Source organism: Melanostigma gelatinosum, assembly GCF_949748355.1.
Source record: "Melanostigma gelatinosum genome assembly, chromosome: 19".
Lineage (NCBI taxonomy): Eukaryota > Metazoa > Chordata > Actinopteri > Perciformes > Zoarcidae > Melanostigma > Melanostigma gelatinosum.
In genome coordinates, this window is record NC_136652.1 from 13,180,422 (window position 1) to 13,250,511 (window position 70,090).

The window sequence follows — 70,090 nt, forward strand, 5'->3', positions numbered from 1 at the left end:
TAACTTGACAACAAAAGATCACTTTCTTACGTCAAGCTAGCAGCTACCAAGCTAGCAGCTTCCCCCGTTTCTGGTCTTTTTGCTAAGCTAACCAGCCGCTGGCTGTATTCTGCTTCTTTACGCTACTGCTTCTTTGTCAACAGAGGAGTCATTCACTACTGATTGCTTACTAATAGCATAATAATATCCCCCTTCCAAACAAGACATGAGCTGGCTTATTGAGGCTGCCCCCTCTTAGTGGATAAGTCAACCAATTGGACGTTTTGGTTTTAGTCGACTACGATTTCTTTGGTTGATTAGTTATTTTTAAATGCTTTTTCATGCCCAATGACTTATTTCCAAGAAACCTATGACCGCATCTCTGACAAACGCAAGATTTAAAGTGTTGCTTTTGTGTGGTTCATTGTGGAGAAAACATTCCATCTGTCGCCGTTACATTTGGAGGACTAGTTTGTCAGTGAGGAATGACTTTTACTTAAGGTGGGAAAGGGGGCAAAACTGTGTGCTAAAGGGTTAATTAAGTGCTCAGGCGGCAAGAACAAACGCTTTAGGAGTTGTGGCACTTAAGGTGTGTGTGTGTGTGTGAGAAAGACGGAGTGTGTGTCTGCAGATGATCCATCATGCCAGTGACAGACACGGTCACAGAGGGAGGGGGGGAAACTGTATATGAATGACCCCTCCACCCACAAACTCCTGTCATTAGTCACAGTCTCTCAGTCTGAATCTGGTTCTCTCAGTTTAGTCCTCCAGTGTGCTGTATAGGTTACCGCAGAAACAGCCTTCACTTTAAACTGTGGGCAGCTGAGAAAATGTAGAAGCTGTCAGGCTGTCTGAGCATTGAACTTGGTTTCACACACACACACACACCTACACACACGGCTCACATCAATAACATCCAGCCTGCAGCCCTCCTCCCTCCAGGACCTGTTTAAGTGGATGGGGACAGTTCTTATTTCTGATTACACACACGCACTAAAACATTTTCAAGAGGCTGTAGTCTTTTAAATAAGAGTTTGCAATGCTGTTGGATAACCTGTGTGTGTGTGTGTGTGCACACCCCAATAAAAGTTTGTGTGTATGAACCCCGTGCCCTGCTTCACTGTTTGCACTGCCCAAGTGTTATGAGCAATGGAGTCGTTTATTGACAATAAGCATTTTCTTCCCTCTCTCCCGCCCTCGCTCACTGTCCTTCCACATGCCACTCTGCCTTGGAGATGAATGCCTCACTGTCGTCATAGTGACCACCATGGCGCTATGGCTCCCGAGCAAACTCTCGAACCATCAATTCTGACTCTGGGTGCTCGGCGAGTGACTTTGAGAGGGTGTTTGTCTGCACGTAGCTTGTTGTGAGCCTTGAAAAGCAGAGAGTCCTGCTGGGAAATCTGCTGTCTGAGTTGAGAGGGATGACACGGGAGCAGAGCCGGGTTAGGGCGGCGGTGAGGAGCACTGGCCGCACTGCCTCGGGGAACAATTTGATTGTCGATTAATCATTTCAAAGAGTACACCCACAATTCAGCAAAGCACCTCTATAAAGTGTGAGAACTTGCAATGGACAGATTAAAAAGAGTCTTCAAAATTGATGTAGCGGAGAGATCCTGAATTTGTATCCTTAATGTGGAACAACCACCAGAATGGATCCTACATTACCCATAATGCAATGCAACAGCATCTTTAACTAATTGCTGTGTTTACATTTGTTGATGAATGGATTTAAGAAATGAGATGCAATGAGTTAATTATTGAGCTTTAGGGGTTCTGATTCAGATTTCTTACCACTAGACGGAGCCATGCTAGCTGTTTCCCCCGGTTTCCAGTCTTCATGCTAAGCTAGGCTAACCACCTCCTGGCTCTAGCTTCTTAGCGTACAGACATGAAAGTGGTATCAATCTTCTGATCTAACTCTGTGATGTAAATAACCGTATTTAACAAAATGCTGCACTATTTCTTTAAGATTACCAGCCAAAACCACGGAAGACGTCACCTTGGGCTCTGGGACATTATGACAGACTAATAACTAATCAACACATTCTATCAATAATGAAAATGATCATCATTGGAGCACTGATCACAAGCTGCTGTAATGTTCCGCTCATCCATCAGGGAAAGATATTTAATAAGACCTGTTTAAAGAAGTTTTCTTTTGCTGGATCAAATCTGTAATCAAAACAATGAGCTAATCTGTGATTTAGATCAACACTCTCAGCCTTTCCGTCTCCCCTTTCATACCCTTTTGAAAACGATGTGTCTTGCATGTGGAGCGGCACATATGGCGATTGTCACATCCAGTAAAAGAGGAACAATATTGTTACTGGTTGATCTCCTGCAGGGAGGCCTTCGGAGCATACAGGGGGCATCAGATAAGCCGGACTGCTGCTGTATGCTTCTGTCATCAACAGGTCGTGCTTCGCTGAACCGAGGAGTTTAGACGCTACCTCTGTGATTGCAAAGGTGTGTGTGTGGTGGTAGGGGGAGGAGGACAGTATTTGGATTGGGAGTGGAGATTTAGGCGCTTCGTGGGTCAACGGACCCTCAGCCCATTAGAGAGAGGGGTCGTGCTTCTTGGGTGTGTGTGTGTGTGTGTGTGTGGATAGTCCAGTGGGTCTCTATTATTTTATGGTGAGGGGGGTGGTGTTTGCAGGACCCCATGCTGCTGGGACCAGTCCCCGTCTTTAAAGAGGGTTGACAAATAGTCTACACATTTGCTTCAGTGCGAGAGACTGAGGGCCCATTGTCTCACGTGTGCCTTCTTTATGGGACACACAGCCTGTCCTGAACTGATTTCTCAAATTATACACGTTTAGAGCAGAGGTCTCCAACCTGGAGATCGGGACACCTATGGGGGGTCAAAAGATGAATCTGATGGGTCCTAAGATTTAAGGACTTATTTCTGCTCGACATTTGTTTATTCTGCCAAACTTTCGTCTCATCTAAGCTTTTTTTTTTTTACTTTCTTTTAGTTCCTCAGGCCTTTACTCGCTCACACATAGGAGCTGGGTATTAAACTGTGATTCTTACCAACCAAACTGCTTTTTTAACCGCTTTGGAAACTATCAAGTATCAAAAGTTGCAATCCAGTACTTTAAATGTCTCCTGTTGTAAATCATAACTAAACTAGGCTCTCTTTTACTTGAGCAAAGTTCTTGTTCGGCTGCTTGTGTTAACGCAACGTTGAAGTGTTTCTGTAGGGATTTAATATTGCACTTCCATGAAATCTTGGGACTTACAAGAGACATACTGAGATTGAGGACATTTTCACAATGGCCGAGATGTTCTCAACGCCCTTGTATGAGTCAAGTTTCAAAACAAATACCATAATCCAACTCCGTATCATCTTTAATTAAACCCTCCCCGGATCCACACCTCCATTTTGTAACGCAGCCTGCATTCTTTTAACTGCTGTGACTGTCTCTTCCTCCTTTTTAATACGCCAAAATTCTTCCGCACTGTGTTCTGGCTGCCATAGCTCAAAAAGACCCGATTGTTAGATTCCAGCACTACAATTTTAAAATTGCAAACAGAAATTGCGGAAGCACAATCTGCAGTTTGAACAAACTGCTCTAGAGCAAATGAACGGGGGCCTTTGAGTGCTGCCGACATGGAGGGAAGTTTAATATTGCCCATTTGCATACACTGCCCACATTGTAATGATGCACAGCTGGTTGGAAAGCTGATTGTATCCCTTTAAGTCTTAAGCCCTGATGATGACTGTGACGAGTAACATGAACTTAATTTGTAAAATCAGTAGTGTGCCTTAAAACACAGATGCACTGACAAGTTTGGCATGTTTTGTCAAGTAGAAAAGTGTATTTGTATAAAAGTATGTCAACATATTTATTTCCCAAAGTAAGTGATTGCAAAAAAGCCAAACCGTTTGGGAACCCACTTCTGGCATTCTTGTGTGCTCATTCGGTCCAGCCTTTCTCTGATGTGGGACACAATGAGCGGTGCGGTGGATGAGGAGCTTTTGTTTGAGCTGGCTCTATTGATCAGCCGTAACCTCTCCTCCCCCCCCCCCCCCCCCCCCCCCACCACCACCACCACCACCACCACCTCCTTGTAAAGTGTCTGTACGTGTGCGATCTCTGCAGCTGTGCGCCAACAGCAGCAGTTCAGCTGCCTGCTGAGCGTGCCGCAGACGTGCACACACAAAAGGTGTCGCCGGCCCTGCAAGCGTTACGAACCCAGCTGAAAAGTTAGATTTTGGAAGGAGCGAAGAGGAGGCAGTAATGAAATGGAGAGGGGGAAGATAAAAGAAGGGAAAGAGAGAGGAAAAAAAGAGAGGAGGAACTCCCAGCTCCTTGTAATTTGCTGCGGGAGAGAGGGAGGAGGAGTCGAGGGGAGGGGAATACCCAGCAGGGAGGGAGCAGCAGAGAGCAGAGGCCATTCACTCTGACACGCACGCACACACACACACACACACACACAAACACTTTTAGACACACACATGCATGCGGTGGATGTGTTGCCTAAGGAGAGAGGGTGGGAGGGAGGGAGGGAGGGAGAGAGAGAGAGAGGCATTCAGACACAGGAGATCCTTAGCAAACTGAAGTGAGAGAAAGAAAAGACATCAGCCAGGGGAGTGTGTTTGAGTGTGTGTGTGTTCAGGAGAAAACCTGAGTCTATGCTCCTGTGTGTATTTTGGTGGAGCGGACTGCACGTTTTGCTCCCAGAAGAAAGGACTCACAATGATTTGGGAAGTCTAAGGGAATCTTTCCAGGCTTTTGCTGCAAAATACTGTTTGGAATACTCTGGATATGTGACCTGCTCAGGAAGTCCCATTTACCTTTAAATCTGCGTCTGAATTTAAAAAAAAAACTTAAACTCATTCACTCTAATTTCTGGTAAATTGGAGCCAAACCACAATGCCTACCGGTAAGAATCAGCTTTTCTTCTTCTTCGAATATGTTCAATGATGTTTCCCAGCATGTGCAAATTGCACGCACGCACGCACACACACACACACACACACACGCGTGATTCTGTGATGTGGTGGGACTAGCTTTTGCTGTCAAAGGTGCCGCATGTCTACAAGCCTAATCAAACGGGCTTAAACCATATCCATGTAGAATCATATCCTGTTTTGCATGCCTTGGTGAATTCAAGAAGCTACCAATGATCAGAATAAGATATCACGGATGGCATCCCAAAAAAATATCAAGGGAATTCTGGTCAAACTTCAGACAGCAACTTGGAAACGAAAAGGTCCATTTACAAGCCAGCGATGGCTGTGTATCTTAGTGGCTCTTTTGTGTGGTATTCTTTCCCTTTGGCTGACAGCGCCGTGTGAAGTGCCTTTGCAGCGTCCGTCTCTCTGCAGTGCAGCTGTATGAACAGCGTCTCCTGGTTGTTTTCTTGTGTTGAATGGAGCGCGTTTGCTTTCTCGCAGACTTTGCGGGTTCTTCACGATTCTGAGATTATGGGGCACGCGGCTTTCGCGATCATGGTGGTTGTACATTTGAACTTTGTTGGTAGTAACGGATGTCATTTAAATGCAGGCTCTGCAGAAAACTAAAGAAACATATGGCATGTTATTTTGCTAAATGTTTGGTGCAAGAATTTTAAGAAAACGACAAATAAAATGGACTTTCTTTCTGTCGCGTATCTCTTCGGGGCCAGCACATGTGTCAGTTTCTTCTTGCTGGGTGTAGGTTTGACAGAGTGTTGAGATGCCATTCTGCAGCCTGTGACCCAAATTAGAGCCTTGAGGGCAGCAGTTGGGGGTGGCTACAAATGGGGATATAGGGGAGCAGAACAGAGAAGGGGGGGGGGGATAATTACTGTCTCGAGCAAACTCTTTGGTTTAGAGGTGCCGGAGACAATGGACCCCTCCGTCCCTCTCCTCCCACCCTGCTAGCCCAGTCCTCTGGGAGGACATCTGCCCCCCCATTCTGAGCACTCGCGCGCAAGTTGCTTCAGCGCTGTAGAGGCTGGATGGATGCAGAATGAGGGGGCAGATTCCTTTTTGGAGTAATCTGCCTAATATAGAAATGTAATCAATAGTTCTTCAAATCCCATGCTTCAGTGTCCACCCGGGACTTAACGGTGAGTGACTGAAGTGGATGCAGAAAGTCCAGCGGCGCACTTTGGGCTGCAATCCAAGCGGGTCAAATAACAAGGCTAGTGTGTCCCGGTCCGAGGGAGGGCGAGGGTGCGTGCAGCCGTGGGTCGCATGGGTGTCCCAAGGCTTGGTGTGTGTGTCTGAAAATAGGGGGTGTAAGTTTGCAGGTGGGCATTTTTTCCCACAGAGGCTAAGCACCGGTGCTGTCAGCTAAAACTGTCGCACATTCCTCGCTGATGTCCGATGACAAACAGAGAATCTCAACCATATACTCGCATCTCTTAAACTCAACCTGAAGATAAGGGGATGTTAATCAGTATGTATAAATAAATAAATAAATAAAATGTGTCAATGCCACCGCCCACGGCAGATGTTTCAATGGTTTTAGTTTATCGTGAGACAAACCATTTGTTGCTCATTAGCCTCCCAGCTGTGTGTATGTGTGTGTGTGTTTCCTTTAACCATGTTTTGTGAGGCAATGGAAGCCACAGGAGTCTATTAAGTCACACCTCAAGTTTAAACTTCTGTCTTTACCAGTCGTGGCGTGTGTTGAGATGTTTGAAATAGTCTTGAGACAGCTTGTGCAGCTTGTCCTGCGCCAACACAGCAATGAAGAAATGCTTCTTTTCTTTCTCCATCCATCTTCCCAAACATCTGCATTATAATGGCCGACCCAGCCAGTGCAGCTCTTTGTTGGTCTAATGAAAAAAAACACCTCCCGTCTCCGGCGGCATCCTTCGCGTCTCTCCTTCTCTCCCACCTCTGCCCGCTCTCTTTTTCTGCAGTCGTTTGGCTGCGCTGTGAAATCCCGAGTGACACTTTAAGGTCCTTAGCGTCAGTTGCGATCAGGCCTGCGTCTCTATCAGAAACAGAGACTGACCTCTGAGTGGACGCAGCGGAAGATGTGAGGCCGTAACTAAACAAACAGGGAGGACTTATGTGCTTCGTTGTGCTGCTGTTTCTCTGCTCAAGCCTGCGGGGAACAAACACTCTCAGAAGCTTGTTTTGGATGCTTTAAAGAGGATGAGAGAGTTTGGTAGAGTACTTTTTAAGGGTTAATGTACAACAAAAGACTGAATTTCAAAATGAGACTGAGCAAATGGAAAAGAAAAAAAAAATCAACTGAGTGGGTGGTGATTGACCGTTTGACCTTTCTTCTCATCTCTCCTTCCTACTTTCATTCCTTCGGGTCTTCTCCTTATTTCTCACTAACGGTTACGCATGTCCTCCTCCCATGTTTCTCCATTACGTTGTCTTTTTAAACATCGTGTTCCCAAGATGTTGCCAAAGTGAAGACAAAAACCACTGGACAATAACTCGCTGAGCTGCTTTTGCTTCCATCCTTTTGTACGTGCATAAAAACAATCTATCCTTATGCTTGTTGTGGCGTAAAGTCAGCAATAAGCTGCATGTAATTTAACTCAATTGCCATCTGGTAGGCCTTTGCAGCATAAACAAGAACACACACGGACAAACAAGGTTGATTAAAGGATCTGTACGAGGTGTGTGGTCAAGTCCTGTCTGGGACAAAAGCTGAAGGCTTTTTCCTCAAATTCAAAAAATGAATGTCAGGATGGGGGAAAGGAGATGGCAAGAATAAAGACAGAGGTTGGATGTAACTCATATTAATGAAAAGGGAATGAGTGAGCACATGGAGAGAGAATGAGAGTTGAACAGAAGGTAAAGAGATGACAAGAAGAAAGCTGGGAAGATGAGTCTTTCACGGACTGACATGGCATGTTGTCTTTATCTCTCCACACTGACGTCATGTTGTAGATGATGATGTTTAAGTATTTCTTTCTCCTCATCCAAAGTGTTCCAGTGCATTCATTTTGTGCACAAAATAAGTAGTTTTACGGCTCGGTAATGTAGGGACTGCTTGTGGATTGTGCTTTCGCTGCCGTTGGTTGTGGTTAATTTTGTCGGTGGCGAAATGGGTCTGAAGAGGAAAGTGCTCTTAGCTTCTCATTCGCCAGAGTAGAGTTGTATAAAATTGGATGGCGTCAGACCGCTTATATGACAGCTACCTTCATTTTGGACCTCCCTGGTTCTTTATATTTCCTCCGTGTCAGCAGTGTCAACACAGTTCTCTTCAGTTTATGTATTTCCACATGGTTGACATGCTTGATGTCAATTTTGTCAACTACCAATGTTTGCAAGGGTCCGCACTGACCGTCCCAATGCACCCCAAAATCCATGTTCGCATGGACTGTGCACACCCAAACGCAGACCACCAATGTCGGATTACTAGAACTGCATGCAAATCCACGGTCAATGTGGCGTAATCCACAGCGTATCTGCCCGTTCATTGGTCACCAGAATCATTCCTTCTCTCAAACTGACCCTGAACCGCTCCCTCTCTTGCGCGACAGTCGTCCCTGCAACAATGCCTTCCAGAGTTCAGCTAAATCTAATGTGAGACTTTAGTTAGCCAAACCAAGTGGGTATTTTCCAAAGTTAGTCCTTTCGGTATGAAATCCCCTCTTAGATATTCCAGTTTTTTATTGCTGAGGGACACTCCCTGGAAGTCACGTGTAGGCTTTGTTGCTGGAACCAGAATACTACACATTGACAGTTTATTACACAGGAAAACCATGCAACCCAAAATACACACGGGGATTTATTTTGCAACTCTTTTGTATCCATCTGCATATGACATAATACTTTAAAATATTTCGACATGTTTGTGGTTTAAATGTCCACATAGGATGTTCACATGCCCATTACGAAACACTCTCAGGGCTGTTAGAGCTACTGGTGATGATCATCAGGGCCATAAAGAGACAAGGGTGCCGACAGCTGTTTGCTGACCACTCCAGCATAAAGAGCACTTCAGGTGACCATAAAGTGCTCGACTGAAATGGACGGTTTAAGTGTAGCATGACTCATTGACCCTGGATGGACTGGCTTGCGTGTCGGACTGACTGCAGCATTGTAGATGTTGTGGCATGAACAAAAGCTCCAGAACAGCTACTGAATGGACCTTGTGTTGTGATTATTTGTTTGAATTCCATTTTTCACCGACTTTTGCTGATCAAAATAAACGCATACATTTAAATGACACGTATTTTGTTCATCTAAAAATTAATGACATGAATTCTGTTTACTTTTAACCTAAAGAGCAAAACACCACATGTGACTCAGAGTATACTGCCAGTGTTGTGTACCCGCTGTGTACATTGTCTGCTCAGTCTTTAGTCTTTCGGTTCCTCGTGGTTCTCGCTGTTTGCCTTCCAGACGGGCCTGATTTCAACTTATTAAACTTGACTGAATGATAAAGCGCCCCAGCCTGTCTTTTTCATGTTAGATTAAAGCCAGAGATTGAAGCCAGCTTTTTCAGGCACTCGCTGATTCACTCTCTCTGTCTAGTCTGGCAGGACACACAGTCCTCACACACTATCCTAATCCTTGGTGCACACACACGCACACACACACACACACACACACACACACACGCACACACTGAGGAGAAACAGTCCCAACCTGCATGCTAAGGAGCATAATTAGAGATCATTTACAAGGATCAGGTTGAACATGATCTGGACAGGCGGTAACTGAAACTCGGACATCTTTGCCCTCTGTCTGTGTGTGTTGAGGAGAGGGGTGGGGGTGCTAGTTGTCTATCTGTGTGTACAAGAGCCAGCTCACCCAGGAAACGGTCAGGGTGTGCCCCAAACATGAAGCTGGAAGGTGGGAAGGAGGGGCTGGGCAAACACAAGATGGAGCAATCTCTCTTTGTGGTGTTTGGGTTTCACGGCAAAAGGAAACACGGTTTCTCTGTATTTGCTCTCCTTGCACGTTTGTGTGTGTGTGTGTGTGTGTGCGTGTGTGCAAGTTGCACGTGTGCACACTCTGCCCACTCATATCTAGCCGAAATTGATGGTGTTGGACCATTAAGTTATTAGCTCAGTTAGTGTTATCTTTGGAGTGATAGACTGAATGCATTTTGTGTGAAACACACACACACACACAGTATAGATGTACATATATCACTTACTGTGATAAGGAAGGATATGTGTTATAGATTTGTCAAAGGGCAAAGAAAATGGGAAGTTACCCATTAATGTCCTGGTATGTAATATAATAAAAGCTTTTGTGCATTGTGTACGCTGACTTGAAAGCAGTATATTGCTTCTCCAAAAACCAAGGCTGTTGGTTTGTGTGAGTGTTTCCACCCACCAGATTCCTTCTCCTTTCTGATCTGTAATTGTTTAAAAAGTGGGTCAGGATTAGGAGTGCAAACATTTGGATGGATGGACGGAGACACATGCTTGGTGAATCAGTTCCAAACTTGTCTGAGGGAAATACAGTTTCATGCCACTTCATTTTTTGGATGCTCCAATTCCTTCCTGCTTTTCTTGGCATAGCAGTGGAACAAAAGCTTTGATTCAGCGCAACACTTCAGTTTCCTTCTGAGAAACTATGTAACCTATGTAACATGTAAGGGTTCAGTGAACAGGGATGGACCTGAGGGCAAACTGCCATGTGTGATTTTTGGACTAAAAGCAGCACTAATCAATACTTAACAATGGATAAACCATATGCCACCTGCCCAGCGCCGAACAGCAGACAGATAAAATAAGCTCGAGTTCGTGACCATGGCCCTAGCTTTGCTGTAACAAATTGTAGGGTGATTATACGTCAGATGTGGTGTTTTAAGCTTGTTCTTCTACCCCAAGTGGCCGGCAAAATTTAAACGAAGATTATTACAGGCCCAGCTAGAGCAGGACAATTCAGCTTTCTTAACTTGGTATCGGTACCGTCGTGGTTGCCAGAATCCAACCTGTGATCTCTCCATCACAGACCAGTCAAACAGGCACGCCTGCTGCTGAAGTGCTTTGTCACCATGGCAAAAAAGACCTCCAAGGTACCTATTTGAAAGGTGAGAGAGCGGGATTCTTTGAGCTTGTTCTCAGTTTCACGTTTCATGTTTTTGGTCTGTGATCTTTGAGGCTTTGAAGTGAGACCGGTTTAGCCTCAACCGGGGTTTGCTGGCAGCGAGAGAGCGACACTGTCCTATAAGGCATCTGAGCACAATGTTGCCACAACACCGGTGCTGCCGGGTCACCGATATATCGAGCTTTGATGATAAAGGCTGGTGTCAAACTCACAGAGCTGGTATGAGGCCCTCTGTTGCCGTCCTTCCATATTTTGTCCGCTCTGTTTATTTGCTCCCCGTTCTTCCCGTCAAAGCTGGCCCTTCTGCGACGCTAGACCTTGGAAAACATCGAGGGGAAACTTGGAAGGCGTCTGTCTGATATGCTGCATATGTGGTTTCACTTCAGCTGGCCTGGCTGTGGGGCCTTGGGAGCCGGTAATCAAATCTGAACGGATCTCTTCGCAGACACAAGGTTTTGAGCCAGTTTGGCACCGGCTTGACGCCAAATAGACCCCTGTAGTTGCGCGCACACACACACACACACACACACACACGCACACAAACTTGTCTGTCCTCCATCGAAATAGGGCTTTCATTCATTGCCTCAGAGTGGAGTGTTCTCAGCATTACACTCCTAATCTTGTCATTCAACTCAATCTTTTTTTCTGTCTTGCTGCAAAAATGCTCTCTCACACACACACACACAGATTTACCGCTCGCCCAAATACATTAGAAATCAACAGTTTCTTTGAGTGGAACTGAGGAGGAATCTGGGAGGGCTAGTGGTCCTCGTCTGGCGGGTGGTCAGTCAGACTGTGGTCAGCTGGAATGTCAGGAATTGGGATGCGAAACAGAACGACACTGTAGGAATATGAAAGTGGTGTTGTAACTGTTAGAAGTTACGTACAGTGAGTCCCTTTAGCACTTAGTTTGGGAAAAATAAACACAAGGTCCGTGCCTGTCGAATGTGTGAATTTGATTTGAATTTTAACGGCTCTGCTGTGTGCGACTATACAGCGTCAGTAAATCATTCTACATTCATTTTGAGTTATATTTGCTGTAAACATATGTTTTACACTTTCCCTAAAGCACTTATTATAACTCATGTTATATAATGTTTATGTCAGATGTCAAGCATCTTATCGAATGTGAATATTTGACAGTTTCTTGCAAAGGTAAAAGGCCCAAGAACATTGTGACACACGGCAACAACATATATTGTGTCTGCAAACATTTCTTTCGAGCCACGAGGACAGCTGTTCTGTTTGCATGTATTAGAGACAGATTGTCTCGACCGTGGGCTTATTCGTTTGTGGTAATTATACACCGGCATCATAATGAATATAACGACCATAAATAAAAAAATGCAACAGGCCGAGTCATTGTTTAGGAGACATTCAGATCAACAATAGCACAACAACTCGAGGGGCTGCTTTTGTGTGGGGGCGTGTTGCTACAGGTTAGTACAGACAGAAGAGGAAATGCAAACCAGGAAGTCCAGTGTGAAGCTATATTACAAACTAAGACAGAATACAGCAGTTCATGCACCATTGAGCAGGGATTTAACAATTTTGGCCGATGTACTTGACATTTCATTGCAGCACAACTTGTGCCATGAAGAACTTTAGCTTGAGCTCTCTGCAGCCTCACAAACCAGTGAAATAAATGAGGACGTTGGCGTGGAAAACTACATAAACACTATTTACATATTTGCAATAAATTTGACTAACGAGAATCTTTTTCTTTCTCCTTTTCTCCTCTCTAGGCGATTACAACTACCTGCCTGATGCGTTGCCTCCTCTTCCTGAAGTCCCGGACTCCGGCTCAGTCCTGAGCTCCGTTGACGTTCCGGCCCGCTGCCTCCGCTACCCGGCCTTCCGCCACACCTCCTCGCGCTACTGCTCCGCCCTCAGCATGGACTCGTCTCCCGACAGCGCCGAAAGGCCGATCAGCTACAGCTCCACCTCTTCCTCGGCGTCCTCCCGGGACAGTCACTGCTCGCTCGGCAGCCGCTCCACCCTCATCCCCGCCCCTCACTGTAACCCGGTGACCCCAGACCGGGACTCCGGGGCCATTCGGTTGGAACTGGTACCCGCCCGGCAGCTGGGATGCCGGGAGGAAGATGACAGAAATGATGGACGGGTGGACACAGGGAGGGGACAAGGGAGACAGAGCAGTGGACAGACTCTGACAGAACATTCAGAGCCTGAGGTTGGTCCAGATGGACCAGGAGAGCGGACAGGTCAGATGCAGGGACCCAGGACCTATGTGGACCGGGTGGTGCAGGAGATACTGGACACAGAGAGAACCTACGTCCAGGACCTGCGCAGCATTGTGGAGGTGAGGAACCCTCAACCACAATAACATGTTCATTAAACACAAGCTGCGTAAGAAATTGGAAGGATCGAATATATTGGCAGGAATTCAAAGGTCTATTAGCACATTTGGCAAGAAGTTTAAATGTTTAATGAGAAGGTGATTCGAGGCCTTGAAGAATTAGAGGCATGAACTGAAATGGGAGCATCCGGTTTTAAATCTTTTGAAGGTCCCAACTGTGAAATGTTTCCCGGCTGACCCAGTTGAGGCCCAAGCAGCAGTGGAACGCCGGGAGAAATACGGGGCTTTAAATCACCAGATAACAAACGTCCTTTAAGTCTTTGTGGTCTTCCTCACACACGTGACACGCTCAACTCGTTGCCTGCTGGGAACCGGCAAAAACAATAAGGTCACCTGCGCTCGCGGGAGGGGTTTGGCCGAGTTACACGACACCGGTGCCTTTGTGCGGCAGGCACAGGCACACATTCAAAACTTTAGATGTTTTTTTTTTTTTTTCTTTTTTTTAAACACACAGACAATACTGTATGCACACACTCAAATAAATACACGCCTTTTTGTGTGGTTGTCTTTGAACTGCGAGGATACACATTGCCTCTCGTCAGTGCTTTGTTCAGGATTGGGTGTAGTGGTTTCAATCAAAGGTTGCTCTCCTTTCTCTTTGTTTGCCTGTTTGCCTCTTTTTGGTTCTCTGTGAAACTTCAAATTCATATTGAGTGCAGAACAAATGTGGCGCACACATGTGATGTGTGTTTCGCATTTACATTCTGCAGCTTGATTTGGATTGACTTGTGGTGTAAAATGATGAAATGTTTTGCGTGGAAACTGCTGCATTTTGCATGTGTGTATGAGCATGCATGTGTTGCAGCTTTGCCCACATCCTCCTTCTTAACAGTGCTTCCTCCCCCCCTCTAGGCTGTCCGTCCATGGGCCACTGTGTGTATTTGTACGCATTTGTTATTTGGGGTTAAAAAGGTCTATGACTTGTCCAAAAGAGAGCAGGAAACTCATATTCCCAAGAGACGGGATAAGTTGAGGGGGTGAGGTTTGGTTTTTGTCACCCTTGATCGATGTCCCAACCTCTCGTGCTCCTCCTCTTCCTCCCCTCTTCAGGACTGGAAGGTGATGGAAGGGGGGGGGGGAGATAGAGGAAGGTATGTAGCGGGATCTAGCTCTGCGATAACAATGTCCAAAGTAGGTTAGGAAAACACTGAACAGAGCTTAGGAGCTGTACTTAATAACGCTCTGCACTGCAGACCACCTATTGCCACTATAGAAGCAGACCACCCAGCCCTGAAAGACCACACTTACATGGCAAGACAGCTAATTCTTCACCAGTACTTTAGAAAAAGACACGTGCATTTAGGCTTTCTTCACTCCTTTTATTGACGGTTCCAGTGAGTGCACAGAGGATTGATGCAAAGATTGTATCTGTGCGAATAGAGCTTTTAGCATGACAGTTTACACATACTGAGGGAAAGAACATTAGCTGCTGGACAGCTTTTCCCATCTGTTATCAGCACCGTCCTGTATGAGCTGGTGCTGCAACCCCCGTTTCAGTGATCCCTTTGCCCATGCTGCTTCCTGCAGTGGAAGAGGGTGTGACAGCCTCAACACAAATATTTACCCAGACTCCCGAGGGCTCACCTGTGCTTCATCTGTCAGCGGGCAGTGTTATGGTCCACACACACACACACACACACACACTCTCAGCCTGCCCGTGTGTTAACTGCATGTGTGTATTTAAATGAATCTCAGTACATGTAAGTATCACACGGTTTGTCGGCTGGTGAAAGAATGAACGTTTCCACTGTGGCAATGAAGTTTACTTAACTTAAGAAAACACGTGCAAATAGACAACAGAAGTGCAAGTAAAGAAAATGTCTTCACTAAATACAGAAAACATGTTGCAAAACCAGAAAACACAGCAAGGAAACGCATAGAAAGACAGAAGACACGAGCAAAAAAAGAAACGTGTTGCATAAACGGAAAACACAACCAAATACAGGAATGCTGCAAGTCGCTCAGAACCGGCCCTATTTAGTCTCGTAACTAATTTATTTTGTGTTCAGTGGGATTTGCAACTTCTTCTGTAGTTGGTTGACACTTTGCAGCGTTTATCTGTTGTGGTAAAGATGTTTTGTCTACTTGCGTGTCTTTCCTTAAGTTGCAGTGTGTTGAGCTCTCAGGGTCACTGTTCACTTCTGTGTGTGAACATTGTTTGGGTGTTTGTTCGTTCTGCGTCATCGCCCCTCCTCGGCTCGATCGGTGTGTGTAATGAGGCCAAACCATCATCCACAAACAACCTCAAAGCCAAAGCTCTGATCTTTCTTTCTTTCCCTCCGCCTCCTGTTCATCTCTTTTCCCCTTCACACTTTACCAGGCCATTTGAAGCCGACCAGGAATTTGAAAATGCAGTAAGGTTCAAGGGAACCTCTCTTGACTTGCAGAAACATTGAAAGTAATGAGATTTGGATGTTTACACATGTCTGGAGGAATGACTTCCTACTTTAGTGCCGAATAAGGGATGGGTTTGGTGTGTAGGAAAAGAGTGTGTATTTAAGGACGTTAATGGTTAACGCGAGAAAGTGTGTGTGTGTGTGTGTGTGTGTGTGTGTGTGTGTGTGTGTGTGTGTGTGTGTGTGTGTGTGTGTGTGTGTGTGTGTGTGTGTGTGTGTGTGTGTGTGTGTGTGTGTGTGTGTGTGTGTGTGTGTGTGTGTGTGTGTGTGTGTGAGAACACTGCCCATTGTTGAGCTCAGTCAGGCTTTGGCTGAGTGTGATGATTGAGCGGGTCAGGCCAAGTCAGATGTGTGACCCCGCGGCTAATAAAGCATCACATTACCTCCGACAGTCAACAAATTCTAAACATGACCCTTTGACTTGACCCCCAAACATAACCATCAACACGCCCGTTAGTCTTATTCTGTTACTCAAGTCTTTAAAACCCGAAATCTTGGCCTAAAGCTCTTGTTCTACCTTTAAACCCGAAACATCCAATATGACTGTCATCTGTCATCTCTCCAGTCTTTGTTTTAGCTGAGATTATTTTGTCTCTTTGTCTTTTTATATCCCTGCGTTTACGTCTCCAAACACATGTATTGGACTACTCAGGTGCAGCTTTTGTACCCGAGTCATAATGGTATGTGACAGCTAAATACATCAAAGACCAGCAGGAGCAGAAATCACCATAGCAGACTGGAAACTAGGCAAACAGACATGGGAGTGAGCAGGGAGAGTCTCTCTCTCCTCTTTGGTCTCTTACAAACACACTGATCATTTCAGTGTGTGTGTTGAAAGGATCAGAGTGGGTGTGCGTTCAGGGCAGCCTGGTACTTTTCTCAGTGTTACGTCTGTCCTGCCCAGTTGCAGACTGTGGTCTGGTTTGAAACCTGTGTCTGTGTACGGGGTGCTTCCTCCTCCTCAACCTCTGCCCACACCTGCTCCTGGTTTAAAGTGTAAATACAGCCGCATTGAGGTCATTTTTGTGGATGTGTGTGTGCACTGCTGTTTCAAGTGTTCTGCCTGTGTAACTGTGTTTTCTGATTTATTGACTCGAGACCGTGATGACGATGATGGTATTGTGTGCAAACGTTACATGGAACGCAGTAATGACACATTAATTACATTTGGAAGGAATGAAGTGCAACAAAAATGACTTCCAGCCTGCAGTCGGTGTTACTTTCTCACAAAGTCGTGTAAAATCAGGATGCTGCCTGCACAGGAAACAATGAGTGCCTGAGGCTGGTGTTCAGTAAGCACGCCTCGCTAACGGCAGCACTGGAGACAGTGATAAGAGCCAGAGAGGAATAGCCTTATCATGGTTTTTCAGCAAGGAGCCATGTTAAACCTGTTGTTTCGCAGCACTCGTCCTCCCCTGGTATTTATTTTCACTAAACCAGATGACCTGCGTTGGTTCGTTATCCAGCTGTTTACTTTAAACAACAATACAGGGATCAGGCAGGGCCTTACACAAATGGCCTGTCGTTACCGACATTACACCTGGCTTTGTTTTCCAAAGTATAACTCGAGTTGTTGTTGTCTCGCTCACTTTAAATCTATTTGAAACTGAAAGCAAATATAAAAAAACAGTGTCTTAGTTTTTTGTATGAGGATAAGTTTTAATTCCAATAAAACCGTGTGTGTGTGTGTGTGTGTGTGTGTGTGTGTACAACGATCAAAACGTCAGCCGTAAAGTTCCTACATGACGATGTTGTCTCTCTGCAGGACTACTTGGAGTGCATCAGTAATCCGTCTCGGCTGGCCTTGAGCTCCGTGGATAAAGGCTCCCTCTTCGGCAACATCCAGGACATCTACCACTTTAACAGGTAAGACACACCCACGGAGCTGGGGACTTAAAGCTGCGTTTACGTCGTACCAGATTGAATGGGAAAGATGGGAAAGATCCCCATGCATGCGACTTTTTATAGTGCCGGTCGAGTCCGGGTTAAAAATACTGTTCTTTGACAATAAAACACAGTATTTATTACATTTCTATTTGGCTTAATTACCTTGAACCACGGACTGACGTGAGGTGTCCTTATTTCCATGATTTCAACATGCTCAGTAAATGCTGAAAACTCAGACATGATTTTTGAACAACATTGATCTTGACTTTCAGTTTGCTAATGAGGACATGGAGACAAAGATTAGCTCTGGCTTTACATGAATATACAGACAGCCTTTTGTCCCTCTCAGGCTCAACAAGCGATGTACTGGGCTGAGCCACCTGTTCGTTTCTGGTAAGAGCATTGTTGTGGCAGTCAGGTGTGTGTGTGTGTGTGTGTGTGTGTGTGTTTGTGTAGAACAAGTCACCGGCTGCATATTTGTCCCCATTGGCACCGGTCTAAACCGAGGTGGCTATAGTTGCGCATCAGCCATGGTGGTCCGGAGACACAAACATGCACACTCTGTCTTCACACCAATTCATTTCTCAGCTGTCATGCGCAGACAAACTGGCCAGTAAAAGGAAAACGTAAAAGCACTTTAAAGCGCTCGCAATGACCTCATGCTTCAGCCATGAAGCAATAACTCCCAACAGTGGACTTTCTTTTTCCACAATGCGTTTTTCCAGTGTGCGCGTACACACATACACACACACACACACACACATACCTACACACAGGAGCTGCCGGTTTGAATTCATGGAAGTATCTCGTTTGTTCAGAGCCGAGTGCCCTAAGCCCTAATTTCTGTCTAACTTTTGCTCCTGGAAAAAACTGTCTGGAACAATGAATCGTGGGAGAGAAGTTTATATTCTTGCCTGATAAAGACGCAGGAAATTGTGTGTGCAGATTTCTTTCACATCAAATACTGATTTCTTTGAGCTCTTTGTTTGTTTCAGGGATCTTCTTCATGATCTTGAGAAGTGCAACGCTGACCCAGTCGCCATCGCAGAGTGCTTCGTATCCAAGGTAGAGATGGTCGCTGGTGTTCTTTGTTGGTGCTTTTACTGAAGTAGGCTTTTGAATGTGTGACTTTTACTTGCAACGGGATGTTTTTACATTGTTGTGTTCCCGAGTACTTCTTCGACTGTCCGTCTCTCTGTCTACACACTCCACCATATGCTCGTTGTCCAAACGGCTGGTTCGGACATACACATGACAGAAGATGAGAAACGGACAATGCACTATTATCAGCGACAAGTTGACAAACATCACGCAGCATAACGTTTATTGAGGCCATTAGCATTATTTTGCTGGAGGGAGATAATAGCGGTGCTTCATCAATAAAAAGTAGACTCAGCAACTCTTGTCAAAGTATCACTGGTGTCTCTGTCTGGGTGTTTCAGCTTTTATTCCGCTCATCAACCCCCCCATGCCCCTAAAAAAAATAAAAAAAATAAAAGATTGCCTGATTATGTCCCATGATAACATGCTGCATTCCAGCGCTTCCTCTTTAACACTTTACATTCCCTCCCTCCCCGACTGCAATTACACGCAACACCACAGAGCAACTGTCTGACCATATATGAAAAAACAAGTCGCAATCAGCGTCACAGACTCCCTAAATACAGCAGCTGTTGTTTAGACGAACCGGTTTTATAGCAGCCCACAGCACCACGAATAATTAACTGAGATCCATAAACATACCAGCATGACGTCTTGTTACAGCCCGATTCATGTATCTGTGTGATGAACTGATCTCGGATAATCCCCTAATCTGGAATAAAAAACAGTCTAGCTTCCTTATAGCCAGGCGTTGCATTGGGTCGAAGCCAGCTGAAAGGCCAAATCACATCCTGCCTCTGAATACTTTCCTCTCATGAGACTGGTACTCGCACTGGAGGTGTCCATTAAAACCATTAACAGCGTCCTTCATTTTTCTCGGTAGCACTCATAACTTGCTGCTCCATGTCCTGTCCAACACGCGTGCCTCTGTTGTGTTTCCTCCTGTTCATATGCATAAATACAGTTTAGCTACAGTATGCAGGTTTAATCTGGTGCATGCATGCTGGCCAGGATTTAACCCCAAAAAATCATTTGTTCAAATTTTTACCTAAAACAGACATAACACCAGTAATACACAGCCTGAAGTTTACTTTAGGAAGACATGTTTCTGTTGAGATTTAAAGTTAATTCTTGACCTTGAAAATAGTTGAAAGTCATCTCACCACAAGGTTGATTAGTTGCTCTGGAGCCTCTGCAAAGGACATTTTAGATTTGAGATGTTCTGACCATGTTAAAGACTTCTCGTTCTTGTTGCCTTAAAAGAGATTTAAAGTGCTTTTTTGACCTTGGAAATAGCAGGTAATTTAAATATTGAGACATGGAGACATCTACAACTGTATTACGAGACAAAATTCATCTGCTGAGGAAGATCGTGTGTGTGTGTGTGTGTGTGTGTGTGTGTGTGTCTCCATCTTTTCACCCGCTGACTTCTGGTAAAAGGGTTTGACCAGAATCGTAACCAGATGGTTAGTCATGGCTGCTAAGAGCCAGAAAAACCACAAAACCTCTCTTTCACTATCTGCTGTGAAATGCGCACACACACACACACACACACACACACACACACACTCTTGCAGTTAATACTTTTGTAGTCTGAGTAGCCAAGAATCACAACTTAGCTCAGTGTTTGAAGAAGAGACAGATCTTCGTTTTAAATCTCTGCCTCCCTCTCAGGTAATTGGCCTTCTATCCTCATGTTCCTCTCCGTTCCACTAGATCCTGACTGTGCTTTGTGATGAGTAAGCCTTAACGTGTTTTATGGGTTGCTACATGCTGACTGAAGCACAGAGGGTACTATTACAACGACAACAACAAGCTTTTTTGGGGGGGCCAAGTTATTCTGCTGTGTTCATTGCTTAGCTGATGACTCACTGTGACCAGTCCAGTCTTGACGACTCAACAATAACTGCTGATGTATGACTTTCGCATTAAAAATGATCAGTGGGTGCTGATACAACTCGACCTTTTTGTGTTTCACTGAGTAGTGATTAGTAGCCACCGCTCGAAAAAGCCAAAATCTCTCGCTGTCATTTGTATCTTGATACTCTGGAAAGAGATATATTGTATCCATGTATGAGAGCCAAAACTCTCACATGCAACATTTGGATATGATGATGATATGATTTAGCTGAGTTTGTATATATTTCTAAAAGGGAAGCATGTTGTAGATCTGAGCTATTTCAGGGTCTGCTGGTTTCCTGGTTGGGTTCAAAGAGTGTGTGCTGACATGTCTGCTTTAATGACAAAGTCTGTGTGTGCAGACGTGCATGCTCGGCACAAATGTATACTCCATAGAAGCATTTATATATCTTGTGGTCTTGTCTCCATGGTCCAGAGGGATATTAAGAGTGTGTATTAGGAGTGTGTGTGTGTGTGTGTGGATGTGAGTCGTCAGAAATTGATGGTGGCACATCTGGTTGCGTTTAGCCCTGGTCTGTGGCGGCAGACTGCTGGAGACGAGGAGGAGAGCTCTGCTCTTCAATTTAGGACGGTTCCCACGAAGCACCTCAGGCCAACAAATGATGAGAGTGTGTGTGTGTGTGTGTGTGTGTGTGTGTGTGTGTGTGTGTGGGGGGGGTATATTTTGGTGGGAGGCACTGTTTGTGTTCGTGTAGGTAGCTTTAATTGTAAGAATGTATATTTACCTACAGCAAGAAACATAACGTGTGTGTGTGTGATGAACCAGGACAGACTGCCCCCAAGTGTTCATGGACACAAATAAAGTTCAATTACTCTCACGTTATGGAATCAAGAGGGGTTCATCTCCGGGCCTCCATAAGAACATGAACAGAAATGGCTTTTAGAAAAGTTGAAGAGACGGCATAGAGATCAGGAGACAGAGTGGCCAATATGGAGATGAGAGCATGTTTTCGAGCAGAGAGAAGGAGCTCCGAGCTTTGATAAGTCACGTTGTTTGCGATGTCTTTGATGTTCAGAGAGGCATGCAAGGTGGGAAAGTCTCAATTAAAGGGGCGGCGATGAAGTATGAGGGGATATATAATCTGAGCACTCAGGATCAATAGAGACTTAAAGGCCAGGACGCAGGCTAATCATAAGCTACAGGGTTGACTTTCAATTAGTAGCAGTGAACGGAGGAGAGAGGATGCCTTGTCTGAGGGCTCACAGTGTGTCGGGCCGTAAACATGAAATACCTGGGCCAGTCATCAAAACTGCCCCGGACCACTGCATCGTTTACTACCAGTAGCTTCGTTTGATTACAAGGCACATGTACTTTATATAACTGGGGAACATGGTAAACATTATTGAGCTTGTTAGAATATGGAGTCTCTTGAGTCTTCAGTTATTTCCTGTCACTTAAATGCATCAACTAATTAGTCCTGTTGTTTTTTTACAGAGTGAAGAATTCCACATTTATACCCAATACTGCACCAACTACCCACGGTAAGACAGACACCAAAGTGTGTGTGCGTGTGTGCGTGTGTGCGTGTGTGCGCGTGTGCGTGTGCGTGTGCGTGTGCGTGCGTGTGTGTGTGTGTGTGTGTGTGTGTGTGTGTGTGTGTGTGTGTGTGTGTGTGTGTGTGTGTGTGTGTGTGTGTGTGCGTGCGTGTGCGTGTGTGTGTGTGTGTGTGTGTGCTCCCCTGTCTGCTTATCAACCATCTACTGCACAAAACCTTCTTCTTGTTGTCACCCTGTCTTGATCTCGCCTCCACAAACTGTCTTCCCAGCGTCTCACGTAGCTCCATTGTGTTCCTCGATCAATGCTTCAGCCTTTTCCCCCTCCCTGATAAACTGACATGCTCCATAGAAGTCACTTCAGCAGGAGTCAAAGTGTCTGCCTTCAGTTGTGCCTCAGGGTCTCCCTCCCTCCCGCCTACGAGCCCCATTTCCTCCATTCTTTTATTCGCTGGCTATTGACAGAGTTGCAGCTCAGATTGACAGACGGGGTATTATAGTTGTCAGCTTATCATATCTAACGCTGTTCATGTTTTGTTTGAGTGTGGTCCTATGGGAGGAATAATGTGGCGTTTTTTGTGTCGGTGTGTGTATTGTTTATGAAACGTGAGGCTATTCTTCATGCCAAGACACACTGCACCATCCGAACACACCTTCTCCTCTGGCTACTTTTTTTTCTTTCACAGTGTACGATCAGAAAGGCACGTGGGCGAAGACGCACACGCTAATGATGACTAATTGAATGCTTACTGTGCGTGTTTGAACTGTCAGCTGTTTGAGATAGACCTTCTCCCACATACACAGCACAGCTGGTGACCCAAACCAAGGTCACACAAGATAGACACACACACACACACACACACACACACACACACACACACACACGCATGCAGATGTATCATGGTCATGCTGCGCTCTAAGGTCGGGTTTCCTCCAGAACAATGTGAGGCCTGTGTGGAGCTTCACTGGAATTTAGACATGCACGTGCACACAAGCAGAAGACACAGAAAGAAGGTTTTGGGCAATTCTCAACTGACATTCACTTGTCTTTTTCCAACGTGCATATGTATGCACACACACAGACACGTATACATACACGCGTATCACAAAGCCTCCATTTCTTTGTGAAAAAAAGGCTCTCGCTTCCCCACTAGGTCACACGGTCCACTAGCTCCAGTAACCAGTACGTTTTCTGGTGCTGCTGTTTTAAGCAGAATATGTCAATTGGGGATTGAGATCTGAATCTAAAACGTTATTTATTGACCTTCAGTGGCATCAACAAATGTGAAACAAATTGAAATCAAAAATGGATAAAATGTTCATTCTTCTACATGTTTGAGGAGTTTAATCTGACGTAATACACCTGACATTGAAACGCAGTTCATCGCATTGAACACTTAATGTGCAGGCTCATCATTTTGCATGCCTGTCTTTACACAGTAATTAGGGTAGCATGTTGAGGAAGGGGTCCTTTAGCAGTCGGTATGAACAGGATGACACATTACAGCGTGTGAGTATTGCTTTAAGGCAGACTTGACAAAGTATGATCCGATCCTTTAATTTCAATTCCTCATGTGATTTTGCATTTGAAGTACATGCAGACTGTATATTTTGCACTCATGTAGATATCTTAAAAATAACTCTAATTGATAATGTGATATTCATTTCAGCAAGAGGCAGATGGATTGGATCATTTTTAATCTGATGATGAAAATATTACTTTTTTTGTTTTGTCCACCAGGACATACACTGCAACTCTAACTTGTCGTCATATCAAATGAAGGTTTACTCCACGTCCCTGATGTGGTGTTTGCCGCACTATGTCTCCACAGGTCGGTGGCCGTGCTAACGGAGTGCATGAGGAACAAGGCGTTGGCTAAGTTTCTTCGCGAGCGCCAGGAATCTCTGAGGCACTCCCTGCCCCTGGGCTCCTACCTGCTCAAGCCAGTGCAGAGGATCCTCAAGTACCACCTACTGTTGCACGTACGTGTGTCTGCCGTCTCTCGCTCTGCAACAAAAAACACTTACACGCAAACAATTACTCATTACCCACAGAAATGCAAGCACAGGCACACACTTGTCAGCCCAGCACACGCTAATGTGTTTTGTTATACCAATACAAATGGATGCGTACGGTTCCATAACAGCATTTTCTGACTCAGCCCCCGATGACGATCTCCATTGGAGAAGCCAAATGTTTAGACATATGGTGCTCAGTATGCATGTTCCTGCGCATGTACTTGGCATTACAGCGCATGCATGAGTGTGTGTGTTTATGTGCAGAAACACACACATGGGTGCCTGTATGAGTGCACCCCTGTGCATGTGCTGACTCCCAGCATTGTGTGTGTGTGTGTGTGTCGTCCGTGCAGGAGATAGTCAACCACATGGAGAAGGACACAGAGACCTACGAGGTTGTGCAGGAAGCCATAGAAACCATGCAGAGAGTGGCCTGGCACATCAACGACATGAAGAGGAAACATGAGCACGGCGTCAGGTTGCAGGTACGACGAGCACAAAATAAGAAAGATGCCTGATACAAAAGATTTAAGTCTATTTGGGACTGTTGATGTACAGACGGGTGTTGTCCCCCTTGCTCAAAACCTCTCTTGAATCCATTAAATGTTGAGCGTGTGATCCCCTCCATGATGTATGCTGCGCACTTCCCACGTCTCTCATTATTCCTACAACTAAAACAGACGCAATACTTTCAAACCTTTTCAAGGAGCCAAATCGTTTTCTTGTTCTGCCGAACAGTTCTGTGAAGTCTAGCTTTGAATCAGCCAGGACTCTGATCCTCCCCACGTCTTCCGCAAGTCGCTGCGTTTTCCACTGGGCTAATGATGGCCTTGCATAAGGAGGGCACATAAAAGGGAAGCTTGTTTCTTTCATCAGCTGGGAGCTAGACGGGTAGGATGAACGCAGGAATGTGTGTGTGGAAGCAGAGAAACGATTTGCTTGATAGAAATTCCATTTTTGTTCTTTTGTCCTCTTCATTATTATTTATTTTTTGCTTCCCAGCATGTATTTTAATTTTTTATTTGCCTTTACATAACCTTCTGTTATGGCCGGTTTCAGTAGCACAACAGACATCCTCTCTCCTCCTCATCCTCACTTTTTCTTAAGAATTCCACTTTTTAAAAACTACTTTTCAGTAATTAATTTACTATTTTAATGTTTTAACTTTTATCTCTTAATGTTCACATGCGGTTTTGATTTAATGTTGTAAAGCGCCTTGTAAGTGTTTTACAAATTATGTTTATTATTATCAATCTTTGAACTCATGCACATGAACACTCTCGCTCACTACTTTCAGCATTTTTATTTTCATTTTTTTTTTTTGCTAAACCAGAGCAGTTTTATTATGCGTTGTATGTCAAATGTTTATTTTTCTGCCTCATGTTTTTAAAAGAACCAAATGTCTCCCCTCACTCTTTCTTTCTGTGCTATCTGCAGGAAATCCAGAGCTTGCTGACCAACTGGAAGGGCCCTGATCTTATCGGCTACGGAGAGTTAGTTCTCGAAGGAACATTTCGTCTGCAGCGAGCCAAAAACGAGAGAACTCTCTTTCTGTTTGACAAGCTTCTGCTCATTACCAAGAAACGAGAAGAGACCTACACGTACAAGGCTCACATACTGGTCAGTCATGCTACTCGAAGCATGACACGTCTCACGATGTTTCTGCTCAGTAAAAGTGTTTTTAACACGACCTACACTCCTACCCGTATTCTCTGCAGTGCTGTAACCTGATGCTGGTGGAAGTTATTCCGAAAGAACCACTGAGTTTCAGTGTGTTTCACTACAAGAATCCCAAGCTTCAGCACACGGTCCAGGTACAGCAACATTACGGAAGAGAGCACACATCACAACAAAAGTCAAAATGTGAATGTAATTGCATGTTTCATTTGAACTGTGAAGATACGAGCAACGTTGAGCATGAATGCGATCAGAAAGCGTGACGATTATCTGCAGGTGTCCAGGCTCACCTCGACGAGTTGCTCAGACATGTTGAGTGTTTTGAGGCTAATGGCGGCCATTGTTGTTACCCAACTACTGTGTTTTGGACAAGCCCAAAAACAACCAAGATATCTGTGTGACGTAAAGAAGCCATGGTGCAAATGTTTACGTTTTTATCTCAACCTCTCATCTGCCTTTTTAAACTGCGTGTCTGACGTTATCTTTTCTCTGATGTTTTGCGCTCTACCCTCAGGCCAAATCACAGCAGGACAAGCGCATGTGGATCTTGCACCTCAAGAGACTCATACTTGAAAACCATCCGGCCAAAATCCCTGCCAAGGTAAGAGCAGCTCGTCTCCTGACAGCTCCCTCTCTGTTCACTGATGGCGTGAACACAGACTTTCAGTGGGATGTATTAGAAATGTCACCCCCCCACATCCTTTCTCCTTCATCTTCAGCTTTCTTTCGCTCTGCTGTTTCTCCTCACTTTCCTTTCATGTGCTCTGATTTTCATTCAACCACAATCACTTTTCTGTCCCCTCATCTGCCCTTGGCCATGTGCAAGTGGAAACTAAGGATTCCTCTCCAGAAGTGAAGGTCACTGAGAAAGTTGGCTGTGCTACATAAAGGGGTCGCTTGTTAAGTGTCAAATTTGAGCGTCATTTTTGAGAGATGACTGTAATGTGGCGCCACCTAGTGTCAAAGTCTGTTCATTCATAATCTAACCTGTTGAACTCACTCTCATTTTATAACTTCATTTCTAGGCTAAACAAGCAATTTTGGAGATGGATGCAATGCGTAAGTGCCTATTTATACATGTATAGTTTTCAAACAAATTAGTTGTTCTTTTGCCACGTTTAGACATATTAAATGCATTTTAATCATTATGTCATTTCTCCAGATCATCCCGGGTTTCATTACAGCCCTGATGGAGACAAGAAAGATTCCCATCAGACCAAGGAGGGTCCAACCCCTCGTCGAGGACGCAGGAAAGGTAAGACGTGAAAGACCTTTAATGTGTTTTTTAAAAATGACGCGCAGCAAGGTTGAACTTCCAAAATTAATCAATAATCTGTTTGATTTTCCAGAACCTCTATCCAAATTATTGAAGAATGCCAAGCAGAATGCTGCCAACACAGATGGCGAAAAGGTAAGTGATAGCCAGAGATGATAAGCAGTTTTGAGAAGCAGAAGAAGTTCACTCACAAAAAAACATTCTCCTCTCTAGCGAATAAGTCTGGGGGCCACCCTGCTCTCGCCAATGTCCCAGCTGGCTTTGGGCACCATCGGTCGCAGCCGCAGCCTCATCAACCAATCGCAGGAGTCCCTGGACCCCGGAGATCACTATGACCACAGTGACCGAGAAGAAGAGCCACATCAGCAAGATGCTGATGATGAAGATGACAGTGGCCTGGTGAGTTTAAAGCTGCCCAACGAGTGTAGTTCTTTACATACACACTTGTATGATTCCATTTCATGTCTAGTCCTTCAAACATGTTGTTCATGCTGACAACTTTTTATTCAGGGAGGCGGAAAGCGGCTGCGAGTCCCTGGCAAAAGCAGTAGGAAGAGGCTGAACCCTCAGGCATCTGTCGACAGTATAGAACAGTGGAAATCCTTCAACATGAATACTTCAGACCTACAGGTATTAATCACAAATACACCATGGTGATTTAACCTATGTCTGTCTCCATATGTTTAGACAGCCTCAACAACTTCTGCTTTTCTTTTACCACAGAGAGCCAGAGAATCCCTCGTGAGGGAAGGAAGTCACCATCCGCCGCTTCTCAGGACGCGTCGTGTGACGGAGGAGCCTCCAGACACCCCCGTTCCTTCTGTAGTAGTCCCAGAAAGCGACCATTCTGTGAGGAACATCTGGGCCGACCACCGTGCTCGCAGGGCCATGTTCCCCACCCGCCAGAGAACCATGCAGCCGGATGATGAAGACGAGGACATCTACCAGATGTTTGTCCCAACAGAGCAAAGCGGACCAGAACCAGAGGTGCCCTCGGAGAGGTCGGGGGCCACCTCGTCGCCTAAGACAGCTCGGCCCTGCAGCTGGCACGTCGAACAGCTACCCACTGTGCAGATTGACCCTCCACCTGATGGCAGCAGAGTCCTGCGGAGGGCGAGCAGCGCAGGGGAGAAGGCTACAGAGGCTCGACAGAGTCCTGATGATGACCAGGCCGCGCACAGCAACTTGGAAGTGATCCACACTGAATCCTCCAGCAATGACGTATCTAGATCGTCCTCAGCTGAGCAGCTGACGATAGACGATATTGAAAATGTGTATGACAACATCAGCTATGAGGACCTTAAGAGGATGGGCCTCGTCAGAAGAGACCCTGAGGAAAGCCAACCACGGAAAGAAACTTCTGCAGGTGCACAGGGTCTCCAGGGCCAAGCAGCAAGGGTACTAAATGCTCCAGAGGCTCCTGTGATCTCCGAACCTATGATTGAACCAGACATTTCCTCAGATAGCAATCTGTCCTCCACACCGGATGGGAGGCCATTTGGGACGTATGAGCTCAAGATAGTAGAGGAGAACATCTATGACACCATCTGTTTTAGGGAGCCGCCATCAACGGAGCTTAAAGGAATGAATGAATGCGATAAACTAAAACAAGAGCGGGACAGTCTGCTGGCCTCTCAACAAGATCTGGCTGAAAGCATTGGAGGGTTTGTATCCGAGGAGAGCCTCCACTTTGGAGAGGACGAAGGACCAGACGCCTCCCATCCTGTCCCATGTTCCTCTGAGCCAGATTATTCCTCCTCGTCTGCGTCCGAGACCTTCTCTCAGCGCTCACAGAAAGGGGATAAGATGTCAGAGCAAGTCGACGAGATCTGGAACGATCTGGAAAACTACATCAAGATCAATGAGAAGAAAGCTGATAAGCTCCCGGCTGCCTTCCCTGTCAGTGCCAATGAGTCGCCTAAGAAGGCGTCCTCAGTCAAACACAGCCGTACAAAGAGCCCCCCTGTAACTAGTCCTCAAGCATCCAGCCCTCCAACCAAGAGTCCCCCAACACATCAGCCTAAACCGCCACCTGTCACCTCCATGCCGTCATTCACCATCCCTGTCATCAACCTCCCTGGACCTCAAAGTGAAGGCCCCACTGCAGAGGAAACCCAGAGCCCTGCTCCCACATCACGCCCCCTTCCTGTCACCCCAGAGCCCCTTCCTGGCACAGTGAAGAGCATCCGTAACAGACTGGCACGCCTAAGCAGCGGCAGCTTCCGCCTCGAGGACGACGACCTGGTGGAGCTTCCTCAACGAAACACTCCTGAGAAAGATCTTCCCCTCAAGAACCTTCATAGCTTGTTTCCAGGGGAGCTGGCAGGTCTGGACTCACCCCTGGCCGCCTCCTCTCTACTGTTGGGGGAGTCTGCGGATGAAAAATCAAAGAACCGGGTGTTCCTGATGGCACGGCAGTACAGCCAGAAGATCAAAAAAGCCAACCAGCTGCTGCGCATGAGGAGCATGGACCCTGGAGACGCCTGTAGTCGGGCCAGAACTGAGAAGAAGCAGAAAGACCTGGCAGCCATCTTGGAAGAAAAGAAACAAGGGGGCACTGCCATAGGTAACACAAAACATTTAGCTGTCAGAACAATCTCTTTGAACTCTAGAATTACTGATAGTTGTGACTAAGCATGCTGTGATCTGACTAAAACTGTCCCTCTTTCCCAATACTGAAAATCAGGGCATCTGCCAGTACAGAGTACCAATCCAAATATAGTGCTCTCCTTTCACCCACATTTAAAATCTATCGACTTTACTTCATGGAACTAATTGGGATCATTCTTTCCTAAGATTATAGAAAGCTTTACATCACGTCTTAGAGGGGATGTTTTGAAGTGGGGTTGTATGAGGTACTTGTCCATAGTCAGTGTATTATTTACAGTTTGGAGAAGCAGACAGGAGTTCCCAGCACAGAAAGTGAGTATTGTACTGCTGTGTACAGGGACAGCAGCTAAATTAATTTGACCCAAAAGAAAGGCTCACCTAAAAAAATGCAATCTCTGTTTCAGTCTGCGCTATATTTATAGAATGTTTGCCAATTGACTTTGCCAAGAGACAAGTATACAATCTATAAACAACCATAAAGACACCAGACTCCTTTGGGTGAAAAAATAATTTGACCTTGCAGAACACCAGAGTTGCTGGTCTACTGCTGTCTTCATTGGTACGTTTGTTTGTGTTGTTATATGACTTTGGTTTGTTCAGATTCACCAAAGTCACTCAATAACTATGTTTTTTTTTTTTCAATGGAGTCTGGTGGTTTGGTGAGAGCATAGATGGATGCAACAGCTCTAGTTCCCTGAAGGGCCCACGACAACGTAAACCTGCAAAATGATTCTAAATATATATCAATATTTAATAAATATATCGTGTACACTTAAATTCTTTGTGGGCCTTTCTTTGTGGTAGCTACAATACATATCCTGCTGCCCTCATCCACAGCAGTACATGGATCTGCTTCTCTAAACCGGGGGCGTGCAAATCCTCATCTACTGTAGGCAATACACCGACGATAGATACCTCATACAACCTCACTTCAAAACATCCAAACTATGCCATTCACTGTAAATGAAGACAATGATGCACATTCATTTGTTTTGGGCTTGAGCGATTTTTATGTTTATATTAGAAAAATACAATCATAACCGACTCGCCTTCTTTACGTCCTCTGTGGTCCCACTCCAGGTGCAAGGATAGCAGAGTACTCTCAGCTCTACGACCAGGTAATGTTTAAGGATCCTCCCGGTCCAGCAGGCCCACATCACACCCATCCGGGGCTGACGTCTTCTCCGTCCATGCCTGAGACCTCCCTGGAGGAGGAGTGGCTCCACTCCACTTACAGCAACGGAGAGCTGGCCAGCTTCATCTCCTCGTCCAGTGAGTTGGATGATGCCCGAGCGTCTTCGACCCCGCAGCGCAGACTTACCTCCGCCTGCTCCATCCCGTCTCTCAAGACGTCCCCCCCATCTCCAACTACCCCACCGTCCCAGAGATGGAGCTCGTGCATGTCGGCGCCGAGCGAAAAAGAGGAGCATGTGTACAGTTCCATTAAGAGACATCCTTCCTTCAACGCTCCGTCTTCTCCCTCCTTAAAGACTTCCCCATCCAGTCACTGTCAGTCCCTCGGCTCTCTGGGCAGCCAGCAGCAGGAGAAGAACCAGTCTGGACTCAAATGTAACATGCTCACAGACAGACTTCATGGCCCAAGTCTGGGTCGCGCTGGTCGGCAAAGTAGCCTCCCAGAGCGCTCTACCCAGGGACAGTCGGACCTCACTTTACACGACGGTCAACAGGTGGTGGTCCTGAACCGGGCTTCTGCACTGAGCATCCTCACCGCCACCCAGAACTACCTGGCTAATTTTAAGGACGATGGGGAAGATGATGATGACTATGTAGAGATCCGTTCTGAGGACGAGAGCGAGCAGGAGCAGGACAGGTTGGCAAGGCGACCCGGTAGCGCGGCAGTCCTTTCCAATCGGAACCGGGGTCTTGTCCACTCCCAGAGTCTGCCGTGCACGCCGGCGCGCTCCTGCGACCCGCTGAGGTCTCTGGACCGCGAGCATCTGGAGAAGTACCTGTGGAGCGAGCCGCAGCAGAGCCAACCCAAAATAGCCCAGTCTTTGAGGGAGAAGTTCCAGTGTCTGAGCTCCAGTAGCTTTGCCTGAGTCTATATGACAAATAAAAGCCAAATACATGTGAACATACAGCATATAGCAACAAAACGGACACTGCTGCTTTGCCTTGAATGCCATCCACCATTCATATAAATCATAATCCACAAACAACACATCTCTCAAACATAGTTCAGAATTACTTTCTTTGATTGCAGACATATAACAACTTAGGTGAAACTCACTGTTACAGAACTTCAATGTAAATGACAGGTTGCTGTTAACAGTCAAAAGCCTGCCGGTGAGCTACCTTATGTTCTCAGTCTTTGTAAACCCATTCAGTGTGACTGAATGGGTTTTAATATTCAAAGGAATTCAAACTCTTACATTGCTTTACGTGTGCGCCTTGTAGAGATAATTGGAGTCATATTAATTGGTTCTGCTGGAGCACTTTGTGCCAATAAACTGTTGTACAGTTACAGTAGTTCAGGATGTCTGTTACCAATTGTCAGGAATAAAATCTTGTCTGTGCCCATCATCTCAAACCGAAGTACAAGCACCAACAATCTGATCTTTGGCGGATCTTGACTCACCACGTCAGGAGTGCCTTTTTCTTTTAATTTGCTGTTAAGGTTATTTTAATGGCTTTCTCGGCAGGAGCTGATCTTAACCTGTGTAGCAGCTGTGAGCCGCAGTGGTGGCTCGTGTTTTTAATTGTGCTTACACTAACAAACTGCTCTGAACAAGCAGCTTTACAAAGTTGCAGTTCAAATTTGCTACTCAGGCTAGATTGTCACTTTTAACAGCTTTTTAGCAATAATTCTTACAAAAATGATGCAGCTGTAAAAACAAAACATGTTGGCTAATGTCTAATAAGTATAACTACACTTAGACCTGTAAGTCTGTTTAAAGTTATAGGATTTCACTCTACCTTTGTCATCGCTAGGGTAGCACTCTTTAAAACCAAGAGAAGACGCTGATATTTTAGATAATAAGAAACCGTAGGGCGTTATATTTATTTTGAATCTGAGTAAATCAGAGATGTTTTTACGTGTTATGGTCTGGAGGCATCCATCGTGTAAAATGTTTTTTTTTTAATCACGTTTTAACATTTTGTTTTTAGAGGGACCATGAAGGAGAACATGAACACAGTTAGTTAAAAGACCACAGTACTGTATTTGATGTGTTATGAATAGTCTGTTTTCACTTTAACGTTGAGACACTCAGCTGTCACACTATATTGCATCTTCAGTCACAGAAAGAAAGTCACAGTGAGATAGTTGTCGATCACTTTAATAATGTCCATACGACACAATTGTTTTCTCTTCCACAATTTACCACACACTGTCTTTAGAAAAAAACACTAAAGTTGTCCTATTTATTTGAAAGCGTCGCTGTTATTTTGGTCTTTATCCCTATTGAAGCCACAGACAAGTTGTAAAATAAAGTATTTATTAAAAGATGGTTTTATTCAGATTTAGGGGCGCAGACAAAAATGTAATCAAATACTGTGAATATTTTCAGAAGTAGGTTTTCTATCACGCACTGCTTAACATAAGTTCCAAATCACAACAAGTGAAAAGTTGAAAAGCACAATATCATGGCCTAATGTTAATATCAGGAAATATGCATCAAAAGTTAGGAATATGAAGTATGATATTTTGTTTTCATTGTACATTTCGTCTTGTTTCACTGGTGGGGATTGTTTGTCTTCATTGACTATTTTTTTGCACTTTTCTGTCTTTTTTTTAATGTTTTATTTGTAAACACTTTGTAAAGATGTACATTTTAGGAAAGTTATTCTTGTATGCTTTGTAATGTTTTAATTTTTTTTTAAGTTATGTGCTGTATTTTTTTTAACTGCGATAGTTGTCATTGCTCAATAAAACAATGTATTGGAGGTAATAAATTCAGATTAAACTCATCTGTGTTTTTGTGGTTCATCATTGAATAATTATGGTACAGAGCAGCAGCTGATATCCATTCACATCTTATGTTAACCAGAAGGAAGTATTCATTGCTTTTCATTTCAAGGAGATACAAGCAGAGCAGCCTGAAAATATGACACAATTGAAATGTTAATAAATAAGAATATGCGCAGCGAGGGACAACATTAATTCCCCACTTATTTAATAGCATGTAGCATATCTTTGTTTTATCAGCAGGGATGACACGGATAACATTTTATGTATCGTGCAGAATATAATGTGGGTATCATCACACTCCCTTAAGGTTTCAACATGACCAATTGATTACATTTTGATAGATAAAGAAATTATGGCCACACAATTATTTTCCAAAAAAGCCAGAAGTCAGATATGTCCTCTGTGATAAGGAGTATATCCGGACCAATAATACATTTTTGAAGCCAAACCCGATATTGAAATTTGAGAGTTCTGAGAAAATCTGATAATTCAATTCATTTTTGTACAGCCCCAAATCACAAATTTGCCTCGGAGGGCTTTTCACATGTGACATCCTCAGTCAGAGAATGAACAACGCAGAGTTACAACACATTCAATGCATATGACAGAAACACGGCAGGAGGCAAGACATGGTCCAGGTATAACCAGGATCCACGGGAACCTGCGAGGCGAGAAAGCACAAAGACTCCTGGGAAGAAGCAGAGTCAGTAATGCGCGTTAATGGTATCGGTAATAGAAATAATAAATTAAGCTATATTTATTTAGCTTTTTGTCAATGCTCTAAGCTGGGGAAAACTATGACAGGGTTTCTAAATTACCTCAAACTTATATTTAACATTTCTGTTCTGCAATTTCTTTTTTTCTTATACTATTATGTGAGAAACTAAAATTTGGATGGCTCAGTCAAATAATCAAGAGAGGAATAAAACACACAGTTCTTCCAAAAAGAAAACAAAGAATAACTCCTAAAAAAACAAAATGAAGAAGATGTAGATCAAATAAAATAGTAAGAAATACGGAGAAATATCTTTGTCTTGAAGCATGAAGTTTGTATCCAAAATCAACAGCAGAGGCCGCACTTGGAGCCCACGAGGAAGAGCCAAAAGAAAAGGCATGCTGGAAAATGTAGTTTACAAGAAATAACGTGACAAAGCGTTTCTTCTAAATTGATAAGGGAACTGGTTGACGTGAACAATTATTACAAATTAAGCGTTGACATCCTTTACATAATGAGAAACCCTTATACGGCAATGTCCAGGCTGTTTTTTTATACATTTTCTTCTCGAACCTTCCGCTTAATGCCGGGTTACCCATAATGCACTGCGGCGCTTCCTTTCTTCTTGGTTGTGCGTTGTTCCAAGATGTCGATGTTAGATGGTCCGTTAAATGTGCTCGGCCAGAGAACAACTGGCGAATCTGTTCGCACTCAAAATGGTGAGTTATGGTGTCCTGTTACTTGGTGTTTCGCCTATGCTTCATGTATTTTATGTGCGTTACGAATGGTCGATGGGAGAAGTGATTTAATTTACTGCATGGTACCACACGTGTGACTAATGCTAATGCTAGCTAACTTTTATGTCAACTTTAAGCCTCTGCTCTCACTCGAGTGAAAATCTGCAAAGCACAGCAAAGCCTGCTATTTTTAAACAATGTGCACCGTAAGCTAACCGCGGTAGTTACGTCATAATCCCATTTCAGTACTTTCCACTCTCATCACCATGAATGGACGGCTATGCTAATGGGATAGAAAAACAGTGTCATGGTCTGAAGGTGTGGCTCCTAGTTTACTGTGAACCCCACTCAATAATATGACTGAACATGTCAACGATAGAAGTGTTATTACAGGTCAGACTTGTTTTAAAGGATGCACCAGCAAATGTTAAATACAAATGTTAAGTGCTAGTAGTAGCAACTTCCCTCTTGTCTTTGCAGTCATGGCCGCATCATCCATCGCGAACATCGTCAAGAGCTCCCTGGGACCAGTTGGCCTCGACAAGATGTTGGTGGACGACATCGGGGTCTGTGTCGCATTCAAAAATATTTACAGGCCCTTTTCACAGCAGTAGCTGTACATGTCTTTGCAGGGTAAACACAGATGTGGATGTAGACTGGGACTATAATTAATAAATTAAATTGCACCTGTGTTTACCCTGCTGTGACATGTCAACAGCACTGCTAAAAGGTCCGTTACTTCATCAGTCGTTTTTTTTTACTTGATGGTGAATAGTGTGGCCTGAGTTGCTTATCGCTCTCATATGTTATTGTATGACAGGATGTGACCATCACCAACGATGGCGCAACCATCCTGAAGCTGCTGGAGGTGGAGCACCCAGCTGCTAAGGTCTTGTGTGAACTGGCTGAACTGCAGGACAAGGAAGTCGGAGATGGGACCACGTCTGTGGTGAGTAGGGTAGAGTAGGGTCAACAGGCGCTCAAGGGGAGAATGAATGGTGCTCGGTAAACGCAGTTCTTGCTGCAGACTTTATACAGAGTTCAGTTTGTTATAATGTCCTGTTATAGTACCATGCATCTGCCTTTTATCACGGCTGCGTGGCTATGCTAACGGGAGAGAGAAACTGTCCGTCAGTGTCTGAACGGGTTGAGCGGCCTCATTTCTGCCACCCCTAATGAAACGATGGCACACTATGAAACTCGTACCTTTCTTGAAACATTTTGTCTGTGGTGTAACAAAAGTATTCTCAAGTTGAATATGAAGCAAGTGTCAGCTTGTACTCACATATGTACTGTGATGTTCTTTCAGGTGATTCTTGCTGCAGAATTGCTCAAGAATGCAGATGAGCTGGTGAAGCAGAAGATTCACCCCACGTCGGTCATCAGCGGATATCGTCTGGCTTGCAAGTAATGGAGAAACTACTCTTCAGTCTGTTTTTTCCAGTCATTGATTATCGCTGGGTGCTTCAGATTTGTCCATAATTATTTGACATTCAAACTTACCTTTTCATCTTCCAGGGAAGCAGTTCGTTACATTAATGAGAATCTCACTATCGGAACAGATGATCTTGGCAGAGAGTGCTTGGTCAATGCAGCCAAGACCTCCATGTCTTCCAAAATCATTGGAGTGTATCCTTTCTTTCTGCACGGTGCATACGTTGTATTGTTTGGATCCAACCCTCGCTGGCTTTTGTATTCGTTGAACATGCAGGCAGAGAGTAATTGTTTGTGCGAGGAAAACCCTTATCTGCCTTAACCCTGAACCCTCAGTGATTCCGACTTCTTTGGTAACATGGCGGTGGATGCTACACTCGCTGTGAAGTTTGTGGACAGCAAGGGGGTGGCCAAATACCCCATCAACTCTGTCAACGTGCTGAAAGCGCATGGCCGCAGCCAGAAAGAGAGCTACTTGATCAACGGATATGCAGTGAACTGCACAGTTGGATCACAATGTATGTTGTTAGTACGCTAGTTGGTACGCTTGTTGCTGAAATTCCCACATTTCAAATGTGAGGATTTACTTAGCATTGGGTGATGACTCATGCATTACCATTGCAGCTGATGAAACTCCCATTTAAATTTGCTGCTATGTCTCTGGTGGCGTAAGCAGTGATACGCGTGGGAGACAGTACACTGGCTTTGAGAGGAATCTAGACGCAGTAGTTTCTAAACTGGGTCACATCTTTTCTAGCCAGACAATAGAATAATAACATGTGTTTTTAATATTTTATAAAATGTCCTCATACTGTCGCGTTTTAAGGTGTAGGGAGTTTTGATTGCTCTTTGGATAGTTCCCCTGTTAAATATGCTGTTTTTGTGTTTTTGTTCCAAAGCCATGGTGAAGCGTGTCCTCAACGCCAAGATTGCTTGCCTGGACTTCAGCCTGCAGAAGACCAAGATGAAGATGGGAGTCCAAGTCCTCATCAACGACCCAGAGAAGCTTGACCAGATCAGACAAAGGTGCGTACCATCTCTCTCACAAATGCATCCTGAAGAATAATCCCATTTAAATTTGCTGTGATGCTGAATCAATAGTTCACACAGTGATACGCGTGGGAGAAAATATGATGTCTCAATATAAGGCAGCAGGTTCTCTCTGAGCTGTTGTACCAGTATTGTGGGCATAACAATTCTATATCATATTTCCATAGTATTGTGTCTAAATATAACTGAAACTGAATACAATTTTGGATTTTGTTGCTCCAGGGAATCTGACATCACCAAGGAGAGGATCCAAAAGATTTTGGCAGCAGGCGCCACCGTTATCCTGACCACCGGTGGCATTGATGACATGTGCCTTAAGTACTTTGTGGATGTAGGAGCCATGGCAGTGAGAAGGGTTCTCAAGAAGGACCTCAAACGCATTGCCAAGGCCACAGGAGGTAGGATCGAAGTCTTAACAACTGTGGGCAGGTTTTAATGTCGTGTTCAAGCCCTTGCATGCAGTGGTTTGAACTGTTAAACATCGTGGTGACGTGGGTTGTTTGTTCATTCTCAGCCACCGTCTGCCCTTCTCTGACCAATCTGGAGGGAGAGGAGACATTTGAGGCCACTATGCTCGGCCAGGCAGAGGAGGTTGTGCAAGAACGCGTCTGTGACGACGAGCTCATTCTTATCAAGAAGTAGGAACTGCAACTATATTTTTAAACCTCACGTTAACTATAAAGTACTCCTAACACACTGCTAATTCATAGTTATGTCCGTACAACTGTAGGATCAGAACATTTTATAGCAGAAGTTTGGACAATGCTAATTATCTGTATGATATGTCGAGGGTAAAAGTGCCTAATTTCTGCCTGCAGATGCAGTCTGACACACGTTAACTGTAGTGGTTCTGTTTCTTCCAAACTTTGAATCTGCTCAGCACCAAAGCACGCACATCAGCATCCATCATTTTGCGCGGGGCCAACGACTTCATGTGTGACGAGATGGAGCGCTCGATGCACGACGCCCTCTGTGTGGTCAAGAGGGTGCTGGAGTCCAAGTCTGTAGTGCCAGGAGGTGGTGCTGTGGAGGCAGCTCTGTCAATCTACCTGGAGAATTATGCTACCAGCATGGTGAGCCATATTCTATGAAACCCTTTTGATTCGTGAAGCTGGTTGGTATCTGGGGTTGGTTCCGTTTTTATTGTGATCGTGTCTTTTGTAGCCCCGTTTCTCCCGATGCTCATATGTTTCTTAACATTTATGTTTCTTCAGGGTTCCCGAGAACAGCTGGCTATTGCAGAGTTTGCCCGGTCTCTCCTCATCATCCCCAAGACGCTGGCTGTAAATGCAGCACAGGACTCCACTGATCTGGTAGCCAAGCTTCGGGCCTTCCACAATGAGGCTCAGGTTAACCCTGAACGCAAGAACCTCAAGTGGTGAGTCTATACTTCCTGCACCAGTCATGAAACTAATATTTTGTTTCCATTCAGTGAATTGGCAGTATAGATTTAGCCATCTGCTCTAGAGTTGTACTTTCTCAGGTGCTTGCTTAACTTAATGTGTTGTGTAGAACATTCAGTATTTGACTACTTTTGTCTTGTAGGATTGGTCTGGACCTGGTCAACGGCAAGCCTAGAGACAACTATCAGGCTGGCGTGTACGAGCCCACCATGGTGAAGACTAAGAGCCTCAAGTTCGCCACAGAGGCGGCCATCACCATCCTCCGTATCGACGACCTCATCAAACTGTTCCCAGAGCCGAAGGAGGGCGGTGGTTACCAGGAAGCACTGCAGTCGGGATCTCTGGAGAATTAAGCAGCTGTGATCGGTCCTGATATGTTCACCTGTATTTATATACATGAGCTCTTCATGGCTGTACTCTAGTGTAGGCCGTGCACTTTGCCTGTTTACTGTTCTCCCACTCCCTTGTTTCCAGTGGAACTGTAAGTGACTTGTTTTTGTTTTTGGACACTCAATAAAGCTCAAATGGTTGTAGATGACCACTGATTTGTTAATTGTGCCAGCTTCGATAAAGGAGTTTCAAAGAAGTCAAGACTATGGCTTATAATTCTTTATTGATACGTAAACAGCTGGACATTCCACCAATATGCCGTGTACAGGAAGCACTGGGTTAGAGGCTAGCATACTTGAACATTTGGCACTTGTTTCAAAGATGTCGTCTGCTTAATTTAGAAGAGAAAGTGGAATGCACTTGAAATGTTTATCATATATATGTAAGATCTACAGAGAAGGTAGCATGTCCATAATGTGTTTGCAACACTTTCCACTGAAAGCAGGTTATTTTAGGCAAGGCAAGTTTATTTGTATAGCACATTTCAACAAGGTAATTCAAAGTGCTCCACATAAAACCATTACAAGAATCAAAAACAATTAAAAAACAGTAACAAATAAAATGCAGAAATGCAGGAAATTGATTCATATATGAATTGAATGTGGTTCAATTAAAGGCAGCAGCAAACAAGTCTTCAATCTTGATTTAAATGAGCTGAGGGTCTCAGCAGACCTGCAGCTTTCTGGGACTTTGTTCCAGATATATGGAGCAGAAAAACTGAACGCTGCTTCTCCATGTTTAGTTCTGACTCTGGGAACAGAAAGTAGACCGGTCCCAGACGACCTGAGGGGTCGGGATGGTTCATAAGGTAGCAGCAGATCAGAGATGTATTTTGGCCCTAAACCATTCAGTGCTTTGTAAACCAACAGCAGGATTTTAAAGTCAATTCTTTGTTTGGCAGGAATTGTCTTGTAATTGTCTTGATATGGCTGTTCAGGTTGAGGTCTGAATCCATAACTACACCTAGATTTCTGGCTTGGTTTGTGGGTTTTAACATCAGTGACTGAAGCTGAGCGGTGATTTTCAATTGTTCGTCCTTGGTACCAAAAACAATTACTTCTGTTTTATCTTTGTTTAATTGAAGACAATTCTGGCACATCCAGTTGTTGGTTTGTTCAATGCAGTTACCCAGCCCTTGTATGGGATTATAGTCCCCTGGTGACAGTTATGTAGATTTGTGTGTCGTCTGCATAATTATGATAACAAACTTTGTTGTTTTCCATAATCTGAGCTAGTGGAAGCGTGTAGAATCTACACGCTTCCACTAGCTAGATGTTGAACAGAGGAGGCCCCAGTATTGAACCTTGGGGAACACCACATGTCATTTTAGTCAGCTCTGATGTGTAATCAGCTACAGACACAAAGTATTTTAAAGGGAATAACATTGAGTCTTCATTGACAGCTTGCCAACAACTACTAATTACAGTAAAGTGTGTACTTGGAACATTACATTAGTCATTTAGCAGATGCCTTTATCCAAAGCGACTTACAATTCAGATTCTATCACATTTCTACACCGTAGGCACAGCTACAGGAGCAATTTTGAGGTTAAGTGTCTTGCTCAAGGGCACATCGACATGAGACTAGCAGTGCCGGGGATCGAACCACCGATCCTCTGAAGGACGGCCTTGCTCTCCACTTAAAGCGGTTAGTATTTACAGTATTTAGACATTTTAAATCGCATGCTACACAACTATAACCTGAGGAAGGGTTCATTTAATTGAAGTTCACAGTGAGAATGGCAAGCTATTGCTAAATAAGTCCCAATTAAAACTCATCACGTTTTCCCAGTAATTGAAGTACCCGGGTAAGCCACTTTATATCGTGTCCCGCAGTGTAAACGATTAAGTATCCCTTATACATAAAGATGAGATCGAGTGCAATCAATGAAGTGTTAGGTTTTCCTCTCAGACCGTCTCCACGCACATGGCGATGCCCATCCCTCCTCCGATGCAGAGAGAGGCCACGCCCCTATGGCCTCCAGTCCTCTGAAGAGCGTGCAACAAGGTCACCAGCACTCTGCAGCCAGACATGCCGATGGGATGGCCCAGAGAGATGGCGCCACCGCTCACGTTCACCTGAGGACCGACCGCAGAAGTGTTGCTAAGCTGTTCAAGTCTGGAGTCTCATGTCAGGCTTTTTATGGACACTGGATGAACGTGACTTCAAATTTAAAATGTAAAAAGTGTTACCTTGTCTAAATTCAGGCCAAGCTCCTTAACCACAACAATCGACTGGGAAGAAAATGCTTCGTTGATCTCAAATAAGTCAACCTGGTCAAGCTGCCAGCCCGCCTTTTCAACCTATCAGGGGAGAAGAATGACATAATAGAAAAAAACGCATTTTCTCAATTGTTAGATTTTGGTGCTTCTGGTTTCTCACCGCCTTCCTGATGGCTGGTATTGGTCCAGTTCCCATGATAGACGGGTCAAGGCCAGCTTGAGCCCAACATACGATTCTGGCCATGGGTTTTAGGCCACGTTTCGCAGCCTCTGATTGGCTCATTAGGACGGTGGCTGCGGCTCCATCATTAACACCTACAGTTAAAAAAAGAAAAAGATACACTTAGACAAAAAGCTGTCACTTCAAGATGACATGTAAAATAAAAAGAGAGCACCAACTGTCGAACCTGAGGAGTTCCCGGGGGTGACGGTGCCGCTGCTGTGCTTGATGAAGCAGGGTCTGAGTTTGGACATGCTGTCCACGTTGCTGCCGTGGCGAGGAAACTCATCCACCTTCACCTCCACTGGACCTGAGGATGACTCGCTATTGTTACAGCTCATGCACGCCGATGGCAAAACGAGACGGTTTCTCAACAATAAATCGGTGACAAACTCGCCTTTTCTGGACGACACCATGACGGGGACGATCTCTTGATCGAAATGTCCTGCTTTCTGTGCCGCCTCCGTTTTGTTCTGCGACTGGACGGCGAACAGGTCCTGCTCCTCCCGGCTGACTTCCCACTGCTTCGCCACGTTCTCAGCTGATGTCAGAAGGTTTATCATGACTATAAATACTCATGTGAGAATCAGGTGTTTCTACATGTGTGTGTATTCTCAGCCATGCACACCTGTGATGCCCATGTGGTAGCCGTGGAAGGCGTCCGTCAGGCCGTCTGCCACCATGGAGTCTTGCAGGGAGGCGTCGCCCATCTTCACTCCCGTTCTCATTTGCAGCACGTGAGGAGCCTTTCGGTGGAACCAGGAAACAAACGGTTAACTTGGCATGCTGGGAAACAATCGGCCTCATGCAAAAACATTTTGGTTTATTATCCTAAAATTCTCTTGGTACAAGTATTCCAAGTTGTATTCACCAAAATGTCTTTACTGCACAAAATCCCTTGTTTCAACTTGATTAATGCCATTGTTACTGTAATCAATGGCCCTATAATCGCCATATAAGGCAACCAGTGGGAACATTTCATTCACAGAAAGAGTAAAAAGAAGAATTTTAATCTGCAGAGCTTCAAGTCCTACTGTTTATAGCAGGTGTTCTGACAAGGGTATCTTTTCAAAATATCAATTACAATACTAGATTCCTTTGTATACACAGATTTTGGTGCCGATACTGAAAATATTGTAACCCTTAATTTGAGAAATATTCTGTTTTCTGCAACCCTATTCTTTAGTTTACTACAAGACCCATAGTTCTCAAATATTAAATGTTGAACACACACACAAGCAGAGCAAGTAAAGAAAATAACTCTGCATTTCTGTTACAAATGAATAGGTTTAAGTGTAATAGTCTTTTATTAAAGAAGATGCCCACACGCGCCATTATCCATGTGATGTGATTGCAGTTCCCTATCCCTCCTTGTGTCATTGCCTACCCTGCTCATACTCTCCATGCCCCCCGCCACCACCACAGTAGACTCTCCCGTCTGGATGGACTGAGCTCCCAGACACACAGCCTTCAGACCAGAGCCGCACACCATCTGGCAGCTCCAAGCCGGGACCGGGTAGGGGATGCCTGCCCCAACGCTGGCCTGACGCGCCGGGTTCTGCCCCTGACCTTAAGGGACAAACACATCGGAGGTGAACACCAAATAAGACAAGAAAGAGAAGCCGTATCTGATCTCATCCACACTTTGAGCTTTCACCTGCTGTTAGGACGTGTCCCATGATAACCTCGGAGACCTCCTCTGGCTTCACCCCGGCCCGCTTCAGGACATCCTTGATCACCACTGAACAGAGGTCAGGCAGAGGCACTGTGGACAGAGCACCGTTCAAGGACCCTGTGAAGAAAGATGGAGTCGCATGAGCACATAACCAGGGACCCACTGGAACCCCATTAATCCAACAATTTACATGGAGAGGAAACTCATTCATGATATTGAATCATCTGTTCTCTCAGCTGACTCATTTATTAATTGACATAATTTCAGCCCTGCACTACACTTTGTATTAATTAGTTAACATGGCATGTAGGCTCAAGGTAAATTGGGTAACAGGGCAGCAGAAGTGGACCCAACACACACTAAGTTATCGATATTGGTCCGAACGCATCTTGGAGAGTGAACACGCCCAACTAGCCTCAACACGCTGTTGGTTAACCAATGGTAGGACGCTCGTGCTCCGTGGCACTATGACCAGCCAGCCAATCACTGGCCACAGACCACTCCGCACACACGAGCGAGCCAATCAGAGCTCTGCAAGGCTCGACGTGCGTAAACGAATGACATTAACCACTTTGCCAAATTAAACAAGACCCCCCCGATAATACACCTTATAAACAAATAAACATGATGGCTACATTCATACATTAACACCCACAACAGTTAATGTGACCGCCGCAGCAGAGTTGCACGTCAGCGAATTGTTTGAATTGAACGTGTCTGGCACTGAGTGGGATGTTTAATCTCACCTATTGGTGTCCGCGCGGCAGAGACCACGACCACAGGCTCGGTGTTCATTTTGATGGACGGCTGGTTGAAGCTGGAGCGCTCGCTTTCCAACAGTTGTCTGTCCCGTCAACACTGTCAGCACTTCGCTCTGTTGACTGTTCAAACCTGCTCTGAGTAGGACGTGTGTAACTGCTGGAGGAACGCACCACAGCGCCCCCACGAGTTTGGGAGGGGGACTGTCCAATTCATCACAATGCCCATTTTCTATTTGAGTTATTTTTCATAATCTGCTTTCTAAATATGAAGTATTTGCCAGACCACATTGGTCCGGATAACAAACTTTACAAAGCTTTTGGTTGATCTACATATATGTATTTTAATGTCTTCATCTGTATCCTGTTCTTTTCAACCTCTGTAATTACTTAAATTTTGTCTTATTTTGTGTCACCCAAATTATGTTATTTAAGACAAAGTAACAACACAGGCAAAACACCTTTTATTTTTATACATCATCCTCTCGTTATAGTAACTTTGAAAAAAGGCAAAAGTATAATACTCTTATTAAAACTTACAGGAGCCTTTCAGGCCCAGTGGGGTGGAATATATGATGGTCATTAAATATTCATGCTTCAGATGAGCAAATATGTTGTGTAAGTATTAAGTTTCCATATTAGTATATTGATGGGTAGTAATAATGGGTTTCACTCTGTAGTATTAAAAATCTTTATTGGTATTTGGTCAGTACATGAAAAGGACTGAATCAGAATAATATGAACGTCGCAAATAAACTACTCACAATTCAACAGTCTTTTGAACATAAATTTTTTTGTCAATGAAAAATCAAAATTGCATTAAAAAAGAAAAAAACAAAAATACAGGCCAACATCTAAAAATGGCCGTGAATATTGCGAAGCTACTGTAATTCAGTGATACTTACTGACTTTTGACGATGAGTTACAAACACCAGATGCCTGATTTCAGTGTCATCATAGACATGCTCAAAGAAACAGCAGAATGAAACGTACTAGCTTTAAATCATACATCCACTCAATTCAAATCTAACATGAACCCATACCGGTTATATCCCTGTTTAGCAACACAAATGTGACAGAGGCATCACGATAGGCGAGGGGAGGAGGGGGAAAACAAAATGTATTGGGACAGCTGCGCTGTGTTACCGGCTATGCATTTGTTGCCTTGTTTTGTATATTGTATAAAAAAAAAAGAAAAGGAAAAGACAGTACATGTCAAAGTACATTACAAAACCGCGCTGTCGCTCGTGCTGGAGTCCAGGCCGTTCTGAGTGTGCCGTGACCCTGCAGTCCTGGTGCCCTTGGTCACCAGGGCGGCCTTGTCCTCGTGGGTGTCTGCGGTGGAGTCCGTGTCGTTCGAGTGCTGAGTCAATGACGTCTCGCTGCCTGTTGGAGAGTCCACGCTCTCGTACCCTGCGCTCAGCTGGCTCCCGAAACCCACAGGTCCTCCAACTCTCCCGGCGGCGGTCTGACTCCCTGACGCTTCCTCCGAGTGGTTGGACAGTTTGGTCTCGGTCTCGCCGGGGCTGGAAACCACGGGGGACATGGGAAAGTCTTCCTCGGTGCTGCTGACCTCCCGGTACAGGCTGGGCGTGGTGGTCTCGCTCCTCTGGGACGAGTTGCCATTGCTCGGTCCGTTGGAGACCCTCCCGTAGTCTTTGCCCATCGGTTCGGAAGGCGTGCTGGCCTGCTCGGGCTGGGCGGACGGTTCGGCGGACGAGCAGGAGGCGGCGGGTGAAGTCCTGCTGGGCCCGGCTCCGCTCAACGCCCCCTGGGTCTGAGTCAGCTGCTGACGGGAGTCCTTCAACTGCTGCTGCAGGACGAGGATGGTGCTCTGCATCCCCTCCACCTCCTCGTCTAGCTGGATGATGAAGTCATTCAGCTCTGGGAGGGCCAGAGATCAGGAAAGAACAAATCCACAGCAGAACGTTAAAAAGACGTGCACATTTGGTAAAGAACCAAAAGGCCGGGGCTGTGAGATGTTCTCACCGTCTTGGCTGCTCTTGAGCTCCTCGCTGTACTTCTTCTGCAGGGCCAACTCGGCCTCCAGCTGGGCAATGCGTCCCTGGGACATCTGCCGACCCAGCTCCTGGTTTTCCTGAATCAGCATTCGACACTTGGCCATCAGTTTCTTCCCCGTCTGGCTGTAAGTGAAACAAGTGTCACATCACGCAGTGAACCAGGTGACAAACACAACAAGGTGAAGTGATGCCATTGCTCTGTTCCCAGCCATCTCTCTAACCTGGCCCGGCCCTGAATCACTCACAACAGGATTTTCTAGATTCCAATGCAATATGAAATTACTGACACAAACTGGTTCTGTACAAATGAATGTCAAATGATTTTCTTGTATCTGTACAAACATTCTCTCTCTCTAGCTGAATTAAAGGCTAAATTATGACGATGTATGAACAATATAAGTTGCTCACTGTCGCTGGAACCCAAACAAAACAAGCTACCTGTGTGAACTGATGCATCCATTCTTTAACTGTAACTTAACTCACCATGTTGCATATTGAAGAAAAGTGAGCACTTTAAAAACGATGGCAATTCGGGAGCAACCAAATTCAAAACGCACCCGCGACATCACCGTGTGTGAACACAAAGCAGAATAAAACAATGTAACAGTGTAATATTAGATTGACACGCTACAAGAAACCCTAAAATTTAAATATCAAGTCGCAAAATAGGAAATATTCACTGCAGAAGCAGGCACTGGTTTTGTGTAGTCATCACTTTAAAAAAACACACAGGAGCAAGTATTTCAGCAGTAAAAGAGCTTAAGGCTGCTTTCGCAACAGTCCAGCACACCTGTTAGATTTACATTAACTGCATCTGTGGCTGTGCTTTACAAAAAGCCACAATCAAGAAGCCAAATTTGAGAACGAATGACAGGCATACATGTTATGTAAAACCAGAACTAACTGCCATGGATTTAGTCTACAGATGCCGTAAGAAGTCTGGCCAGAAGGAAAAAGGAAATATTAAAAGCAACAGCAAGTAACTCAGCAGCTGTACCCGAGAACTGTAGTATTCTTACTTGTCATAATAATGCAACTGTGCACTGAAAGTTAATTAGTTAACTGCGTTTCTTCTCAGTTGGTGATTATCATAACTCATGTCCTTAGAGGACTGGGGAGACATGCTGTGTACACACTGCCAGCTCACATTAGTGCGAGAGAGCCGGAGTGCAACTTAGTTTTTTTAAGACAGGAAAACACACAACAGACCCCACGTGTTTCATTCTGAGTACAGTGGCCAGAGACCGGAGCCACACCGGTGAGAGTAAAGGTTATAATGAGCTGAGGGAAAGATCGGGAGGTCAATCACAGAAATATACAAAAATACAATAAATACATTCTCATCAACTCAGAACATGACTTTTTTTTAAAAAAAAAGGACATTTGCATTCACAACTTGAAAACAGGACTCAGTGCACCTACAGCAGTGTGTTTCAGTACGAATCTGACAAAATTAAGCAAAGCTTAATTCATCATAAAAGTGCAAATAACGTACACAAGTGTAAACAATCGACGCCAAATCATGCTTCACACACACACACACTGCAGTAAGTGCTTGTTTTGGAGAAACAGGAGAAAGATCAAAATGAAATGGCAATCAAAAGAAACAAGTCACAAAATAAAACATGGAAATACACTCTACCGTGAGTGGGCCCATGTTCAAAGACACGGGCGACTGGACCCTCGTCCCTGAACCACAGTCCTCCGTGTACCGAGGATCTGGCTCCGCTGACAGTCTTAACACCAGTTCTAGTGGCTCTCCCCCCCCCCCACAGTTACTGTTAATCCTAGAAGCTCTCCTTACGTTACTGCAATGTATCTACTGTCCAAAAAAAGTCTTTCTCAGGCCGACTACAGGGAATGTGTGTGGCGTAATCCACAGTTAAATGTCTCTGTAAACCGAGTATGGGGAATTGTCTGTTAAATGTTCAATTGCTTTGTTTTGGGGTTTTTTTAGGCTCGGGATGCTCCCTGCCTGACTCAACCTCCACCATAGCCCCCCCTATTAAATAAGTGAACTGTCTGGTTTGAGCTGAGGGGGCGGTGGGGTGGGTGGGGGGGGCATGTCCGTGTCGGGAAGTGAGAGACCACCTCTTCGGGAACAGTCCGGACTCCTTCAGGCCCTTGGACGGTGAGGGGACACGAGGGGAGCTGAAACACAAGTGTCACCTGACCATACTGTCTTTAGGTTATGAGATATGTAGCTGGCAAGAGTGCAACAGTACAAAAACACTTTGGTTTTGCAGTGAACTCTGTAAAGTCTGAGCCTTGTGGGAGAGTACAGCATTTGTCAGCCTCCCCCCCCCCCCCCCCACCATAGTCCCTGCATGCCTGCAGTGAGAGTGAGGGTGGGGGGGCATGAGGAAGTCTTGACTGTTTTTTTTTGGGAAGGGGGGGGGTTATTTTGATTTTGATTGTCTTTACCTATCAGGTGTAAATTTCCAGGCACTCAGTTCATTTTGGGCCTGCTCCAGTTTGTCTTTAGTCTGTTCTAGTTCAGCCTTCATTTTGAGGAAAAACAAGTTGATGGCGGGGTCCACCATGGACGACCGCAGCTGGGCTGCACTCGGCTGCTGGACTTGCTTGAGGTACTGGATCTGGGTCTGCAGGACGAAACAAACGGGTGTTACTGACCAGTAAGGCAGAGTATACCACTACTGATGAAGAACTTTTGATTGTTATGAGTACCAGTCCTTTAGTTTTACTGATCTTCAGTCGACGGAGACACGTTTCCCCCCCCAAAATCAGAAGCACTCAAATGTTCTGGTTCTACGTTTTTAGGATCATCGACAACTTCTCAATCCCGAGCCTCGGGAGAATAAATTGGGCTCCTAGAGTAGACTTAAGATAAGGCCTCTTGAAACAGTATGGTCAATTTTAAACAGCATCTAGAGTCATAGCTATTAAGAGTCATCCTATATTACACCAAAGCCACTTTAAATCTCTTTCAAAAGCTTTTGTTGGATATGAGTTGCTTTCCTGGAAACACCCAAAGTAAGACCAGACAAGAAAAACTGCCACAGTCACAGCTATGATAGAGTTAACAGATCTTATTGGATATATTTACACGAGAGGCAAAGGGTGTAACCAATAAGCCTCAAAGCTAGGAATCCATTATAACTCAGGAAAACAAACCTCTATGTGTGTGTGTGTTCCTTAAAGCCACTGGGTGATCCACTGAGCTGTCACTCTAAAGATAAGAGCTACAGATGCCCCGCGTGACACTATTTACCTTGAGCCTACATACCATGATAACGAATGAATAAAAGGTATAGTGTAGAGCTGGAAGTACGTCAATTAATGGATAAGTAAACAGAAAAAAAATAGATGATTCAAGATTAAGAACGTGGAGGAATAGATACATACGGTGCATTCTTGCATTTCCTGCTCCTTGGTGGCAAGCCTCATGACCAAGATGTTCTCCCTGCGCGCAGACTCCTGCTGCTGCTGCTGCTTGAGCTTCTCCTCGGACTCCTTCAGCACCGTCACGTCATTGGCTAAGACGGTGAAGAGAGGGGGGGGAAAGAAGATCCATCAGGAGACACGTCCACTTCACAAGCAGCCAAATAAAGGGACACAGCGTGCAAAATATAGTGTTTATTGCTGGCTAGAGACATGATGTGTGCAGATGTACTTACAACATAGCTCTGTATATTTTGCCTCCAGGACCTGGACATACGCTTCATGCTGTTTCCACCTGAGAGGAGCAGGACAAGTGTAAACATTACCAGCTCAACCTAAATAGCTCAAGCCCCCCCCCCCCCCACACACACACACACACACACACACAGAATAATAAAGCTGCAGGTGTGGAGCTGTCATCTACCTCGTGCACAACTCCTCTCTGGTCAGGGTCTTCATGTCAGACTCACTGAGGCGAACCTGTAAGCGAAAACAAAAGAGAACTGGTTCAATAAAAGAAGCAATTAAGCTCATGTTTAGACATGAAAGAGCTCGTGACACACATGGTGAATACACTAGAAAAGGACAATCACCTTCTTGGGTAGAGGCTCCTCGTTGGTCATTGTGAACTCTACAAGTGTGAGAGAGAAATGGTGATTAAAGCACAGCTTGCTGTCGCGTGTAGAAGCCGCTGCAACATCTTTCTTAAAGCAATAACGCGTCGCACTAAAATATGACACGTAGGGTAAGTTTGCAAACTTGCGAAAAATGCTTTGGTGTACGGGCAATACATGCAGCTCACGTAAACCACACGGTGGACCGAGTAAAAGTTAACGTTACCGGTCAATAAGAGCTGTCGTGCCTACTGTTAGCTGGTGTGGCAGCAACGATGCCGAGGGACCAGAAATAAGCGAACCGAGGTTAACTCTGCGGTGCTAATAACATTTAGCATTCACGAGCAAATATAAATAAAGTCTGTGAAATTACAACGCGAGGCAACAATATTTCCTTTATGTTCAGCCTGGCAGCATGCAATTCTTGGCTCTGTTTTCGGCTCCTTGTTATCACAAAATGGCGGTGAAGGAAACGACTCCCTCCCTTGCGCTCCTTTTCCTGAAACTAGCGGGCTCTTAGCTGCAGATTTTCGGGCCTTCCAAGTCATCGACGCACATACCCAGGCCCGGTTTCTTTCGACGTTCCTGGAACCCCTCGGCTTCAAGGATTCTTCACAAAAGTGGCAAAAATGTGCAAAGTGTGTTTAAAACTAGCTGTGAATTTACGTGTAGTTGGCTCGCGTCTGCGTAATCACCATCATCTTCGTCACTGACGGGAGAACAGTGGCCGAGCTGCTGCACTCGCGTTGCTGCAGAGTACAACCAGAGACCCGGAGAAACACACGGAGCTCTCACTCCGCAGAGGTTTACGGAATACAAAACGGGACTGAGGGGGGGGGGGGGGGGGGGGAACAATAATCAATAAAAAATAATGTTTATTTACTTCGAATAAATGAATGGGATATGGTATTTCTTCATGCTGTTATTTCTACTTTATTGTAAGTTCCGGTTTGTAATAGCTAAATCAACCACAAAACGATAACACCGTTACTCTGTTGTTTGGTTAAATCTTTGCACTACTGTTTAGTTAGTTCATTGAATATTATTCTATTTCATTGTATATATTGTGCATTTGATATTTAATGATTTGATTTACCTGTACCATAATTGCTGGTTATTGGATTAATAAAGTAACTATCTCTCTATCTAATATAATGTATGTGTGCTCTTTCTCACATGAGCATGTTTGAAAGCTGTGTACATGAGAGCTGAAACAATTACTTGATTCATTAATAACAACTTTATATTTTGAGAATCAATGAGTCTCGTTCCAGCCTCTTAATTGTAAATATTTGCTTGTGTTCTTAGTTCATGATCATCATAAATGTAATGTCTTTTGATTTTAGACTGTTGGTTGGACGAAACAAGCCATTTAACGACATCCTTGAGCCCTGGGAAAATGTGACAGATATTTTTTTTACAGTTTTAAATGATATTTTATAAGCTACATCTATAATAGTAACAGTCTTTGTGTAGTGTATTGTGCTGGGCTGTGATTCTAAATACATTTTTTTAGTTTATCATCAATTATGACTTGAGGCTTCCCTTTCCCTGGTGTTCACTGATTTTTGAATGATAACATTTGTGTTGTATTGTATTGTCAGTGTGAGACATTTATGAATGAGATGTGAGGAGGTCTGGGCAGCCTGCTTTTATTTTGGCTTTCAAGCAGGCCAGCACAAAATTGTTGAGTGACAACATTAACTCATTGGTCAATAATATGAAAATCTGTAGTCCAGATGCATTCTTAGGTAGTTATTCTGTCTTTGTGGACCCACCAATCAAAGATACCGAGGTGTCGTTGTTTTCCTCTGAGTGATTCATTTGTCTTAATATAGACGATCTCTGGTGTTGCCTCCGCTGTAGTTTTGATAATTGTGCTAAATTGTGCAAATAATTTACAATTATTATGGCTGTATTCCATTTTATTATGTATGATTTATTTACTCTGACATTGTATGTTCCAAAACTGAAACAGAATATAAGTCACAGACACGTAGAGTAGTTCTATAACTAAATATGCACTTTTTTGCGTGAGGTATCTCCATAATCTATTATGTTTAGATTCATTCAGAAATACCATATTTATTATATTATATTAGACTATCAATATTTCTGAGTGGAGAGTTGGCTTCAGTTGAGGTTTATGTCACTCCTGCGCACTCCCCTCAACACCCCCACGTGAAGATAATGGTACGGTCGGCTGCGCTGTCAAGTTGAAATAGCTCATTTCAAGGGCAGTAACTAATTTGTCTGCTCTATCATGACAATGCTGTGCAGAGTTGGACAAGTTCGCAGGTAAAACTGATACCAATCTACTATTAAGTGTCCTTTTCCTGCTCAACGAGCACAAGGAGTTGGGACTCATGCTATCAGCGATGGTTCCTGAACTTGAGACTGTTGTTTATTCAGGGTTAACATGCAGCTAGCCTGGATGCTAACTTAGTTTAGCCGCTCAGTGAGGCTTGTGGCGCACACAATGAAGGATTTTGACGGATTGCATAATCCTGCACTCGTATGTCATGTCATGGATTGATCATTTAATGCTGTTTTATTTGGACACTTTTGTTATAAAGAGTTAAACCCGGTGCCATCAGCTCATAGGTTAGGTACCTTGGATCTACAATCAACACCTGACCATTATCAGGCTTGTCGAGCTGTTAGACCCGACTGTGCCAGGCTATCTTGGGCTAATACTTTGATCAGACGTGCACCACTGTCTGCTTAGTTATTATTGTACCTCTGTATATTTGGAAATATGTAATTGCAGTTAAAGGGGAGCACCACTTACATTAAGAATCCCAAAATGTTAGTTTTGGAAAGTCCAATCAGTAGCTAATTGAGAACACAAGATACTTTTACTCAAAGTCAGTCTCAAACTTGTGTTGCTTCTTAAGTAAAGTTTGAAGCTCCTCCATGGACCATTATTGGGAGACTGATTTTGTGGACCCACATAATGTTTTAGCGCTCTATAGTTTTTGAATTTCAGAGAGTCTCGTTACCCTTTTTAAAATCAGTCATGTGCTAATTTCCCTTTCATGTCGGCTCATCTAAACCAGACTAAAAGCTCCATTTTGAGTGCCAATGGTTGGTGAGTTTGTCCTCTGCTTTTTGTCAGGTGTGCAGCCAGCCTCAGCCAAACTATAAGCCAGGTAGCTGCATCGAGGCAGAAGCACACGCTCCCTGACCTGACCTACGACTATGGTGCCCTGGAGCCCCACATCAATGCAGAGATCATGCAGCTGCACCACAGCAAGCATCACGCCACATATGTGAACAACCTCAACGTTACAGAGGAGAAATATCAGGAGGCACTAGCAAAGGGTACGCGACGCAAACTCAACACTAATCAGTACTTTTGTATAAGAAAGAATAACCTACATATACATCTCAAGGTGTCTTTGTAGTTCCATCCACATCAGTCACATTTAACAGATGTGTGTCTGTTTTTAAGTGCATGTATTTGACTTGTATTTTAGGAGATGTGACGGCTCAGATTGCCCTCCAGCCTGCTCTGAAGTTCAACGGTGGAGGCCACATAAATCACACTATTTTCTGGACGAACCTCTCCCCAAATGGTGGCGGCGAGCCTCAGGGTAAGGCTTTTAAAACCGCCCAACAGCTTGTCGTCTCATATTTCCTAAACTGCTTTGTTTTGTAGTTCACGTAAACCTGCACACGTGACTCTGTAATGTGAAAGGCTTGCATAGTAGTGCTGGACCCACTGTGCGTGAACAGCCAACTGAGCTTAAAGCTGCACAGAGGTGCACTCTGTGCAGCTTTAAGCTCGGTTTATAACCCTTTACAAACACTGTGTGCTTGGTTGTGGGAATCGCTACATTGTGTTACACTTTGGTGGTTTCCTTTTATCATTCTGCCCCCTAGTGGTCAAAGAAGCTGCCTAGTTGGGTTATGTGGAGATGTCCTATAGTGCGGCTGGCCTCAAATTAAATTGTGCTTTTTTTCATGATTGTTTTTTAAGAATAGTATGAGGCTGACGCAGCATCTCTCTTCCAGATAATACAGAATATGCGTGCAGGGAAAAGGTCTATAAACTGTGTAGAATTAAGTTTTCCTGAAAATGCTCTTTGATTGAGCCTTTTGCTTTTAGAAGTAGCATCTGTCTGTCTCTTCTTGTAGGGGAGCTGCTGGAGGCCATTAAGCGGGACTTTGGCTCCTTGCAGAAGATGAAGGAGAAGATGTCTGCCGCTACAGTGGCAGTGCAGGGCTCTGGCTGGGGCTGGCTGGGCTACGACAAGGAGAGCGGAAGACTTCGTATCGCTGCTTGTGCTAACCAGGACCCCCTGCATGGGACTACAGGTCTGTTGAAAACGACTTTGATGGCTTTGTTTCATAAGTGCCTGGTCTTTACCTCCAGTGTCTCTGACCCTCAGGCCTCATCCCCCTCCTCGGTATCGACGTATGGGAGCATGCCTACTACCTTCAGTACAAAAATGTGCGGCTGGACTACGTTAAGGCCATCTGGAATGTCGTCAACTGGGAGAATGTGAGCGAGCGTCTCCAGTCGGCCAAAAAGTAGAACCCGATCTTCAAATAGTCCCTTTTCATCCTGACCTGAGTAAAATAGTAGTTTCAATTAAGTTTTCCATTGCATGGAGCACTTGAGCTGTGGGGTTTTCTGGATTCAGATTGTAAACAGTTTGGCCTTTCATATGATGAGCTACATTAAAGTTGATTAAATTAACTTTAAAATATTTCCTCCGTTGGTCCAGATAATGTTTCCTTCGTGGCAGACTTAAAGCCCTGCACTCGCACAGTTTAGAGCAAACTTGGAAAATGATTTGCAAGTGCTTCTTGTCTCAGGTCTGTTCCCGACTACGTCTTCTGTCAAGCGCACAAACTCGCCTCCTTTCACATCGAGGCCGGCTACTGTTAATCTCAACCAAATACTTGCTGCCAGTCATGTGAACTAGGTGTCCGTTAACCAGAGTGCACATTCAGTGAGTTTCGTCGCACTAAAATCCAGACGATGTTATTGCAAGTCCATGCTTTTGATGTATTATAATAAAGATGTATTTCAATTGTACAGGCTTGATAATTGGGGCTTCATTTTTCTATTTCTATGTACTGTGATGGATAAAACATTAAGGTTCTTTTTAAAGATGTTAATGGAGAATTATTAATGTCAGAAGGGTGACAGAGAAAATAAAACGACGATATAGCAACAACGATCACTGTTTGGTGTTAAACCGGGATAAAGACATTTTTAAATAAAACGACAGACTTTAGATGCAAGCATCAGCACTTTTTTTTCCCACACTTGGTGAGGAATGTAAGGCATTTAGACAGCGGTCTACTCCAAAGAGCTCTTCCTGGCCTTAATCCTCAGCTTTTATCTCGTGTGTTGCTACATAATGGATATGAAAAATGAGGTTTTCCACTACTTTTTTTAAGATTTTTGTTTCTCCAGGACGTCAATTTTTCAGTCCAAAAAAAGAGCAGTGCTCTCTGAGGAACTACAGCCCTGCTGATAAAGTGAACTGCGGCGTGTGTGTGCACTTGTGTTTGGAGAACATTAAACACTATCTGGCAAAGATGGCTTAAACCTCATGAACCTGTCTGAGCTGAAACATCGGACTTGTATAAATAGTTTTTGGTCACATAGTTCATCTTGTATGATCCGCCCTGCTTCCCTGCAGTGTTGCCAAAAGAGGGCAGTGTTTCCCAAGTTCTGCTGTCGATGATCTGAACAACACATTAAGTTGTACGCACACATTTTTCTCAGCAAAGAAACTTTATCAAGTGCATTAAAATGATGAATATATAAAAGTCATCTATCGTGCCACTGGCTCGAACAGACTTTCAAAAGACTCTCCTGGGTTTCCTTAAAGAAATGGCTTCCAGCTGGTTCATCTTTCCTCCAAGTGATGTCGCTCTTCCTGTTCGTGATTAGGACTGACCAGTTTGCCAGTGCCAATTTCAAAGACCTGTTCCTGGAGCTGGTCTCAGGATGTGGAGGTGAACTGGTTTCCAGTGAATGCCGGAAGTTAGTTCAAGTACATGGTGACCGGACTCCAATTGTGAGACTGGAATCGGCACCTTTTTGGTTGTTAGATGATGTATCATGACGGTTGGGATTGACTAACTGCATGAAGTTACTGATCAATAAGAAATTAGATTTTCGCTTTGCAAATGCACGAGTTAATTGTTAGATATTGGTTGTAGCTTGACTCTATTGTTGCGTGGATATTGATTGTTGAATCTGACCTGCAGGCCTTTTGGGACTTGCATATTAAAATACTGCTCATGTGGCAGAAACCAGCTGCAGCCAAAAGCCTGTGTGAACCCAGACAGATTAACGACAAGTTGCTTTCATCCAGCTTTTGGAATAAATGACAAAGAATTGCTTCAAATTCACCAGAGCCATGAATACAAGGAGAGACGAACTTGAGCAGTTTCATTTGGGAGGTGGTGCCAGCCTTTAAAAACACAAGTCTGCCCGTTTATAAGACGATGGTTTGTCTAAATGTGGCCTACTTTTGCTCTGTAAAAGTTCAAGTGTGCCAAAAGTGATTTCCCTCTTCCACAACTCGTAAAAAAAGATGGAACTCACTCAGGATAAAGAAAAGAAAGAAAAAATTTTGCGACTGAGTTGAACTCTCACTCTGAAATCTGTCGTTCTTCTTTCTCCCCGCTCTCTGTTTCTGGTGCTCTTTCCTACAAAACAATTTCAAGAAACAATGTGACAGTGAAATATATTCAACTTTGTGGTTTATCCCACTTTCAGTCTCCATCAGGCACGTAAGGAATATCCACAATACTACCTTGTTTTTACACATTTTGATAACAAAGAACTTTCAATTGCTACAAAGAAGATTGTTTTGTTTATCTTCAAACACACGGATACACAGTGACCGGGACAGGGCTGTGGGTCCTCTGATGAAGACACCAGTGGGGCCGTTGATAAGATGCTGCAGAGATATCTCTGCAATCTCTTCTCTGCCTCCCTCCCAAACCCTTGCAGCTTTGTCATCACATCTCTGGGCTCCAGACTATTCTCTGCCTTGCAAAGCTGTCCCACAGTTGTTCCCTGATGTGAACTGCCTTAGCTGTTTGCTCTACACAAGCTGTCATTGTCCCATTTGGACTGGAAAGCCAATAGGAAAAGTGAAAGTGTCAACATTAAGGAGGTAAAACTTTCCAGCATTTTTGCCGCCCGTTATTCCTGGCAGGGAGGGTGACGGAGCTCAATTCGGGGCACCCGAGCCCGAGTCTGAGTGCTTTGGAGAGGGAGCTCTCCACCAGGCGCTGAGAGCTAAAGCCAGACATTTGACATGGGTCTGAGGAGGCAGCCTTTTGTGGGAAACTTTTGATACCTTCAGCCTGACAGGGTGAGTGATTCATCATGGCTGCTGATAAAGCATCCTCAAGAGCTTGAATGAAGTCTCGGTGTATATAGTACATGTCATCAGCTCAGAGAAACAGTGCTGCAGCGAGTATTACCGACTGTGTCATTAATAAATCAAGTAATGGAATAAAAAATACATTTGCTTTATTCAGGAAAAATAACAGACATACAAAAATAGAAAACAAAAAGGACTAATTGGCTTTCTTTTTTTTTTTAGAAAAATCTACATTTCGCAGTCATATCTACCAGTAGGTTATTAAACCTATTTAATGCATTTGAGTTTCATCTAACATTCTGGGTTTCAAGGCCCTTGAACTTTTTTCACCGCCGTCCCGAGAAACAAACAAAGAGTTTCTCGAGTGATTGTTTCAGCTCTACTGAGAACGTCTTTGCTGCAAAGAAAAGAGAAGAAAAGATCATCTCAACAAGAGGGCGTGGCTGTGTCTGCTTAATTCGTCTCAGTTACGTCACAGTCATTTGCACCAGTGAGTCTAAAGGCTCGTGGACATCGTTCAGGCAGAAGAGTGTGACAAATCAATGCAGGCCCGGGATCATTCAGGTTCATGTGGGATCGACCCAAGCTTGACAAATCCATCACGGACTTTTCTTTTTAGAAATTTAGAAATAGAGAATTAGCTTTGAAGCTTGAAAGAGAAAAGTTTTATAACAAAGACACATTGTTTGTTGTTTGGAAAATATTTCTTCTGCCTGTATTTTCTCTTTCCATATCCAGAATTTCTGAAGCTGCTGTCTCCATTTTCTGTATTCTTCATCTTGGCAATTAAGCCTGTTGGATTTTGATTATTATTATTATTATCTCATCCTTTGCTGAGAGTCAGCACTCTCATGTGTGTGAAATCTTTGGTAGCAGTTCTGCAAAGAGTAAAGCATGCATGAAAGAAAACTGCAAGACCACAGAACAGAAGACCCAATCTATTGACCGAGGAACAGATGTGACAATGTGTGAACAAGACAGCATTCTGCATCAACAGACTGACTTGATTGAATGTGAGCCTAAATGTGTGGGAGAGATGAAATATCACTTCTGACTTTAAAAACACTTGTTTAAATTTCAAGAATATCTTTGGCTTTTCTTTAATCCTTTGTTATCCTTCAGCTGGCATGTACTCCAATATCATTACATCTGCAATAAAGTGATATCAGCCAACACATCTAGCTGATTTATCAGTCTCGCACTAATTCATACATAATATTAACAACAACAAATTTAACACAAGTATTTGTGTACATTCAGAGAATATAAATAAAAAAGGTGTTAAATATAAGCTTATTTGTGAAATATATCTTCAATTTTGTAATATGCACGAGCTGTTTTGATCCCATCCAATCTTGAGGAAATGTTTACGTCCTGTGGCTGTTAACATTGAACAACACAATGCAGCAAAAAGTAAGAGGACAAAAAAGTAAGAGGACAAAAAAACTGGGATCTGTTGAAGTCAAACAATGTTTTTTCATCTTTGAAAAAAGTATCCTGATGAAAGTTGCATGTTCATGAGAGCATATAAGGTTGAACGAGACATAAATTCAACTAGCGGTACCTTTATATGCCAACACATTGAGCTGTGTCTGCAATTTCTTCCCTCTTCACCAACACACCGTGGAAAGCTGGCTGTGTTTGCAGCAGCAGACACTTCGTTTTTTCTTCCCCTGGGGAGGTTCTCCTTAGAACACATTGGGCTGGCTGGAAAACAGTCCCTGAAGCAGATGTTCATGCAGGAGAAATAGGAATACAAAGTGAGTTGAGGCTTACTTTAAATATGCACGTGTCATAAACGGAACCCCGGCATTTGTTCTTATGAAACGTGATTGTTTAGGCCTGCAGCCATCAATTACTTGAGTGATCGACTATTCCATCAATAAATGTAATTCCCCTGGTTTTAATGATGTGGCCTATAATAAGCTGCTCAGAGATAGTTGTAGGGAGTTAAACAGGTCATAGCTCCTCCTCTAATATGTTTTATTGCCGTAAAAACATCTCCTTCAAACAACTGTATTTATTCAAGCTTCTCGCCAAAAACAGAATTTGACATGAATACATTTGAGCACAGCATGATAACATTGTAATTTATTCATTTCTACTGAGCAGAGCTTGAACGCATCATAAAGTACCTCAATGGAACCTCCTTTAGAGGCACTGCAGACCCACGCCCCATCCAAGGTTTTTAGTAATCGAGTCACTCGAGTTTCTCGGGAATCGCATCAGGCCCATATTAAATTATTCAATATTTCATATTTCAACTGGTAAATACACATTTTCTACACTGGAAGTTGCCATTTTTAACTTCCGGAAGCGGAAAAACATAAAAAAATGATCGTCCGCTTCACACAACCATTGGACAGGCGTGCAGAGGTGAGACAGGAGAGGCAAGATTTCAACTTTGAACTTTTTTCATTCCTCGCAAAACTATTTTTGTGTACAACCGATTGCATTCACTGCAACACCATGAATATCTTCAAGAAAACACGAACGGTGTTGCCATTTGTACACCTTTGTAGTTATTTGCTCTCTTTGCGCTTGATTTGCGTCTCTTTGTAGTTGTTTTATGCTTCACTGTGGACGTTTTGCTTCTCTTGGTGGTCGGTATAAGTCTCTTTGAGGCACCCTTTTGCCGGTGAAAGCCAGTCGGCGCCTGACACTTTTAATTAATCCAGTCATGTCCTTGAGAGTCTTCATAGAAAACAGTTATCGATCAAATCATTGATGTATGGGATAAATAATGACATCATGCTGGACAGAAGAGACGGTTGTCTGCATTCTTGGAAGAATCCGTCAGAATCCATTCATCACTCTGGTCTGTTATATTTCATTGTCTGTCTAAACACATGTCCACATGGAAAACTAGGAGCAGAAACCAGAGCGGAAAAAGTGACTGGGTCACAACAGAAGGTATTTCGAAAAGAGACACAAAAAGAAAGTTGAGGTCAGAAGCGATTTAAAATGTCACAGTGGTAGATTTTTCGACTTGTCTCCACAACGTTTGAGAAACTAATAGAGAAGATGAATGAATGAATGAATGGATTTTATTGATATAGCGCTTTTAACAGACAGTAGTATCACAAAGTGCTTAACAGAGCAGACATTTAAAAGCATAAAAAACACAATGTGACCCAAGGGTCAATACATTATCGACACAGAGAAAATGAATTAAGATACATTTCCCATGAAGACATGAAGGAGTTTCTAGTCTAAGGGGAGACATTTTGTGGGCCTTTTAACTCCTCTTCTTGTCTTGTTTCACCTGAGTCTGAATCCTGTTTGAAATGGTGACTGGTGAAAGAGTGGGGTGTGTGTGTGTGTGTGTGTGTGTGTGTGTGTGTGTGTGTGTGTGTGTGTGTGTGTGTGCGCGCACAAAGGTCAACATTAGAGTCGGTTATATCAGAGATCAAAGCGGTAGACATGGTTAGGGTAGAGCAGCAGGTTTAATGTTTGTGTGCATCTGTGCGTGTGCGCATGCATGACTGTGTGTGTGTGTGTGTGTGAGAGAGAGAGAGAGTGTGTGTGTGTGTGTGTGTGTGTGTGTGTGTAGGTGTGTGTGTGTGTGTGTGTGTGTGTGTGTGTGTGTGTGTGTGTGTGTGTGTGCGCGCGCGCACAAAGGTCAACATTAGAGTCGGTTATATCAGAGATCAAAGCGGTAGACATGGTTAGGGTAGAGCAGCAGGTTTAATGTTTGTGTGCATCTGTGCGTGTGCGCATGCATGACTGTGTGTGTGTGTGTGTGTGTGTGTGTGTGTGTGTGTGTGTGAGAGAGTGATATTTTCCTTGCCAGGGGGTTTTCCATACTCACTGCTGTATTCAGAAACAGATGCAGCACTGGCAGTCAGACCAGTAATCGGGTAGAAAGTCTTAAAAAAAGAAGCCCTCAAAGCATTCTTCCAGTTGTTGCAGATGATTTCACACGTTCTCACTGCCATTCCTGCTTCTAATACAACCTCCTCAACTACACTAATTCCTCTTGTTCACTTTACTCCCACTGCACTATTTTACTGTCAGTCTTGGCCGGTTTCCCCCTCTCATTCTTCCACTTTCTCTTCTCTGGATTAAGCTTCCTGTCCTCTTGAAAGCAACTGATTTATGTCACTATTTAAGAGACACATTTCCTGGCAGCTGAAATCCTCCAATTCGATCAAAATCTTTCACTAATGCTGGACAGCTGTAACAAACGAAGTAATTCATCATCTCGCCTTGTGCAGTCTGATTCTTTCACTATTCCTTCCTTTCCTCCCTCTGCTGCTCTCCGTCCATGTGAGGTGATTCAGCATCACTCTAAATCTTTAAAGCAGCAGGTGAATGACCTCATCCTCACACATCTGCCGCAGTATTCTACACACTAGGGCACCACGAGGGGCGTCAGCACTCTGCAGGGGCTGTGCTGCACACATGCAAACAGATACTCTCGCTGACTGAATGACAAGAATACAGCACATTTGAAAATGCATATCACATACAGCATCATGAAGTCTGCAGGCAAGGCAGACACACACACACCAGCAAATTCTTGTTGTTGACATTATATCAACTTTTGACCAACTAGCAGCATAAGACCTTGTTATGGACAGAGCTCACCTTCAAACAGTATAATAATGGACAACACAAGTTTTAAATGCGAACACAAATGGCTTGCTTTCAGCATCACAGATGCACAACAGCCAATGCAGCCTCACTGTGAGGCTGCATTGCTCTTTTTAAGGACTGTCAGATGGATAAACCAAAGCTGCCAAAATGCTTTGGACAGAAGACGTAGATGATGATGTTGGATGAAAAGTCAGGGTATTCCAAGTTCAACAGTACAGTACACCACATACAACATCAGTGCAAAGACAAAGAACATGCAGAACACAACTCCACATACAATTAGAATCAGGCCGTCTGTTTATCAACATAGCTTTGGGGAAGAAGCCTCCCCAGAGTCGAGCGGGATAGCCGTGATCTTGATAGCTCATGAGATGATGCCTTGTGTGTATATGGAGTCCAGAGTTGGGAGTTTCCATACCACAGAGTAATAATCGATGATGACAGGATGCTCTGGATTGTAGAATTGGACCAGCAGACCCTGCCTGACACTGAGCTTTTTGAGTTGTCTCATTAAATACAGTCTCCATTTGGCTTTTTCTTTTGTTCTATCCCAATATAGGTTATTTCGTATCTCGATAACAATACATATCACATCATTGTATACTCCTGTGTGAATTAAATACTTGGCAAATGAAAAACACTGTGTATTCTTCTATTCTCATTTAATTTAAAAACTAGTGCCAAATGAACATAACTTTCAAGATAATTATAGAGAGAAAAAAGCAATAAATATGTCCAGCTGTACTGACTAGGTTTACATGCATGCACAGAACTACATTATTCATATTAAGAAAATAGTTTGATTTAGTTACACTGGGGTATTCCCATAAGCAAAGATCTTGAGTGTCGACACGGAGGAGTTGAACATAAGAGCTGACAAACAGCCAAGAGCTACGACATAAAATTGAAATATTGCTACCTCAAGTTGATGTTGCCTCAAGTTGATGTTGCCTCAAGTTGATGTTGCCTCAAGTTGATGATACTACAGCGCCTTTTTACACATCCAGCTACCATGGGGAAACAGTACATACTTTTGGAATTTCCTATGTCACGTCTGATTTTAATTTAATTTGAGCAAGTTACTGTCAGAATATTAATTAGTGCAGCTTTAAAATGATCAGCACTCACAGTATTAAAGCTGCCTTCCCCAGTGTTAATGCATTCGTTCAAATATACATACGGCACAAGCTGGGTCAATGTAAAGTTGCACCCACCGCTTCCATAAGCCCCCTTTTGTCCCTTTCACCAGCTTCCGTTTGTTGGCCGTGGTCTTGCCTCGGCCAACCAGCCGGCCCAGGCTGCTGCTGTGTTGTGATGTGACTTTTGCACACAGAGCTGTGGGGCTCAGCCTGAGAAGAGCAGCGCCTGTTCTTTCACAACATCTCCTGGCTCCACCGTCAAGGATGTTTTTTTAATGCAGTGATTCATAATACACAAAGTAAAATATTGCCTTGGCTTTGGGAATACTGTATGCAACGTTTTCCATGGATGACTTCCATTTCGTTTGAGATGGCTTTTCAAGATGTGATGTTTTTCCTATTTTTTTTAATCCAGATGTATTGGTGTAATGCATTAGGCAAGAAGGGAGCAGAGCAATACATATCTTCAAACCCCAGTATAAGTCAAATGATGTTTGGATCAAGCATCACTTCCACCTTGAGTCAAATCATTTTTGTATGTGCTTATGCATTGTTTTTGAGTTGATACTGTTTGTGTTCTGTTTGCAGCACATGCCTGCACACACGGAAACACTTGTGTTTCTTTTGTTTTCCACATCTATTTGTGTGCGTTCCAATGGCAGTTAAATGACAAGGTCTAGTGGTTACATATTTGCTCAAAAGCTACCGCCTGTGAGACCAGATTGTTTCTATGTGTTGTTGTGCTCGCTGTCTATCTGTCTATATCCTCAGCCACTGGCAGGAGGGTGTAGCATTTACGACTTCAAAAAGTCAGACAGGCTGGGAGTGAGTTTAATAGACTCATGGAAATGGAGGCGTGTCTCAAAGAAAAAGGAGAACTAACTTTAAAGGTGACCGAGGCAAGAAGTGGGCAAACTGTATTTGCAAACAATTCTTCAAATTAGTTTTAACTTGCGTGGAGCACTCGATGAGTCTTGACATGTATGACAATACATTGTGCCATGAGTAAGTCTGTTGAGCATGCCTTTTGGCAGGTGACCTACCTGACGCCATCTGAGCGGTCCTGGTCTACCTGTGTGGTGCTCTAAACAGGTTCAAACAAATGCTAACAATAATTTGCAACAACTGTTCCCCAGCTGAGAAGCACCAGAGACATATGGGGATAAATTCCAACAGAGTAAAGCACATATTCCACCTTCATCTAACACATGGCAAAGAGGAATAAGTCAATTCGTCAGATTTTCTCAGCTGAGAGAGAGAGAGAGAGTCATAATAAACCAAAACAGTTTTCATTCCACGCTCACATGCAGACATGTCTGCTTCACATTATGCAACTGCTAGCCATGCCTTCTTTTACTTTGTGTTTGTAATTCAACCTTCTTTGTTGGCTTAACGCTGCTTCACTGTATGCACAAGATTTGATGTAACATCCCATCAGCTTACCTAATATGATAAAAGTTTCAGCACCAATTTAGCAGTGTATTACAACCTTTGGCTGAGACGTGAGTCATTACTGCTGCATCAATAAAGGTCACCTCCTCATTAATTTCAAGAGACCAGGTAGTTGGTGTCCAGGCACAGGAGAAGTGATCACTGCCTTGATAACTTTACAGAAATGCCAAATCCTGCTTCGAAGGAGTTTAGACCGCTGGTCTCGTGTTGTTTGCCTTGTCTTGGAGTTGTCTTGTCTGGATAACGGTAACAGCAGGCAAAGGGAAAGCTCCTTGTGATCGTGTCTCAGCTTCATCTGAGGAGAAACAAGGAAACTAAATAGTTACGTTGCCGTTTGCACCATTGACCTCAGATTTATTTTACAGAACAAGAAATTAAGATTAAGACAGATGATCATTTGGTTCAGCCCAATGGTGACCAATAACTTCCCCCAGACCAGCCGTAGTAAAATAAATATCTGCTGAATACTTTTGATGCTTGTGGCCAAAAAATATATATTTAATTGGTACCAAAACTTAAACGTAAAAGAATGTTGACAGAGGCCCATTGTTGCACATTGAGCGTAACAAATCCAATTCAGCTACAACATATCACTTGTCTCTATGGTACTTTCCCCACACAATCATAATGGGACGTTTGTGTTTTTGGCTGATAAAAGTCCTATTAGAGCAGTGTAACAATTAAATTGACCCAACTGATTGTGATCAGATCATATCTTTGAGCTCAACAATAGGGGCCACTGTGTTGGAAAGTTGACATGGAGAAAGATAATATCCAAAAAAATGAACTTGGCAGAGGTAGATCCTTGCCAACATTGTGTTTTGATTATCAAATAAAGCTTCTCCTGGCCTCGGTCTACACTGGCACAGACCTTTCCGACGACGTATTTGCATTGGCTGCAGAGTTTGAGGATAAAAATGAAGTAATAGAAAATGTGAGCAACTTGACAAGAGGAGTGGAGGTTATTCCAAGGTTTGTAACTCTGCCCAATGTCAGATGAGCACAGTATCAGATAGGTGGGTATATATTCTGATACATACTAAATATATGTTACTGTGCACTGAACAGGACTCTATTTGCACCAATAACTGGGCCGGCTACTTGAACAAAGCACAGAGAAGCTTGGATTACAGCACAAAAAGGGGGCGTGACTTTATTTTATACACAGGACGCCATTACTGCTTTACATCTTTACATCGTAAATAGTTGTTTGCTGCTATATTAATGCTCTGAATTTTGAATTTCGCACCTTAAGTAAGTTAAGCTCATCTTAACATAAAGTCTGGAAAGCCAGCTAGCCTATCTCTGTCACAGGCTAACTGTTAACACAAGGCCTCTGTCAACATGCTTTTACTTCGTTTTTTGAATCAATTAAACAAATGAGATGTAAAATGTTAATTATGAGCTTTAGAGGTGCTGGTGTGCAGATTTTTTTTCTCATTCCGACAGAGCCCGGCGAGCTGTTTCCCCATGCTTCCAGTCATTATGCTAAGCTAAGCTTATGCTTGTATCTTCATATTCAACAGACAGATGTGAGAGTGGTATTAATCTAAACATCTAGCGCATTGCAAGTAAGCAAGTAAGCGTACTTCCCTAAATGTCACACTATTCTTCTGAAATCGAAGCAAATGACAGACCCAAGAACTGTTTTCCAGCTCATTATCCCTAAAATCAGGCCTAGCAGAAGCATAATATATAACAAGTATTAAGACAAAATTATATCTTCAGTGCTTTCTCATAAAACAACAAATGTCTCAATGTAATCAGTTAAACTGTGAGGTCATTCTGCAAAGTCAAATTATTTTTTATTTATTACAATTTGAGTCTCATTTATGTAGTGTCATCCTTCATGTCAATCATTTATGATTACATTGTAACTGCTGTCTGGTAAATACATAAAAAAAGTGGGTAATTATCATTTATGGCACAAAATGAAACTTGGTGTGCCCATAACCATGGAAACAATGGTGGGTCCAGATGTACCAGGACGTGGGTCTGTAAACTGTTGATGGATGTTTACAACAGTAAACATCCATCAACAATAAACATCCATCGGACAGTTTGGATAGGAATTTCATCATTTGAACTTTGGGGGGGTTTATTTCAAACTTTATGATCTTTCGTGCCACGTCAGACTACTCATGATGGTGCCACACTCCGAATAAAGTCGGTAAGTGCCGACGAACACGACTCCGAAAACGAAATAATGTAACTTTTACGAAAGGGAAATTTGCCTGATATTCTGCCTTTCATTTTGTCGAGCGACAACAGGCGAGCATGAATTAAACTTCATGTCTCCTCTCTCAAAGAGTCTGGGTATTAGTAACTTACAGCTTCAGCTCTGTTTCCCTTCTTTGAATTACTCACCTCCTCCGTACTGAAGACCAAACAATGTTCCCTTTTCAGTGAAGTCAGACTCAAACCAATGATTTATTTACAAGCCCGTAACTCTCATCATCTGCTAAAATGCACAATTCTTTCTGTCGCTGTAATAGAACTTGATTTTCTAAGTCCAAGACAGAAGAAACTGCTGCATCTAAAGTCCCTCTCGTTCCTGGCAGTGAGGAGGTTTGGAGCCTCGTGAATCAATCATAGCGTCTAACATTTACTTCATGAAGGGTTTAACAAGGACTGTAAAGACAACACAACTCAGTCGAGCTCTTTCACTGCCTGCTTATCAGATCTATATAAGCCAACCATGCAAAGTAGGATGACATAATGTTTCAGTTAGCCAAGAAAAGCCATGGAAACAATTGCCCATAATCCTAACTGTCTTTGTGGTATATGGGCCAGGATGAAATTATTTCTAGTTGCTGGATGAGGGATTTGCTCATATAATTGAGTAAACCGAAGTGTCATGAAGATGTGCATGTGTGCTACGTAGTGACACAAGTGCAGTTGTTTATGAGCAGTCGATATGTGTAGTTGCACATAATGACTCGCAGGACATGTTAAATGCACCTCAGACCTCACACACAGTCACAGCGGAAGGTCAGTAGCAATCAACGTCAGTGCTTAAGTGTGAGTAAATACTCTGCTCTCCCAGAGCTAGCCTTCTGGCTACGAGCGCCCCCCATTTGGGGGCAGAGCGAGACGGTTTAGCGAAGAGCGTGTCATAAAATGCACTTTTCAGAAACGAATATAATGAATGCTACACACATGCCACATACCGTCTTAACGAAGAACGTATGGGTAACAACGTCGTGTAAGCCATTTTATACACTGCAAACACAATTATACATGAACTAACATCATATCTGGACGATATCTAGAAGATTTGCCACAATTTCGGCCAAAAATCGACGAACTATGCTCGCTGTATGGCTCTCTCATCACGAAGCATAGATCGCACATGGCGGATGAATACATGTAACAGGCTCGTGATTCAACCCGGAGACGAGCAGCGTCGTCGAAATAATACTCTTTCAAACCGTTCAAAAGTTATGGGTATATATGCCAACATCAGCCACAGGGCCCGAGAAAAAGAATTGGGTAAAAATACCGTACATTTTGATGGTTTTAGAGATGAAAAACTGATTTATTCCAGCCGATTTTGGCGCAGCTGTGTCCTCCATGTTGTGCTGCATGTCTGTGACTGATATCAATCCGCTGGTTGAACGAATGACAAAATGGCAGGCGATTCTGTGAGGTGGACCAATCCATGTAGGGATCTCACAAGTGTTACCTGTATTACACCATCAAAATGATTAAAATAGACCTTGTAGTTAGAGTTCTGGACTCTCTTGAGTATGGGTATGCAATTTTTGAGCAGAGGCCTAAAAATAGGGCTGAAGGCCTAAAAATAGGGCTGAAGCCCTATTTTTAGGCCTCTGCGCAAAAAAAAGTTTAACTACCATGGTAGTTAAAATTAATGATGTCTAAAATCTAATTTTTTTTCAAGCTTGTTTCCCTCACATGGTGTAATTTAAACATCCATGTCATAAAATGAGTTCATGAAATATGCTGCAGCACTTTCTCAGCCTGACCTGATTACCAGGAAATGAGTTTGCCTTATATTGTGGTATGCCTTGTGTGTGCCCAACACCCAAAACAACATGTCTTTCACAATACACTGTGTTTACTTTCTAAAGTTGAATGAATGTTGGCAACATTTTCTGGGTAACAGGAGCTGAATTTAAATACTTCCACAGTTTTTCACGACATAAATAGTACCTCTAATTTCTAAGCTCCCTGTCACCATATTGTGTTTTTTTACTCATGCATCTATCATGATAGAAAATGAGACACTGACATATACATACAGCATATTATTATATTTCAGACTCTCACTTCTTCTGTGTAAGCTTAACTTTTAAGAAATAAAGTCTAACCACCGATAATCTGAAAAGATAATGGTGGGTTTTAACTCCCCTACGATCGCCTCTCAATTCCCCCTGCAGAGTTTCTTCGGCCTATATGTGACCTATCCACGTGCCAAAAGAATACCACAGGCAAGGTACCACAGGCTGAGTTCATAACTGACTTTTACAATGAGCTCAGAGTAGTAGAACAAGAAAAGAACCCTGACTTTGATCCAAACCCCATTAAAAGAACAGTACGCTCAGAGCACAACAACACAGTCTCTGTCACTGCAGCCTGCCTGTTACGTCATCTTGGTGTTCGGTAAATATTTTGTCTCTGAGCAATTAAGAATTCCCAGAGCTTTCATTTTGATTCGACCTTTTTTTCTTCATGAAAAGTTTGTTTAGAGGGACAAACCATTTTCCCTGTCTCTTCATTGTTTATGGCCCCAATCATTCCAAATGATACTGCGATGATACTCGATATTCCCCTGGATTCTCTGCCGATCCCCTCTTTCAATGCATGTAAAAAAAATGTTTATTATAACCTTACAGAGCTGAAACCTTAGAACTGTATTGTCTAAGGGTTTTACAACCTCCTTGTCCATCATGAGTAGTATTTGCTCAAACTGAAACAACAATAGACAGTGACATATTCAGGTCCTTAATAAAACAAAACTGCTCAAGTTTAAGAATTGAACTCTTTGAACAAAGAATCATTGCTATGTTTTACCAAAATCCACAGAAAAAATTAAGTATACAGGAAAAATGAAGGCTTCTGGATACATGCCTCATAGTTTTACTCACAGTATATTTGAAATGGATGTCACAAAATCTTCTATTAAGTATCGCTTGTCTTAACATTTCTGAACACAACTAAAATTCTTTATTTTGAGTATTTGTTTCTCACCCTGTTTCCCCTCTCTTTTGCTTTTCTCTCTTCAACCTT

At 43.8% G+C, this 70,090-nt stretch overlaps 5 protein-coding genes across 8 annotated transcripts; 3 read left to right on the forward strand and 2 right to left on the reverse strand.

The window, feature by feature from the left end:
• Nucleotides 1-12,773: 12,773 nt before the first annotated feature.
• Nucleotides 12,774-33,644, forward strand: LOC306793158 (pleckstrin homology domain-containing family G member 1). The gene is made up of 16 exons (XM_079290638.1): nt 12,774-13,277; nt 17,496-17,596; nt 18,613-18,682; nt 22,074-22,120; nt 23,965-24,115; nt 24,505-24,636; nt 25,589-25,771; nt 25,870-25,965; nt 26,343-26,429; nt 26,854-26,887; nt 26,991-27,083; nt 27,178-27,239; nt 27,318-27,503; nt 27,615-27,734; nt 27,828-29,670; nt 30,795-33,644. The coding sequence occupies exons 1-16, from the start codon at nt 12,852-12,854 to the stop codon at nt 31,772-31,774; spliced, it is 4,611 nt and encodes a 1,536-aa protein (XP_079146764.1). The 5' UTR covers nt 12,774-12,851; the 3' UTR covers nt 31,775-33,644.
• Nucleotides 33,645-34,963: 1,319 nt separating this feature from the next.
• tcp1 (t-complex 1) lies at nt 34,964-39,522 on the forward strand. Its single transcript, XM_079290637.1, has 12 exons — nt 34,964-35,079; nt 35,578-35,663; nt 35,918-36,046; nt 36,407-36,504; nt 36,616-36,726; nt 36,868-37,049; nt 37,431-37,557; nt 37,804-37,979; nt 38,096-38,219; nt 38,462-38,654; nt 38,796-38,959; nt 39,127-39,522. The coding sequence occupies exons 1-12, from the start codon at nt 35,007-35,009 to the stop codon at nt 39,335-39,337; spliced, it is 1,674 nt and encodes a 557-aa protein (XP_079146763.1). The 5' UTR covers nt 34,964-35,006; the 3' UTR covers nt 39,338-39,522.
• A 48-nt stretch (nt 39,523-39,570) lies between these two features.
• On the reverse strand, nt 39,571-44,374 carry acat2 (acetyl-CoA acetyltransferase 2). Its single transcript, XM_079291084.1, has 9 exons — nt 44,238-44,374; nt 43,474-43,608; nt 43,204-43,385; nt 42,445-42,562; nt 42,214-42,357; nt 42,004-42,126; nt 41,757-41,911; nt 41,567-41,677; nt 39,571-41,452 (listed from the first exon to the last, which is right to left on the reverse strand). Exons 1-9 carry the CDS (start codon nt 44,284-44,286, stop codon nt 41,282-41,284), a joined length of 1,188 nt encoding a protein of 395 aa, XP_079147210.1. The 5' UTR covers nt 44,287-44,374; the 3' UTR covers nt 39,571-41,281.
• A 552-nt stretch (nt 44,375-44,926) lies between these two features.
• wtap (WT1 associated protein) lies at nt 44,927-51,026 on the reverse strand. 4 transcript variants are annotated; one of them, XM_079290580.1, is made up of 8 exons: nt 50,847-51,026; nt 50,266-50,303; nt 50,097-50,152; nt 49,909-49,967; nt 49,637-49,767; nt 48,695-48,873; nt 46,239-46,393; nt 44,927-46,133 (listed from the first exon to the last, which is right to left on the reverse strand). In XM_079290580.1, exons 2-8 carry the CDS (start codon nt 50,293-50,295, stop codon nt 45,475-45,477), a joined length of 1,269 nt encoding a protein of 422 aa, XP_079146706.1. In that variant the 5' UTR covers nt 50,296-50,303; nt 50,847-51,026; the 3' UTR covers nt 44,927-45,474. The 4 variants fall into 4 exon arrangements, with proteins under 4 accessions (XP_079146706.1, XP_079146707.1, XP_079146708.1 ...); XM_079290581.1 differs by having other exon boundaries at nt 50,953-50,982; XM_079290583.1 differs by lacking the exon at nt 44,927-46,133 and having other exon boundaries at nt 46,385-48,873.
• Nucleotides 51,027-52,484: 1,458 nt separating this feature from the next.
• sod2 (superoxide dismutase 2, mitochondrial) lies at nt 52,485-55,333 on the forward strand. Its single transcript, XM_079290864.1, has 5 exons — nt 52,485-52,584; nt 53,405-53,610; nt 53,766-53,882; nt 54,427-54,606; nt 54,681-55,333. Exons 1-5 carry the CDS (start codon nt 52,550-52,552, stop codon nt 54,824-54,826), a joined length of 684 nt encoding a protein of 227 aa, XP_079146990.1. The 5' UTR covers nt 52,485-52,549; the 3' UTR covers nt 54,827-55,333.
• Nucleotides 55,334-70,090: the final 14,757 nt, after the last annotated feature.

What these genes read in the sequence shown, in the direction of transcription:
- LOC306793158 (XM_079290638.1), top strand. Translation starts at nt 12,852, where the DNA reads ATGGACTCGTCTCCCGACAGCGCCGAAAGGCCGATCAGCTACAGCTCC. An exon ending in TACTGCACCAACTACCCACG is followed by an intron (nt 22,121 to 23,964) that starts GTAAGACAGACA and finishes ATGTCTCCACAG; the next exon opens with GTCGGTGGCCGTGCTAACGG. An exon ending in AGTACCACCTACTGTTGCAC is followed by an intron (nt 24,116 to 24,504) that starts GTACGTGTGTCT and finishes TCGTCCGTGCAG; the next exon opens with GAGATAGTCAACCACATGGA.
- tcp1 (XM_079290637.1), top strand. Translation starts at nt 35,007, where the DNA reads ATGTCGATGTTAGATGGTCCGTTAAATGTGCTCGGCCAGAGAACAACT. An exon ending in TCTTCCAAAATCATTGGAGT is followed by an intron (nt 36,727 to 36,867) that starts GTATCCTTTCTT and finishes CTGAACCCTCAG; the next exon opens with TGATTCCGACTTCTTTGGTA. An exon ending in GAACGCAAGAACCTCAAGTG is followed by an intron (nt 38,960 to 39,126) that starts GTGAGTCTATAC and finishes TTTGTCTTGTAG; the next exon opens with GATTGGTCTGGACCTGGTCA.
- acat2 (XM_079291084.1), bottom strand. Translation starts at nt 44,286, where the DNA reads ATGAACACCGAGCCTGTGGTCGTGGTCTCTGCCGCGCGGACACCAATA. An exon ending in CATGGTGTCGTCCAGAAAAG is followed by an intron (nt 42,127 to 42,213) that starts GCGAGTTTGTCA and finishes AGTCATCCTCAG; the next exon opens with GTCCAGTGGAGGTGAAGGTG. An exon ending in TTGGCCTGAATTTAGACAAG is followed by an intron (nt 41,453 to 41,566) that starts GTAACACTTTTT and finishes GTCGGTCCTCAG; the next exon opens with GTGAACGTGAGCGGTGGCGC.
- wtap (XM_079290580.1), bottom strand. Translation starts at nt 50,295, where the DNA reads ATGACCAACGAGGAGCCTCTACCCAAGAAG. An exon ending in AGGAAATGCAAGAATGCACC is followed by an intron (nt 48,874 to 49,636) that starts GTATGTATCTAT and finishes TTCGTCCTGCAG; the next exon opens with ACCCAGATCCAGTACCTCAA. An exon ending in GCTCAAGAGCAGCCAAGACG is followed by an intron (nt 46,134 to 46,238) that starts GTGAGAACATCT and finishes TGGCCCTCCCAG; the next exon opens with AGCTGAATGACTTCATCATC.
- sod2 (XM_079290864.1), top strand. Translation starts at nt 52,550, where the DNA reads ATGACAATGCTGTGCAGAGTTGGACAAGTTCGCAG. An exon ending in TCAGGAGGCACTAGCAAAGG is followed by an intron (nt 53,611 to 53,765) that starts GTACGCGACGCA and finishes CTTGTATTTTAG; the next exon opens with GAGATGTGACGGCTCAGATT. An exon ending in CCCCCTGCATGGGACTACAG is followed by an intron (nt 54,607 to 54,680) that starts GTCTGTTGAAAA and finishes TCTGACCCTCAG; the next exon opens with GCCTCATCCCCCTCCTCGGT.